The sequence below is a fragment of the Calypte anna genome, chromosome 1, assembly GCF_003957555.1.
Source record: "Calypte anna isolate BGI_N300 chromosome 1, bCalAnn1_v1.p, whole genome shotgun sequence".
NCBI lineage: Eukaryota > Metazoa > Chordata > Aves > Apodiformes > Trochilidae > Calypte > Calypte anna.
This window is the reverse complement of record NC_044244.1, coordinates 24,766,616-24,838,704: the sequence shown is the minus strand read 5'-3', so window position 1 is coordinate 24,838,704 and position 72,089 is coordinate 24,766,616. Positions and strand designations below refer to the sequence as shown.

Sequence of the window (72,089 nt, the reverse complement as noted above, 5' to 3'; positions counted from 1 at the left end):
CATCAATTAGAAGAATACCTTTCTTTAACTAGCATGAGGTCCATGATTCTTTTACCTCTCAGGGTATATTTAATATAGGCCTTACTCAGGAAAAGCTTGGCAGAGCCTAGCACAGAGCCCAAGCTCAGCCCTGGGACAGCAAACTCCACTGCTCCCAAACACCACTGTCCTCAGCAGGCACAATTTGCTGGGATGAAGAAGACAATAAAAATGCTGAGTTGAAAGGCTGAGGGTTCTGGCTGCAGAGAGTAGCCCAGGCAAGGAATAAGGTGCCAGATACTGAAAGAGATTTCAGAAGAAATCTCTGCTTCAGTGTGCATTGATGCAAGCAGCACCAGCAGACATCCCCAGCCCGCAGTCAGCCACTAGAGGGAACACGTACACCTGAGATGATAACATCAAAAAAACGATGTTTGACTGTTTAACTGTTTTTAACTGTTTATAGTTTCTTTTAGAGTTTTTTTCTCAAAATTGTCACCTACACAATGTTTCTGAAGTGTGCTCCACTGAGGCATTTCAAGTCAGAGAAAGTACAGCGCTAAGGTTTGTGAAAATGAAATTTTTTAATGTTAAAAGTTCTTAGAATTCAATTTTGTTGTAACCCAGCCTTCCCTGTTCTCATTTAGATTTGCAGAGAAGCCCAGTAATATCACCAAGCTGTTTTTGAGTAAATCTGACTGAGAACTTTACAAGGAAATTAAATCAGAAATTAAAACAATATTTAAATGCTGCAAATACTCAATTTCATCTTCCGTGGAATTTCCAGGAAGAGCAAAAGTGTGAATTCCAATACCACAGTAGTAGTTCTGCTTTCTGACTTCCTTGTATCCCTAGCGAGAGGCACAACAAAAAAGCTCTTGGATAATACTGAATTGGTCTGTTTTTCTGAAATTCTTTCAGTTTGCATAAACAAAAGAGAAAATTTATTGAAGGATGATTTCTTTCCCTTTCCTTACAAGGTGGATGTGCTAAGTAGAGACATATTCACTATTCTGGAACATCTTTCTCTGAGAAATTTGGTAAGTTTCTGATGTATGATAAGACAACACAGGACGTCACAACATCAGAAACATCTCTACTCTGTTCAGATCCACACAGATTGTCTTAAACAATACCATGCTGTTGGGTTGGGTTTTTTTTTCCTTCGGTGGGAAGCCTACTTATAGGAATGCAAGAATTCCAAATTCCCCTTGTAGTTGATCTTCCTTCCCTTGTATTTAAAAAGTCCACAATTTCAAGTTTAAGCTTGGTTGACTTCTGTTTTCATCTGAACGAGTTACTTATATGCTAAAAGGTATGAAAAATGAATATTATTTAATAAGAGTATTTGCTTCTACAATTAAAATATTTTACAAAGTCTTGACCCCTGGCCAGAGGGAAAGGCATTTCCTATACATGACACTGTAGAATATGTGGCAATACCAGTGTAACTTCAGTAGGTACAGAGGGAAATTCCTTCAGCCATCAGTAGGTAAACCTATAAATGTAAAACAGTATAGTATTTCTGTCATCCAGATTGTTAATAGGGTTTTTAAAGTGGTAATTTAAGATCTTAAAAGAAATTCCACAGAATAATTAATAGACAAAATAATAGGAAAAAAAAAAAGCTGCAGTTAACAAAAATGGGTATTAGGGGTGGAATGTTAATATCTTCTAAGACTGACATTTAAAGAAATAAATGGGGTGGTTAAAGCAAAGATACGCAAAAAAATCGATTAAAATGCAATTTAAAATCAAAATTAAAAAATAGGTTAGTGAAAGGTTTGGCTTTCACAAGACCATCTATACTTAAAGGAAAAGAATTTTGATAACTATTTATACTAGTTTTGCATTAGTTTTAGAATAAAAATACTTGTTACACCCATAAGGTGGCAGCAAAACCCTTTTCAGTTGGGTGCAGTAACTGTTGCTGACAAAGATGGTGTTTTTGAAGTGTTTCAGCGCCACTACCCCCCAAAGTCCAATTAACACCAAGAAATTTAGTACAACAGTAGTACGTGCATTTCTCTAATTTAAAAAGTATTATTTCCCACCAAAAAATATCAAATCCTTTCATAAAGTAAACCCAAATTTAGATCCTTAGGAAAAGAAAATCTCTCACAATAGAAGGGAAGAAGGTGCCCCACTGTGAACTGACTGGTAACTTCTTTTCATGACAAATCAGCTGATCTCAGTGTTCAGGCTATTAAACGAGCAAAACTAACACCGTGGCTTATGCAGCCATTCACTGTGATGGAATCCCATTCTCTAAGGGTTCATGTTACTGAGCCCCATGCTAGTTTAATACTCAGTACCTCTGGGAAGCATAGACTTACAAGCAGAAAATAGAAAATACATGATTTTTCACAGTCAATTTTGCAGCTAAAAACCTCTCCATCTGTATACTAGAGAATTTCACAGTCAAAAATGAACAAGCTGTATTGTATATGAAATATTCTCATTTCTTTTCTATGTCTGCAGCATAGTATTTGTGGTGCTGACAAATCTGTTAAGACTCCCATCTCCAAGGCCTGTCCTGTTTTTCAAATCTGCCTGATGCTGAAAGCAATTCACCATGTGTTTGATTTTCCCAGATATATTTAATCTTTTTGCACTGCATATATGCCCAGGCAGAGTGAGTGGCACTGTGCATCCATCAAGGACCACAAGGCACAGATTTATGGCTAGACCCCTGCCCATGCAGAAATCCCAGACACGGACACTCTGTGTATGCATTCCTAATTTCAGTACAAACTGCTACCCTGGTAGTCCTGCAGATTGTTTGATGTGCTGGATCTATATTGCACGAATAGTCCCATAATTTCATCCTTTCTGTTTCTGTTCAAACACCAGCCCACACTAACAAACATGTACACAAAAATCACAGTTAGGTGTGCTGAGAAACCATATTACTTTTGGTCTTAATATACACAAGCCTAAGCACATTGCTGGAGTCTCTATTTAAGAGCTGGTTTAGCTGGTTTTCAAATATTTAGATTATTTTTATGCCTGTTACCCTGGCAATCTCGGTGTGGAGTTTTGCAAAACACACATCTAAAACTAAGGAGTGATTTGTGGAGATCCATAACAGGAAAACACTGCAGCCTGTAGGAATAGAGCTGTTCTAGACCACATCACCTCCTGATCTGCTGGATTTTCATCTACAGCTTCAACAACTGACACATTTCCCTGGTCTGTGCAGGCAGGATTGAATTCACTGTTTCCTGGCTTTCTCACAGCTGTTTCCTGTTCCTAGGCCACTCCTGACTTAATTCTTATACTGTTCAGCAGACACTGTTTTCCCTGTTTCTACTTCCATAAAAAAACACCAAACATTGCATTTTGTCAGCTGAGACAAAAGAGATGTGGTGCACACTAAGTGGATACAGAAATGTTTGGGGACAGAATATTCCTCTGAACTTCAAAAATTACATCCTTTTTTATCTGCATTTCATTCATTACTGTGAGCCGTGTGTTTCTATGCTATCCCTACTCCAGAAGGCCATATATTACTTTGTCATAATTAATTCACCAATATTGATGGCTATACATTACTTAAAATCAAAGAAAGGGAAAAGAAAAAGAACTAACAAGTCCCATCTGCTCATATAAATTAATACAGTATCAGCTGGGAGCTTAACTTGTCAGAAAATTGAGCTCTTTTAGTCAAGATGATTTATCAACAGAGCTTTTACATGAGAGAACTGTGACTTTTAGTTAGCACTCACACTTTCTTCTTTGGATTTTGTTCAAAACCTAAACCAATTTTCACTCTTGGAACAAAGCAAAATAAGTAATAAAATGTCATTTCTATTTAACAAAGAATAATTTTTTGGGTGGTTGGAAGTCTTTCCTGCTTTAGCACATATGTATAAAGCACTAAACCATAAAAAATACAGTGGTCTAATTCTGAAATGTTTTCCATATTGAATACACAAATATTTATAGATGGATTAAAATCATATCATGGGAAAAACATTTCATTCAGCACATACTTAAAGATACATGAATCAATGACAGGAAAAACTATCTGATGTAATAGAGTTACTCAGTTCCTTCAGAGTTAGAAACAGCTCTTAGGATGTCCTTCTTGGGCAATGAAAAACATGAGCCATTCCATACTTCTATTTCTTATATTAGTAGTTTCCTCATAACTCTGCCTTTTTTCAAAGTGAGCTGTAACAATCTCAAGTTTATTTACATAGTTGAACCCTTAGGAAAGCTGAGTCTTGAAAGCAAGACACATCTTGGAGGCTTTATTTGCATGCAATTCCAACTGCAAGGGTTGTGATACTTTTAGAAATGCTAACAGCATCACCAAAAATGTGGTTTGTACCATTGCAGGAAGTTATCAGCAACACTCTCACTCCATTATGCTTTCTGAGATGCCTGCTGAGTTGTGCCAATTAAATAGTTTTCAGAGTCACATAATAAATGAGACTGCTGTGATCCACCCCCACCAACACGGGCACAGAAATATGCACGTAGGCACAGTTAAGAAAGGGACTGCTTTGGGGGAGTCAATGCTGATTTAAATGTATTTCAAACTACAATCTGAGGATGCTGTTTTGACAGCTTTGGCCTACCTAAATCAGAGTTGTCACAGTTCCCTCTGGTCACTTGCTTGATGGGGGATATCCTCCTGCCAACACCAAGTTTGATCAGCTCAAACTAATGTGGAAAGGGAGGTGCATTTCACCAGAAATAAGTCTGTGCCCACAGCTAGATAAATTAAAACACTATTGACTCAGCACGTAGATTGTCTTTGGGTCTCAGGAGTAATTTGGTTGGATTATTTGGTTAGGATTCTACAACCCAAAGGAGCTTTCAAGGTTTCTTAATTCGGGGTTTCTACAAATAGTCTTGCTTTTAATGAAAAACCCTTAAAAGAAAATTGTATGCTTAGTAATATATGAGATAGCCAAACTAAGCAATGCTTCTTGGAACCTTATTTAAAGGTTACTGCTTGTGAAGATGTTAATTCATACAGACCTCCTGCCACCTTTGCCTGTCTCTAACAGATGTCTGGAGGCTCTTCCAAGTTCACCTGTTCTGTGATTCTCTGGTTTTGTGAAAATGAGTTAAACTACTCTGGCCTCAAGGCTGCAAATAGCACAGCCAGGGTGATCTGACAAAGAAAAGCATGATTAACGAAAAGTCAAAGAGAAACCGTTGTCTCTAAAGGATGAATCACACCAAACTAAGACTGGTTCCTAAGTAAGCCAAACAAATCACCCACTAGTAGTACTTATTTCTTTCCATATACTACAAAGGAAGCTCAGGGTGACTAGCTGTGACTCATACATTTAACTCCTACACATCTAAAAACCAGTGATGAAAAGCTCTTGCTTAATAATGAGAGACAACCATATCTGTCTTCAGAGGAAATAAAAGAAGTTGCAAACTACCCTAAGACCTGCATTTTTACTTGAGCAATAATGATGACTGGACAGATTTCTACTGAGCAATGATTTATGATAAAAGCAGGTACTGTACCAGCAGCACTGATGTGGCACCACAGATACCTCCCACTGGTAGTTCTTTTCTCCCCATTAGCTGGGGTTTGAGTTTTTATAGAATCATAGAATCATAGAATTGGCTGGGTTGGAAGGGACCTCAGAGATCATCGAGTCCAACCCTTGAACCACCGTTGCGGTTGCTAGACCATGGCACTGAGTGCCACATCCAGTCTTTTTTTAAATATCTCCAGGGACGGAGAATCCACCACTTCCCTGGGCAGCCCATTCCAATGACGGATCACTCTTTCCGTAAAGAAATTCTTTCTAATATCTAGCCTAAACTTCCCCTGGCACAACTTAAGTCCATGCCCTCTTGTCTTGTTGAAAGTCGTTTGGTAAAAGAGCCCAACCCCCACCTGGCTACACCCTCCTTTCAGGTAGTTGTAGAGAGCGATGAGGTCTCCCCTGAGCCGCCTCTTCTTTAGGCTGAACAACCCCAGTTCTCTCAGCCTCTCCTCGTAGGGTCTATGCTCGAGTCCCTTCACCAGCCTGGTTGCCCTCCTTTGGACCTGCTCCAGGACCTCGATATCCTTCCTGAACTGGGGGGCCCAGAACTGGACACAGTACTCCAGGTGTGGCCTCACGAGGGCTGAGTACAGGGGCAGAATCACTTCCTTGGACCTGCTGGCAATGCTGTTCCGGATACAGGCCAGGATGCCATTGGCTTTCTTGGCCACCTGGGCACACTGCTGGCTCATGTTCAGCTTCTTGTCGATCCAGACTCCCAGGTCCTTTTCTGCCTGGCTGCTCTCCAGCCACTCTGTCCCCAGCCTGTAGTGCTGCATGGGGTTGTTGTGGCCAAAGTGCAGGACCCGGCACTTGGCCGTGTTAAACCTCATCCCGTTGGAATCAGCCCAACTCTCCAGTCTGTCCAGGTCCCTCTGCAGAGCCCTCCTGCCTTCTAGTTGATCAACACTCCCCCCCAGCTTAGTGTCGTCTGCGAATTTGCTGATGATGGACTCAATCCCCTCATCTAAATCATCAATGAAGATGTTGAACAGAACTGGGCCCAACACTGATCCCATTTACTTATTCTGGTTTGGGGGTTGATCTGTTTGGGGTTTTTTCAGATTTCTGCTTCTTGTAGCTTCTAGGAACAGTCACAGATAATGGTGTCTCTGTGACTGGGGCTTTTTCAGACTGATTCATGATTGAAAAATCATGAATCATGAAAATTGGGTATTTAGTAGGGGAGCTTCTTTAGAGAAAACTTAAAAATAACTGCTCCAGGTGGTATGGGATTGAGCAGCAATGGTGGTGATGTGCTGTGTGGTGCAGTCTTTGTCATCAGATGAAGTAAGCACCCTGACACATAAAAAAGCCTTGACCCTGATGGCAGTACCCCAAGACTAAGTGTTGAGTGATAATGGCTGAAGATCCCTTTATCCCTTCATACTCAGTCCTCACCTGGCTGAGTGTCCCTGGTCTTGGTGTTTAGAGCCAAGATTCAAGAAAAGAACTATCAGCAATGGAAGGGAATAGAATTCAGTATCTTTAAGAATAGTGAACTATACAAATCCATGGGATCAGACAGTATGCATCTGATTGCTTGCCATTCTCACTGCCAGGTTGCCTCATACTGTATCTGGATGACTGTAGAAATCAGAAGAGGTCCAGAGGATTGGAGAAAAACAAAGGTTGCATTCATTTAAAGATCTTGTTGATATGAAGAACAGCAATCTGGTCAGTCACAATTTAGTCCCTGGGAAAATCACAGACCATATCCCCTTGGAAGCTGTTTCTGGGACCTTCAAAAGAAAAAGAAAATTGAAAATTATTTTTCCTAAAAAAAATTGGTAAAAAAATTTGATGGCTGCCATGGTAGAATTTAATCCTTAGTTATATTAAAATTTCAAACTGGAAAATATTCTCCTGCTATACTAAAAAGGGATTTACAACATAAATCATAATTATCTCGGGAAGCTAATTAAAAATCACTAGCATTTTAAAATTATTATCCAAAGATGGGAAAGTCTGTAAAGCAACTAGAGCATTCTCAGATGTCACAACAAGACTGTTTTAATGTAATTAGAGCAATTAAGATTCTTCTGTTAATAACTTTCTTCTCAGATTAACAAGCCACTTATGTAGTAAAGAGGCGTCTAATTAAATTGGCAACATTGTGATTTTTGAAAAAGGTTTCATAATGCGTGGTAAATGACTCCCAACTTGCACTAAGATGTTCTAGGAATCCTGCATAGACCTGATGGTTGATAATCCTGTTTCGAAGACACGATTTTAATTGCAAATTGAATTCAAAGGCAAACGCTGCATTTTTCTGCCAGAAGGAGTAGAATCTTTGTTTGCAGACCTTTAAAAGAGCAGCAACACTTGACAAAACACATGAGTAATTTCTCAGTTTTTGTAACTGTCAGTAATTTTGGCCATCTGAGGCAAAGCACACGGATGACAGAAAAACTTCTTTTAATAATCTGAGTGGATCAAAATCTTAAGTGTATGGTCTGATTTAAACAAGGCATCTTCTCAACAGGAAAGATAAACTAGTCCAGAAGGATAAATAGATAGATGTGAGGTGACTTAACTAACATTAGGAAATTGTAAGATGGTAGCATTGAGACTCCATTTCATTGCTCCAGAAGAATGTATCTGATTTACGTATTTATGAAATTACTTTCATGCTGCATAAAGATAAGACTCTTTAATTTCATTTTATTTTTTAAATGTCATATGGGTTTAAGGAACATTTGTTATTCATGTTTTATACATGACTACTGAGACACAGAATCATCAGATTTTTGGAAAGAGAATTTTGGAGAGAAAAGAGTAGGATTTAAAGAATGCTGGCTGATGGTTTTTTCTCTGAAATTTTTATCTCCAGTGCATTATTCAGAATTATGTAGCTATTTCAGGTTACCAAGTTGAGGGTGAAAAATCGATGACAGATCAGTCTGTATGTATTGACAGACATGACACACATGGTATTGACAGATTTCAAACTGAGCTACCAAATTGTGACAAGTTTTCATTAACACAATTTTTCTGAAGTTTCTAATATGGAAAATTTAGGATCAAATTCACCTGTCCCTTATAAACCATGAAAAGACAAAACTCAGGTGTAGTTTCTGGGAAAAAAAATCAAGTATTTATTAGAAATATTATGTTTATAGTTGGATGCACTTGGAGGGAATAATTAAGAAAAAGGGTGTTTACTTTAATGACATTTATGGAGTTGGGCTGAACCTGAAAAACAATTTGTATTTATTATTTAAAAAAAAAAAAACAAACAAAAGAAAAACAAACAAACAACAAAAAAAACACACCACTATTTGCAGGGATATTTACAAAGGCAGGAAAGTTCTTTCCAAACCTCATCTGTTAGTGCATAATAAAGTAGCCAAGGATTATAGAAATTGCCCAGTTTATATATTCCAAGTATGACTACAGTAGCGACTATCCCACAGTAAATGGAATGTATAATGATCCTGAGGTAGGAGTTGCTCCTTCACAGCAGGGATGCTTCATAGAAAGGGATATATCAGAAAAAGAATGTTTCTTGTCAAAGCTATTCTGTTCAGAAGAAAAAATTTTAAGTACATACTTGGTGAGACAGAATGTTTCCTTACCTTAGAAGTTACAAGATTTGCATGGGAAATCCAGGAATAAAACACAAAGTACTTGACAAAGTTCTCCAGTACTTTTGCAGTGGAAGGCCCGAACCACAAGACTATCCCAAAGCAAATCAGCACAGTCACTTAGCTTGTTTGCTGGATGTAGCCATTACCTTCTATTTGAAAAGCCTCCAAAATGAGCCTTTAACTGACGATAAAATTTCCAGTGAAACAGGCACACAACTCAACCAAAGAAGGTAAAATACTCTCCACAATTCATGTGATAGGAAACACCTTAATTATTTGACATTAACAATAAATCAACTTATTGTTCCACCTACACAAAACAATTGGAACAAAAAGGAAACAACAACAACAAAAATCAAGAAAAAATAACTATGTTGGGTAGGATGTGAGGTAGCAAAGCTTTCATCTCAAATGGCTGATGCTTGGCAAAGTTATAACAAACTGAAAGTAGGCCTTGTACTGGGAAGTGCTGGGCAACCTTGGATGTTGATACTTATTTTGTCATTCGTGGAAAAATGAGCAAAGAAAGAAATTAAAGGAAAAAAGCATTGAGAGGCAGAGACATGTGTGAGCCCACTGACTGCTGACTTTCTCTTCTTGTGTACTTCTCTGTATGTATTCCCTTGGTAACAGATAAATACAAGATGCTATCAAGCTTTTTTTTTTTTTTTTTTTTTTTTTTTTTTTTTTTTTTTTTTTTTTTTTTTTGTGAAAGGAAGGTAAAACATAGATGAGAAAAGTAAGCTAAGCCTTCAACCACTCCGTATAAGGGAGTAAGAAGATGGAAACCAAGTAACAGCAGCAAAGATGCATACATAGAAAGACAAACAAGGAAAATATATGAAATGTTCTAATCTGATGAACCATTGCTCATGCTGTTTCTTTTTATTAACGTCTTGTGAATCCTTTGCTCTTTACCAGTAAAGGAGTACAGCTGATGTATACATAAAGCAGCTGTCAGTAATTTTTCATGTCTAATACATACAGAAAAGAAGAAATACACCACATGGACAATGAAGAAATGGAGACACAAAATTATAAGTAATTTTAACAACTTCTTTTTTCTATAGTATTCTTCTTTTTTCATGCATCATATTTCATGCAACTTTGGAGATAGCAATTACTTATTTTTCTTCAGAACTAGATGCTTGACCAGTGAACAATTTGTTTTTCAATCCTTCTCTTATATACCATTATTATTTTACTACTGCCCATTGAACAATACAGAATCTAAACAGCACTGCACTTTCAGACATGCAAACATACTGAGAAACTTTAGGACTAACAGATTTGTTTCTTGCTCTCTGTTGCCCAGTAGTACACTATAGATGGCATGAATTCTAGAGCGCCCTCTGAACAACCAGCCAGCCATGCTTGCCTCTGCTCATCCCATCTTCAAGACCCAATCCTTAATCCCTTCTGGACATCTTCTTTGTAGTAAAACTGTCTCATGGCTCTATTTAAGAGTCCTATCACTTCTGCATCCACAATGTGTTCTGCTGTTACCTGGCTTCCTCACTGGGGAGTTCCATGAGAACTTCTCTGTTCACAGCTACACCATCCTGTCCCTCTCCTGCACTCCCTGATGTTTCATTTCTTCCACAATCTGTTCAGTTCACCAAGCTCCGAACAAACTAATTAATCAAAATCTCAATTAATTTCTTCTGGTTTACTGCATTTCACTGGCTACTCAAGAAATGAGAGAAGCACCAGAGATGACACAAGGAAAGTCATGAGACTGTGCAAAGGGCAGCAGAGAGGGAAGGAGGAAGAAACAGAACAGATGTCAGAAATGGCTCTTAGATATGACCAGTTGTCCTCTCTAATTGCTCTTCAGCTTCATAGGTATCTTTAGTGAATTATGTTTTTAAGCATGTAATAATCTTTCTATTTGTCTCCAAAGCACACATACTTATTAATTGTATATTAATCAATAAGCCATTTGAAGTCACTGGCACTACATGGCTTTGTAAAGTTAAACACAGATTCACAGAATTATTCTCATTGGAAAAGACTTTCACAATCATTGAGTCTGACCATAAAGTAACCCTACCAACCAACTCCACCAAGGCCAGGGCTTAAACCCATCTTTCCAAGCACCACATCTATGTCTTTTAAACACCCCCTGGGGTAGTGATTCAACCATGTCCCTGATCAGCTTATGTCAGTGTTTAATTACTCTTTCAGGGAAGACATTTCTTCCAATATCTAATCTAAACCTTCCCTGGTGCAACTTGAGTCCATTTCCTCTTGTCTTGTTGCAAACTACTTGTAGGACAAGGCATAGCAAAGTTCAAACACAGTACGTGTATGTAAGCATCCACCTGTGGCTGAACTCAAGCCTTTGTAGGCTCTTTGTCACAGGAAAAGAAATCAAGTGTCCTGGAAGCTTTCAAAAATTCTTTTTCATTTGCTGAAAATGCAGTTTGCTCAGATGCTTGATCTGTTCTTGACACAATGTCACCTTTTCTGTAGTGAATATCACACCTGCAGATCAGTCCTCTTGAGCTATGATTTTCATCTGTTCCAGAGATGAAAACCCTCTACAGCAAAGGCTTCCAAGTCAAACTTCGGAAAACAAAAGCCAAGGTGAATTTTAAGACAAACTCCACAGCCTCCACAAGTACAAATGGCATCTTTTCAACTTAAACAAAGGCAAAAATGTAGGGAAATTCTCTCAGTGGGTGACTTATGAATCTCAACTAGCATTCTCATCTGCTGGATTAGGACCTTAACTTGTATTTAAATGGAGGCAGCAAGTGCTAGAGTCATAGCAAAGTCATAATATTATATGACACCACTTAATGTCTGAAGAAGGATTAGAGTGCAGTAGAAAATCTCCAAGGAATTAAGAAAAAAAAATAAAAGAGAGAGAGAGAGAAGTAGGAGGAGTTAGGAAGAGTAGCAAGCCCAAACAGCAGGTTTACTTACTGTAGTTTAGATAATCATCTTAATTTTAATTTTTCTTATTATATACTACATATAACACCAAAAATCATAAATCATTCCCACTGAGACTAGTTCTTTGACAAGCTGTAAGCTCCTAGATACCTTTTTGGTTGGGCTACCAGTGGGTTTGATCAGTAACAGAAAAAGCAAGAGAGTTTGACCTCTCAAAGTAGCAGCTTGCAGATGTATGACCCTAATAACAACCTCAATTCACTTGAGAGAAAAATTTTTGCTTGCAGAGGAAAGCCAGAATTTTGTTGTTTTGTTGGGGTTTTTTTGATGGCAGTAAGAGGAGTCTGATATGCAAGAAAGCTGAGAAAGGGTGCCTGTTTCCTAAGACTTAACAGGTTTGTTTTTCTCAGCTATGGGTGGTGAGTATCATATGAGTCTGTAATTACAAACGGACACATAAAGAATTCAATTACCTATTAAAGTTCCTTGGCATTTGTAGTCATAAAAGCATGATCTCATATACCGTAAAAACTTTTCTTTTGATAGTGTTAGACATCATCACTGCAAGCCTAGGCTGAAGTTATTAAATAAACATTACAGGAAAGAGTCACTATATTTCTATCCAGCTGGTACTTATGTTATCCTTTTCTAGACATTATATACAATCTTTATGAAACTTATTACTAATGGAAAATCTGAGAACTGCTGCAGCTCTCTTGCATGGGAAAGAAGCCAAACAAGTGCTCATAAAATTATAATGTTAGCAGAGCTGTACAGGAAGTTATTTCCCAACCAATAATTTTTTAAGAGATCAAAAATTGTCTTGCATTGCACTGGAATGGAACCAAGAATGTTCAAAATTGGAAACCTGACAGAAGCACCCCTTGCCTTTTCTGAGCTAACCACCTCCATGGTGAAAGCATTCACCATGGTTACATTCTTCTAGCCTGAGCTGAGCAGAGCAGGATCAGATACTGGTCTGCTGAAACTCATGTAAAAGCCTTAGTCCTAGGTGACCTAAAAATTTCTTTCCAGTGTTCTCTCACTGTGAAATTCCAAAGAACTGGCCTGTTCTCATAATAAAATAACAACTGTTTGGCATAAAATTTCCAAATAATACTAGTTTCAAAATCGAGACAACTCTGATATACCTTTCCACAGCAAAAAAAGGTTAAATTAATTGACTTAGAAAATGAAGTCAATGTAGCTAACATTTTTAATAAATATTTAATAAATATTTTAATAAATATTAATTTTTTTCAGATGGAAAATACAAGTGCTTGGATAGATTTTCTAAATGAAAGTTAAATACTAGACTTTAACAGAAATTATAATACATAAAAACTTCAACAAGAGAGTTCCTCAGAAAACTAATAATATTTCTCTTTTGTTATTTTTTTCACTTCTTTAAGTGAGACAGCACCTCTCAGTACTGTCAAAAATCAAATCATAGAATCACAATGGCTGATGTTGGCAGGGACCTTGGGAGGTCATCTGGTTCAGCTACCTCTCCTGATCACTCTCATATTAAAAAAGACTTTTCTGATGTTCAGACAGAGCCTCCTGTGTTTCAGCTTGTGCCCATTGCCTTTGGTCCTGTCACTGGGCATCACTAAACAGAACCTGGTTCCAATCTCTTTGCACCCTCCCTCCAGGTATTTACAAACATTGGTGATATTTCCCCTGAGCCTTCACCAGGCTAAACACTCAGCTCCCTCAGCCTTTCCTCATATAAGAGATGTCCCCATTCCTTAATCACACATGCTGACCTGCACTCAACTCTCTCTGGTATACCTGGGTCTCTGTTGTACTAGGGAGCCCAGAATTGGGCACAGCTCTCCAGATGTGGCCTTACCACTGCTGGGTAGAGGGCAAGAATCACCTTCCTCAACCTGCTGACAACACACCTCCTAATGTACCTCAGGATAGTATTTGGTTTTTTTGCTTAAAGGGCACATCACTGGCTCATGGTCAACTTGGTGTTCACCAAGACCCTCAGGGTCCTTTTCTGCTAAGCTCCTTTTCAGCTGGTCAGTCTCCAGCATATACCGGTGTCTAGGGTTGTTCCTCCCCATCTGGAACACTTCATAGTTCCCCTTGTTGAACTTCATGAGATTCCTGTCAGCCCATTTGGTGTAATATATGCTCTGGTGTCTAAGTCACACTTAACAAGGTTTGTGTCATCAGCAAGAGTGCTGTGACTCTGCCCAGTCACCCATTAATGAAGATGTTCTTCTCATCTATCAAGACAACCATTTCACTATGAATTATTATCAGGCTGGTCAATCATGACTTCCCCTTGGTGAATCCGTGTTGACCATCTTTTTGTCCTTTATGTGCCTGGAAATGGCTTTCAGGATTAGCTGCTTCACCACCTTCAAAGAGATAAAAGTGAGATTGACTGGTCTGTAATTCCCTTGGTCCCCTTCCTTGTTTTTCTGAAGATAGGAACGACATCTGCTTCCTTCCAGTCTTCAGACACTTCTCCCAGTCACCAGGGCTGATCACACTTTAACAGTGGGCCTCATAATGGCATCATTCAGCTTCTTTGGTAGTCTGTTACTGGATGTGACTGTTACTGGATGTTGTAAAGATCTTAAATTAGCCTTTATATAATGCATGGTCTCAAACCTCCTAACATATTAAGACTCTCTGAAGAGTTAAATACAATTGAGTTTGGTCTCTACATCTTGAATGGACCAAGCATGAAAAAGTTATCAAATTACCCTGCCAATTTGAACAGTAAGCAAGAAGTAAACTAATTAATGTATAGTGGAGAACTAAGTACATTATTGGCCTGGAAGCAGAGAATCAGCAATACAGTAAGATTTGCAACTTTTGATTCAGTTACCCAAATCCCCCTCCGGGTTTTTTTATTGGACCTACTCCAAGACATTCCATGTAACTTTCCCTGGTTCTTCTGTGTCCTTTCCAAATGGATTTAAAAGGCAAATGTTATTTCTTTTTCCAACTGAAATGTTTTTTTAGGAAATAAATTAGTATATTAAGCCACTCTGAGGCAAGACAGACTCCTATATTTATATTGCACTTAAGATTATACTTACAAAAAAAATCTTAAAAGCACATAGTGTCATTACTTATAAATGAAGCACTGAGTAAAGAGCAAAACTAGAATAACTTAGCTGGAAGCTAGTCTGAAGTATTTGATTCATAGTTTAAACAAAAGAACTGTTTATTAAATAACAGCTTTACTAGAAACAACTTTTCAGCATTGCTAAGCCATTACTGATACTATCTCTTGTTCAAGGATGAACATAAAAATCAACTATATAATCTACACATGCAATGTTTGGAGATACATAGTTACTCCAAACACAGTCGTTGTTACAGTATGTGAATGCAAATAAAATTGTAAAACCAAAAAGCCAATCTGACAGATTGTCCACTCTATTTTCTGTGTTCCCAGAAGTGTGTATGGTAGAAGTAATAATCTCCATCTTCCACCTGTTGTCTCCATGAATATTTTGTTGGAGAATTAATGCTGGGATGTGTCTTGCTCTTTCTTTAAAAAATACTAATATTTAAACACTATCTTCTAGACAGTTATGAAAAAGCCAAGCTCTGTGCCCAGGCACATTTCAATGCTGTGTTCCTGGCAACTTCAGTATCCTCAAGGGGAAAAGTTATACAGGATCCCATTGACAGAGTAGGAAATTATTTCTGCCAGCCTAATTAAAGTCATAGAAAACACAGAAAAGAGTTCAAACATTAAAATGCATTCTTTATTGATCTAGGTCTCAGAGGAAGTGTACTCCAACAGCCATCTGCTGGTTTTCAAAACATTACTGTCTGCATTTTCCACTACTCATTTCCTTTATTCCTTACATGAATATGTAAACTTCATATACAAATCAATAGATAGGAAAGCCATTAAAGTTTAGTGTATTTTGGCACTAAATTAAACAATTTAAAGTTGCACAAATCACAACCTGGGCATCTCCAGCTCAAGAGGTTCAAGAAAAATCTAAGCAAAAGAAAGAAGTGTCATAGCTTAGTGAGAGGGAAAAAAAAAAGTCACAATCAAAACTATTAATATGCTATTATTCTCAGGCAGATAAGAATACACAAAATGCACTTAAAATATACAAGATGAATGAAAATATCCTTCTACATCTATTCCCATAAGAGAAATGTATAATGATGACAGTGAAAGTTCTGTTTTCTTTGTAATAGTTGGCATTTTTCACTATTATACACTATAAATTAAGTCTGCATGAATGTTTCTTATTTTTTCCAAAGTAAAGGAAAATAGATGAAATAAGACAATACTATGGAAGTATTCAAATCTTGTAAATGGTTAATTATTCTGTCATTTTATATGACATATACATTATATATAAAATCTATTTTATATTATCAATCATATCCTAGGTCTGATCATGTATTAATTTGAAGACTGCGCCCAAAGTCTAATTTTTTTCACAGTATTCACCCAGTGCCAACAGTATTAAAAATTGTTGTTCCATCAACTAACAGGAAAAATCACTACTGTAGTGGAACATGTAGTAACACATAATGAAATCTGATTCTGAAGTTATGAGACCTCTTGAATGGATTCAGGTGGAAGAAAATCCACGTAGGCAAAACCAGTAACTTCCTCCAGGTGTACTGGAGGTGAGACAGAGTAGAATTAGGCCATGGAACTTGCATCATAGAGAAGTTCCACAGCGCCAGGGGACTGGGCTGGGCAGGATTTGGCCAGTAGGGTTTGGTCTGGACAGGTCAGCAGGAGGGTTCTGACCCAACAGCCACACCTCTGCCTGAGCCACCGCCTGCCCAAGAGCCCCGCTCCCCATCACCCCCTTAGCAAACAGGCACAGCCACCTCTCCTCCTTTGCCTCAACCAGAGCTCAGGCCTAGCAGGGTGAAATTTTGACGATTTTTACGAGATGTACCCAGAATCTCCCCAGCCCAGCCCGAACCCCTGGCAGCCTGCAAGGGCTGACGGCAAGAAGGTGAAAGCCGGGCACAGCGCTGCTGAGGAAGGGGCTGAGGAACAGCCTCGGCGAGGCAAGGACTCGCCGGCGCTCGCCTGCCCCTTTTACTCTAGTCAATAAATCATTAGCGTCCGAGAGTTTGTGGGTATTTTTTCCGTCCTTCGGGAGGCATCGCGTTTCTAGGTGTCTGTCGTCGAAGGTAATCCGCCGCGCCAGCAGTTGCCTTCCTCACACCCTTACCCTCCCTCAGGGGATGACTCCACAGCCCGGCCCGCAGACACAGCACCGGCACAGGACGGGACGGGGCGGTGCTGCGGAGGCTGGTGATTGGCTGGCGGCCGGCGTGCGGCCGGGCGGTGATTGGCTGCCGCTCGGCCTTTGTTCGGCTGCAGCCACTGCCGCAGGGCAGCGGAAGTTTGAGCGCGGCGGCGGCGGGTGCGGGGAGCAGCGGGCGTCACCTCATCTCGCCCCGGCCCGGCCCCGCCTCGCACCCCGCCCCGGAGCCCAGCCCGGAGACAGCATCATGAACCTGGAAAATAAAGTGAAAAAGGTAAGGTGGGGGCTGCCTGCTGAGTTACCTGCTGGCCGGCGTCCGTCTCCTCCGGGAGTGGCGGACTCCGCCGCGCACCTCCGGTGGCTCCGCTGGAGTCGCACCCCGAGCTCTGGGGCCGTGGAGTCCCGTGCCTCGCGTGGAGCCCTGCTCCGCCCCTTCGGGCTACATCGCCCCGTCTCTGGGTGAGGGGAGCTGCCTCCTGAAAGCTCCGCTGCTCTATCGGCCTCAGAAACTCAGCTCCTGGCGCTGACTGAGACGCTGCAGTTCGTTTCCCAGGTAGCCGAGCGAGTACCCTTGTCCTGTCAGGCAAGTGGAAACACGTGTTTCCCCGCTACCCCCCCCCCCCCCCCCCCGACAGAAAAACCCAAAACACCCGAGATTTTATAGTTGTATTCAGGCACGCTGTGTACTTCGGTATGCGTGAAAGCTAAATCCTGTGCGGCCAAAACACTATTGGTGGAGATGCTGAAGATTAATCTCTGACCTTTGATGTCACTCGCTTATTACGATCCTGCTGTTGGCACCTTTCTGGAGTGCCCTCCAGAGACATTTGGGGTTAGTTGTTTGGGTTTTTTTAAAAGGCATATTGACTTGTTTGTTTGGAGTCAAACTGGCAAGCAGCGAAGGGTAAGTAACACAAAATGACATGTAATGCAATTGGATTAGATCTCTTTCCAAAATTCACTATTTAAAAGTTCGTAAGTAAAACTAATTTCATGTGGGACACAACTCTAAACCTTTGCTTTTAGTGCTTTTGCAAATTAAATGCAAGAGTTAAGTTGAAACTTATTTGAGTATCCGTTACAAAGCTATTTGATAAAGGCAAAAGGAGCTTTGTATATGAACATATGTGAAATCTCTACACATCTCTCAATGACATGTGAAAACTAGTTTTTTGAAATACATATTGTATGGATTTTATTGCATGGTTTGTATTCCTCAATTGTTATCAAGGGTAGTCACTAGTTTTAGCGCATGCACTGTATCTGTAATGCATTTCCAACTTGCAGTCTAGAAGCTGACTCAGATTTGTAGGTAGTTGTGCAGTGTGGAAGGTTACCTGTTTAGTAAAAGCTGAATCATGGAGTGGTTTGGACTGGAAGAGACGCTAAAGATCATCTATTTCCAAGCCCCCTGCCTGGAGTCCCTGCAGAGTCCTACCACTAGACCACGTTGCCCATCCAGCCTGGCCTTAAACACTTCTAGCAGTCATCCATAACTTCCTTGAGCAACCTGTTAGTTTTTCACCACTCTCAAAGTGAAGTTTTCCTCCTGATGTCTAACTGGAAGGGGGTAGATTTAGTTTAAAACCTTTAACCTTTGTCCTATAGCTCCATGGCCTTAAATACCTCCTCAGGTTTCTTGTGGTCTCCCTCCAGGTACTGGAAGGCTGCTATAAGGTCTCCCCAGAGCCTTCTCTTCTCCAGGCTGAATAACCATTCTCCAAGTGATGTCACCATTTTAAGTGGCTAGTTGTCTGCACAGGATTGCCTCTTGTATGACTGCTTGTATGTAATGAAAAATAAGCATCTTCACTAGATTTGCTTGTATTTTCTAAGCAAAGTTTAAAATGTAAAACTTGAAGGCATCACTAGAAGTTTTTTTTAACTTCAGGAGGGGAGAGATGCATATTTGTGGAAGATGGAGCATTCCTATTCAGAATTTTTCCATCTAAAGAGAAAATAAATGTGCTGTGAAATACTGAAAATTCTGCTCACAGTGGAACCTTGGTTAGAGTGAAACTGTAGTTGCTGAACATCTGCTTTAAATTTCAGTGTGATTATTGGTTAGTTGAATGTGTTGTAAGTTTATTTGACTATATTTGTCATAATTTTCTTTAGTCATCTTTTAGTCGTCTTTCTGATGTCAAAGATTCCTGAAGACTCTTCTGAACCCACTCAGGCAGACACACAAGCTGGTGACAGAAAAGAAACCAAAGCTGGACATATTCCTAAAACCAGTAGCTCCAGCTTGGAAAGTACTGCAATGAACACATCACTATTTTCCCCAAAACAATGTACACTGTGTTCTCCAACATCACTTTGAGGGTATAGGGAAAATGAAGATTTAATGCTTTTTGTTAAAGACTCTTTTAGAACAAAGTTCTACTAGTCTGGATTCCTGCCCTGTCACCTCCCTGAACTTGGTAAATGAATGGGTAGGTCACGGTCCTGCTTTGCAGTCCTGCTGGCAGCATGGTCTCCTGCTTCATTGGAGAAAATAAGAAACTGTCAGTGAGTCTGTTCTGTATAAGCTTTTCACAGTATAATACTCACTTTGTACAACGAACTTGTCATAGAAAAGGGGCAGAGGAGTCTGGGGAGAAGAAGTGCAACTTTTCTAATGTGGAATGTCTGTGTGATTCTTTTTCTATGATGAGAGAGTTGGTTTGTTCTGTTGCAGTAGAAAACCAAACAGTGCTGTAGACATCTTAAGTCAACAATTGTAATGCCCTTTGATAAATGAATGGTGAATAAAGTATGTATAGGAACAAAGTCAACCTTTTCATGTTTTGCAAAGCATGATTTAGTAATATCTCCTGTACCTCGCTTCCTGTTGAGGTCACTGTTTGTTTTGGTGTTACTGCCATGGAAACTCACAATGGTGGAGCTTTTTTACTGTTCCATATGTATAGTAAGATCAAGGAAATGCTATTTTATTCATGGGTGAGTTTTAAATGTAAGGAGAAACATGAAAGCCAGTGTAGAGATGCGAGAGGAACTACTGCAGCTTTGTTAACAAGGAAACTGTATAACAGTATGCTTCCTGCATATGTTGTGGTAGCATTTTTTTTCCTCTCAGACTTGTAAGAAAAAAAAATAATTGTTTTCTGGAACACTCCTTTGAATGCACATTCCTACGTTCTTTCTGTCTGATATGCCTGGGTATCAGCTTGGCAAAGATAGCAACGCTGAGTGAAATGTTTTTTACTTTTTTTTTTTCTCTGTCAAAAACACTTCGCAGGTGTTTGACCATAAAATCTGAAATGCCTGAATAGCAAGGCAAGGAAGTGTTTTCAGTGCAAGACTGCATGACATATAAGATCAGGTGAAACTTTCTTTAATATGGAGTAAATATAAGCCAACTATTAACCAGTGAGATGGAAAAATAACTAAGTTAAAGACATTAAGATCTGTTTCTGCAAGTGTTCCTGGAAATAATTTTTTTTCTTTAAGTAAAATAATAACAATAATAGTGAGTAGCAGTTGTGAATGAAATTTTATTGGTTAGAAATGTATCTTTTACCTCAAGAAAGTGTACAGAACAGGTCTTGCAAATTAATGGCTTCTTCCTACCAAGCACATATTTTACAGATGTAATGGGGTAGATGTAAATAAATATACCATTCTGTATTTAAAAATAATATTTTACAATCTACTTTAAATAGATATGCATGTTTGGCTTATATATATGGATGTGTATGGGATGTGTGAGTGAATATTTGTTTTATATAGGATGTATATGTAAAAAAACCCTACACCCTGATATATACTTTCTACTAAGATGCAGCATTGGTGAGGTTCTAGGTGCTGGAGGCCTGCAGGAGGAGTAGAGCTGTAAAGATGAAAGCTTGTCACACCTGTTAACCAGAGTCAGACTTGGTCAAATGAGTAGGTTGGGTGTCAAGGGAATAAGGAGGCTTCTGTCTTGACAATTCCAGATTGTACCAGATGTGAATGTACTCTGGTACTGCTCTATGTGTGTTTCTGGTGTTTTTGTTTTTTTAAAGTCTGCCTAACTTTTCCTTTGAGCATTGTTTTCTGTCTGAGGTTGTCTAACTGCAGCTTCTGAAAGCACTTTCTGAAAAAAAAGTGTGCACTTCCTGCATGACTAAAGGTCCTAGGGAGTGAGCATGTAGATTTCCAGATTTGCTTCTGGAAACATAGTATTAGAAGATGTGACTGGGAAAGAGCACTTATGTCAAAACAGAATATGCCAAGTACAGTGAAAATGCCTCTGCAGCATCAGATGATGGATAGTGCTGTATTAGATGTTTATAGTGCCTGTCAGCTGCATTCAGACTTAGCATAATACTTAACTTTGTGAATTAACACCTTGTTTTCTATCATATATAATAGCTGTTAATCTCTTGACAGTAGATTGTGTAGCAGTGCCTTAAATATTTATATTCTGAGCTGTTTGAAATTTAGCTGAGGACATCATAATAAAATAAATTCTTAGTACTTGTGTACTGTCATAGGCTTCTGCAACTCTTTAGTTTATTCTTCTACCCATTCCTCCTAGATCATCTTTCAAATGCTTTTCTTGGATGCAGCCACTTTTTGGCATTCTGCTCTCTGTGCAAATGGACTTCCTTACTTAAGATTTTTACTGGTCTTAATTCCAGTAAACTTTTCCATAAATTGAAATGCATATTTCAGAAAAAGCTAGGACAAACTTGCTATCAATTTTAGTATGCATGTTTAATAATAACAAATATAGAGTGGTTCATGGAATACTGCTCTTCACTACAGATGAAGTGTTTTCTTTCTTCTTGTATAGTGTCTGTAGAAGTCTTATCAGAGCATTATACAGATATAAACATGTCTTCTGTGGTTTTGGGATTGGTTTTTATTCTGGAATGATAAATAATATAGCTCTTCTGTTTTTGAAGTTTAAATGCTGTAATTTATATTCATTTTCAGGTTCTTGGTTTTCCCTACTAGAGAAGACTTTTGCTAGTACAGAATATAGTGATACAGGATCAGCTCTTGGCATTAAAGCATACACAGCTCATGAGATTTTTAAAATATTTTGTTCTCACAGTCTCACTTTTGCATACTTGGCTTTATCACTTGTTTGGAAGTCCCTGAAGTACATTAAGGTATGCTATAAATCTGTTCCGTTGCACAATACAGGTGTTTTTACTTTAGCTATGGAAAACTGTCACTTCATGTGGCCCCTCAAACATCCAATGAGATCAATAGTCAGGTAATCTCCAAACCAGAAGATTTTTAGGGTTTTATGGTAAAGCCAAGAATAGCTTTAGCATGGATCTCTTTACATCTGCCCTTGGAGCAATTGAAAGTGAAAGCACAGGAGGAAGATCTGCAAAAAAAACCACTGAAGATGTTTTAAATTTCTTCTAGGGCTCAATGTTAATTATTAGTCTATTACTGACAATTTTCTCACTTTTTAGCCACAACCTTAGAAATCCTAGAGAGATCTGAGTAGAAGGGCTTCCAGTCTTCTGTAGATGCTGAGTCCTCATCTTGATTCTTACTGCCTGTTGGAAGGTGGAAGATTAATACAGGTCACCTTCTGGTTGTACAGAAGTCCCTCTATGGGGAGGAAGGAAAAGCAGCCAAAACTTGAGTTATCTCTGGTCTTTTAGTAGCCTTTTGTTACAGGTGGTTCTTTTACCCTCTTACCACTACATCCTAGGGGCTCCTTTGTAAAAGGTCCTGAAAGTCAGAGCAACCAGCTTTATTTTAGGGCTGTATCTGTGCTGGGTGTGGTGACTATTAAATTTCCAGTGGACCTAACTACTTCCAGTGGACCTCTGTCAGGATGCTCTTGGTGTGGTTTTTGCCCAACTGCTTAGAGGCAGGGAATAAGAAAGACAGAATCAGACTTCAGTCCCTGTACATTGATAATATTGAGAGACAGTGGGCAAAAGCTATAGCAGGAGAAATTCTGATTCCAGTGTTGTAATAGGCTGTTGAATCTGCATCTAGACAAGGCCATAGGAAAATATGGTTTTATTGTACCTGCACTTTGTGGGCAATTGGGTGACCTCCACAGAGACCCTTCAACTTAAAATAATCTATGCTTATTAAAGCAAGTATAGGCAAGTTTTAAAAACTGCTGTTGTGTCTCATGTTTTAATTCATCAAAGATGTCTTAGGGCGTATCTTTGTTTTCCCTGTAACTGTCTGAACTGAAATGGAGCAGTCTTTTCCTAATTCTGACCTAGCTGTACCCATTTAAAAATCTTTGCCCAGATGGTTTTGGATAGCTTTTGCTGTAAAATAAAAATTAGTCAGTAGACAGGTATGAACCTTATTCTGGCATGTCTTATTTCAGCTGACCTTTCTGTGCCACTTCTTCTGTAACTTAGTTTATAGGGAAAATGGGTTCCCTCCTCTTTTTGGGCATGCATTCCCACTCCAGCACATGCTCAGACTGCTCTGTATCACTGCAGCATTGACCCGGCCAGGTCCTCCAGAAGGCATGGAGAAGATGCAATTGAAGAAGCACACTGCAGCTTTGAACTCTGAATTTCTACAAATACAGCAGAACTGGCTGCTGAATCAAAAATAGTCACTTCTGAGGCTGATGCTCCCCTTACCACTGAAGGTGCTGTTATAGGACTGTGGAGGAATATTTGATTTGCTGGATTTTAGAGTCAAATATAAAAGTACTGTGTGCTACTGTTAATTTTATATCTTTATTTTTTGGCATGCAGCCATGTAGTTTCTCTATCAGAGCAAAGGCAGAGGCTGTTTGTGCGTCTCAAGTTGGGTCTAATTTGTTTTTCAATGTGTGAAAAATAAGGGTTTAAAATTGTAGGTTATTGTTTTGTTGAGTGTATCTTTCAGTTTGGTAGTGTTTGTTTGGTCAGTTTGTTGAGACAGTTTGTTGTATCCTGTTGTTTTGGGGTGTATTTGTAAGTGTATGTTTAAGGAACAAAAGCCAGACAAACAGGAGGAGTGGCCGACTGCAGGGGCCCGCGAAACGGACGTAACATGAAACCATTCCCCTCAGCAGCAGAGCGAAGCCCGCGAAATGTGAAACCGTTCCCATCGACAACAGAGAGAAGCCCGCGAAGCACGAACCAGTGGTGGGAGAGCTCGCGGTTTGGGAACCAATGATGAACTGATGGGAGACTGAGGGGAAGGGCTTTGTGAAAAGTATAAAGGGCCGGCTTCACCTTATTGAAGGTGCGAGCCGGTGGTGGGGCTGCGGCCCCTCCGGCCGCCCAGCGTGCTGCAGCACGCTGCTTTACTTACATCTCTCTCAATAAAAAGTTTTTGAATCATGTCAGCGTTTTTGACACAATGTAACCTTAATTTTGAAGCTGACCAGACTAGGCAAATAGAAAGGTCCTTCCCTTCTTTCTTCTTTGCAGCAAAATGAGAAATACATTCAGAAGTCTGTCTTGTTTGCTGATTCAGTTTATTTGTCTCAAGATGCATAAGCATTTGTTTAGAGATGTGCTCTTTATTTGTGGAGTTGGATGTGGAATCCAGTATTACTAAAGAAATCTGCACTGAGATAGATGATTCTGAAGATGCAAGTAGGCTGGCTGGTTGCTGTCAGTTTACTGTGGAGAAGGCAGTATGTTTTGAGTGGAGCATTTAGATAGCACGTATTTCCTCTCCTTAATTTGTTTCTAGAGAGGTATTTTTAGGTTTAAAATGCTAGGAAGCTTGGAGATGATATATTATGTGTTTCAAAAGCCATTTTCATTTTCTGACTTGCATTTCAGATTCTGTTCTGCAAATTCTTGAAATAGTAAGTACACTTGTGTACTGTACAACAGTGCTTTATCCACAAGTGATCCTAGGGTCTTAAGCTTTCCTATTACAACAGTAATGATATTATCGTTATTACCCTTTCTTCTCCCTCTCCCCCACTTTTTTAGGAGTAGAGAGCCCAAGAAGCAGTGCCAGTTTTTAGCTGAAGTAGCAGCTAGAGAAAATGGGTTAATGTAGGCTTTGTTTTGTGGATTTGATTCTGTTTTGGTTTTTTAGGGCAGTGTAAACACGTGTGAAGTTAAGGGCTGTTTAGGAGGGATGATTTTTAAGACTAACAAAAGAAACCCCAAACAATCCACCCAAAAGAAACCCCAAACTGTACTGAAAAACCTCAGTTGTTTTGTTACTTCAGCTTCCACTTTCTCTTTAGAGAACTTCAGTGGCAAACATTTTGTTCTGTTCATGTGTGACTTGACAGGAGCGCTTAGTTGTTTTCTGATGTTTGGGGTATGTGTGCCCCACCAGTGCCCATATGATGGTTTCTAGGTGAGAAGACTAAATGCCCATCTTCAGTGGAGATTAACTGTTATTAATCTGCTAGCTTTATATACCTAACACAAGCAAAAGTGTAGTTGATGAAAGATAACATCATAAAAATTAGGTTCATTTTACTTGTCTCCTGGTCTGGCTTCAGATTAGTGCCTATACCATGTAAACATCTTGAGCCCTTAGAATGATAAAGATGTCACCATGATCATAGAAGGAGTGTGTTTCGTCTTCCAGATAAGGAAGAAATAATTTCATGTCCCTCTGTCCATCCCTCTAGTTGCAAGCAGTAGCTTAATAGCTGCTCTAGTATCTTCTTCCTAAATAGACCGTAATCCACAGGGAAGTTTTGTAATTTCCACTGGGGTGTCTAATGACTGTGGTCCTTCAAATTGCAAAATAATTGAAAACATGGTCTTCCCTGTGTCTTATGTTTTCTGAGACAAGAAGTTGGTTTGTGAATAAGCTGTTCTGTCATTTTGGACAGACGCTCTTTGAAAGCTGAGCCTATCGTATCATTGTACTTACAACAGCACTAGTTTGACTTCTCAGAGTAAATTACTAACTTAATAAAAGGGTATCACCACATCTAATTAATTCTGACACTGTATTATTGTTGCCAGAAGTAAGATAAGTTCCAGAACTTGTCAGCTCTAGCTCTATTTCCATCCATGGTAAAAGCCAAACTGGAGGTGAGCTGTCTCCATAAAATGATCCTTATCCCTCCCACTGAATCTACCCACAGCTGACCGGGAATGTGCTTTATGCTGCTGGAGCTGTGGGTAGGAGTGGGGATGTGTAGTGAGACAGGACCAGGTGCCCTGAGTTATTGATGAGTGGGTGTCAGCTGCTCTCTTATTGGCCCCCTGCTCCTGCACATGCTCAGGAGGGAGGCCAGACACAGGTGAACCCACACCCACTCATCAATAACTCAGGGCACCTGGTCCTGTCTCACTACAGGGATGGGTTCCCCCCTGGCTGCAGGGCATGAGCCTGCGTACCCAACCAAGAGTGCAGATCCACAGCTCTTCATCCGTCTGATCTGACAATGTTCTCCAGAGGTTTGAAGAGCTGGAATGAGGCATTTTAAATTTATTGTGTTGCTTCAGTGAAGAAGTTATGGTGTTTGGTATTTTATCTATTTTTCACCTTAAATATTCCAGTGGCTGTTACCCAGTTATATTCGCTGCTGTGTGTGACACAGTGTCCAGTGTACCAGGCCTGTACTCTGTACTGTTTTTGATAGTCTTATATGTCTGCTTTCTGAATTGGTCATCTGGTTCTTTATTCTCTTCATGGTGAACCTCTTTGTGTATCATTTACATCCATTGCTTTCACTAATTGCCATTTCTCTTTCTTCTGGGAAAGTAAACTCCTATTAGTCAAGTTGAAATGTAATTATAAAGGTTATGTTCTGCTCTCAGTCAATAGCAGAATAGTTTCAAAGAGGTGCAGGAATATTAGACTAATTACTTCTTTTCTTTATTCCCATCAAATGCCCAAGTTACTGCATATAAGTGTAGGATCTGTTTATTTCTTGATCCACTGCATTTTGCCTAGTAGTCCTGACTGGATGAATTAAATGACCTTTAACTTGAAATCTTACGGCTTCATTCACTGTGATTTCACAGCCACAGACTGAAGTGAGGGCTGCAAAGAACCTGCATCCTCCCTTGTGTGAACCTTGCAGAGTGAGCTGGGCTGGGGAGACAAGTCACCAGAAAAATTCTTGGGTTTGGCTAAGGCTAAGTTTATGCTTGCTTGCTCAACCCTATGAACAGACTTGTATAAACACTGTCACATAAGTAGGTGCAATAGAAAGGTGAGGGGACCCTAAAGTACTGTCCTGATGTAAGCTTAGTCAAATCCTTAGCCATTTGCTTTAGTTGTGGATTGTAAAGGCAGCAGTATACTTGAAGCTGACTATAGCTTTCTTCTTACTCTACACAGATGGGCTTGGGCCATGAGGAAGGACTTGGTGCCCCCTGCTTAAAATGCAAGGATAAGTGTGAAGGATTTGAGCTTCATTTCTGGAGGTAAGTGACACCAGATATCTCAAGTTGTGACTTAGCAATGCAGATCTTGGAGCATGTATGAAAATGTCTAACTGCTTTTGTTCTCTCTTTTAATTAAACTAGTCAGATGCTTTCAAGAAATTGTCTTCTAGGTTCAGGGCTTCTCAGCTGCATTACGACAATGTTTAAGTATATGGTTACTTACAAACATACAATGCACCTGCACTGAAGTCAATAGTAGTACTTCTACTGAAGCATTTGCATTAGCTTAATAAACAGTTGAAGTAATTTTGTAAAAAAATATCTATCCCTACAGTAAGAGAGATGTCAGCAAAGAAGTGTGCTTTGTCTGTGTAATAAAATCCTTTCTCAGCTGCTGACCAAATACATAAACTTTGATTTGGGATTTTAGGTAGAATTATCCATGTTGATAAGATGTTGAAACTTTGTATGCATCTACAAATTACTAAAAAGGGGAAGAGGTGTCATCATTCAAGTAATTTAGATAAGTGCTTAGCCTTGAATGATCCATTCTTCCTACATGAGTAGGAGCTGAAAAAGTTGCAGTAAATAGGCTATGCTGTGGTCTATGCCATGACTTCTGCAAAAATTTTGTATTACATAAGTCTTACTGAAACACAGCCTTCTGGTTGGGGTGGCTGATACACCAGAAAGCTGTGCTGCTATCCAGCAAGATCTGGACAGGCTGGAGAGCTGGGCAAATGTGAACCTCATAAGGTTCAATGGGGGAAAGTGTAGCATCAGGCATCTGTGTAGGCATAACACCACCACCAGTACAGACTAGGGAAAGCTGCTCCATGGAGAAAAACCTTGGAGTCCTAGTGGACAGTAAATTCTCTATGGGTCAACAATGTGCCCTTGCAGACAAAAGGACAAATGGTATCCTAGGGTGCATCAGGAAAACTGTGTCCAGGAAATCCCCTTCAACTCTGCCCTGGTGAAACCACACCTGGAATACTTTATCCAGTTATGGGCTCCCCAGTTCAAGAGAGACAGGGATCTACTGGAGAGAATCCAATGAAGAGCTATGAGGATGATTAAGGGATTTGAGCATCTCTCCTACGAAGAAAGACTGAGAGAACTGGGGCTGTTTAATCTTGAGAAAAGAAGACTGAGAGGGGTTCTTAAATTATGTCTATAAATATCTGAGGGAGGGGTGGCAAGAGGATGAGGCCAATCTCTTTTCAGTGGTGCCCAGTAATAGAACAAGGAATAACAGGTTTAAGCTAGAACATAGGAAGTTCCACCTCAACATGAGGAGAAACTTCTTCACTGTGAGGGTGATGGAGCACTGGAATGGGTTGCCCAGAGAGCCTGTGGAGTTTCCTTCTCTGGAGACCTTCAAAACCTACGTGGCTGTGTTCCTGTGTGGCCTTCCCTAGGTGATCCTGATTTGGCAGGGGGCTTGGACTATATGATCTCTAGAGGTCCCTTTGAATTCCTAACATTCTATGAAACCATCAGTGTATCTATCATGTTAGTTCTGATTATAGCACACTGGTAATACTGTATATGCTCTAATAAATAGCTTATTGGGGGTGGAAATCCCTTTTAGAGGGAGCAGCCTGCACAGGACAAAAGAAATAATTGTAAGTAGCACTAGCACATGCAAGCAATGAAAGGGATTGCATTCTACCAATACTATTTAGCTGCAGTCCTTACTATATCTCTAGTAGGGTTTTATTTGGGTTGGGTTTTTTTGAGGTAGCCTTTACATCCCAGCCAGCCAGGCACCAGGTACCAGTAAGGCTTAGAAGGTTTCACTCTTTACCGAAGTATCTGACTACAGCTGAGACCTGATTTAGAAAATAATCTGTAAATTGATGACAATACAGCTTCTTGATTATGTATCTATAACTATAGAAAAAGCTTAAAAACAAGGATATAGAGCAAGAAGTGGTAATACATTAATAAACAAACATGATCATCTAAAGATAGCAAATATTTTAAAATGTTCTTTCTATTAATTAATTATTTGCTCTCCATTGAAGAGGGGACTCGTGTAGAGATAAGGGAAAAATAGAACACAGCTAACATGTTGGCAATTCAATACAACAGAATAGAAATTTTTGCAGGAGTAAATAGCATTGTTTATCTATGGTTAGATGAGAAACGGTCACTTCCTACTTGAGAAGTCTTTATTTAGAGTCAGTGCAGTAAGTGGGGGAGACAAAAAAGTCTAGACTAGTTAACTTTTTCTCAGTTCTGTTCTCTTTTTCTTAGTTCCTATTATTAAGAGACCTTGTAATTTCTAGCTTATTCTTCAACAAGGAAGGATTTGGAATAAAAAGACATAAAATGTTTCAATTTATTTTGTCGCACAACAGCATGTTTGCCAAACTAGATTATGTCTACTTCTATGTATATATCTGGAGAGTTTCCTTTGTGTTTTTCTTTATACACATCTCTTTATTCTCCCATGGTTATGGCTCATTGTGCCAGGTCCTGAATCCATAGCTCATCAGAGCACTGTTTGCCCCAGAAAATAGAGCTTGTAGACAAGAGTGGATTAAATAGCAAGAAAGAAAAAGACATGAACAGCAGCTATTTAGTAAGAATTAAGTTTTAATTTTTAAATCTAATTGACATAGGCTAGATAAGGTGGCTGGAATTAGCCTGAGAAGCATCTTCTAGTTGGTAGACAAATATGGCACATAACTCTCAAATAGCTGAGAAGTTACCCACTGAATTCAAGAGTGGGTTAGAAAGAAGCTACTTCTCCAGCTGAGCTTTTACTGGAGACAGGAAGAGTATGAATCTAAAGTCTGAAGTCAATCTTGTGTAAACAGTTTTCAAAGGAAAAAATAATATGCTTTGCATGATACAGAGATCTTATGAGTCCACCAGTTGAACAGAAAATCATCGATCCCCAGTACCTGTTCCCTTTGTCATGTTAGGCTTAAAATCTGAAACTCTTCAGTAGAAGCAAACTGTAGCAGAAGTGGATAGCATGTAGCATGGTAACATGAATTATCAGGGGAGCAGTTAAAGTTCAATCACTAACTTTACTATTCTCAGTAAAAGGCAGGTGTTGGAGTAGGGTTTGCAACTTGGAGAAACTGGTACACGTTGGGAATAATGACTGTGGTGGCTTGATCCCTGCCAGCAGCCGAGCACCCACACTCCCTATCCTCTCACTGTAGGGTGAGGGAGAGAAAGGAAAGAACAAAAGTGAGAAAACACATGGACTCAAAGTCCATGAAGGGTGAAGGAAAGAGGAGGAAAAAATCTGTTGATGCAGAGGCACTCTCTCACAACATCCCACCAGCAGACCAATCCTCATCCAGTCTTCAGGCAGTGGCCATTTTGAAAGTTAAAAACCCTTCCTTCTTCATCCTCTACCCCATCTTATTGCCGAGTGTGACATTACATGGTATGCAGTATCTCTGTGCCCAGTTTGAGTCAGCTCTGCGCCCCTCACTTCTCCACCCCAGCTTATGGTTCAGGTGGGGATAGATTAAAAAAAAAAAAAAAAAAAAGCCCTGACATTGTGCAAGCACTGCTCAGCATTAAAAAGTGCTTTCAACACTGTTTTAACCACCAGTCCAAGACACGGCACCATACAGGTACTTCGGAGAAAGCTGCGAGCGAGCGCAGTAAGGAAGGCAGTAGCTGTGCTGGCAGCGGGGCAGGCTGAGCTCCGGGCTGTGGTCCGAGTGTGACACTGCCCTCTCCTGGGTGAGAGGAGCTGGGAAGCTTCAGCAGATCATGCAATAGTTTTTACTTGTCTGATTCACGAAGGCTGGTGTAGCTCAAAGAGCTAGGGGTAATTTCTCCCTGTGTTACTACACAAAACAGCCTCAATTCTGCCTTCAGTGAGTCAGACAGGGAAGTAAATGAAGCAGTCCAAGTTTATGTGTATTGCAGCAGGGTTTTACACAGTGCACTGTTCTACTCTATACCTGGAGCATTTGGAAAATACCTCGCCTGGTGTGGTAAATGCTCTTTAAGCAATGTGTGCTATAATTCTTGGCACAGTGTGTTGGGGTGGTTATATAGCTGCAAAACTATTAAGTTAATCAATTACAGAACTGGTAATAAACAAAGACCTTAGTATCATTTGTCCCTAGCTTTTGAAGTTCTGAAAGTTTGTGTGGTGATCTGAATGCCACATGAGTACAATAAGAGCTACAGTCTACAACAGTAACTAAACAGTGAATAATTGCCTACTTTAAGTGTGTTAATAGTTTTTGCTTTTAAAATTGTCCTCAGAATCAAGCTTCCATCCAAGTGTAGCAGCAGCAGGTGGAGGCTTCTCAGTTCAGGTGTTAGACTTCTTTCAGACTGCAAAACTGCCTCTATAAAATTATCAGGACAGGCTGGATAAATGTTTGCTCACAGGGCATGAGTTACCCACTAGAGGGAAGTGTGGGATAGGAGTTGGAAGTTGCTAGAAGGAGGAAGGAAGGTTCTGACTTAACTTGATCATATATATGCAAGAAAGTGGTAATTGTCTCCAGTGCAGCTTGCCAAGATATTTGTGCTTCTGGAGATAGGCATCTTAAGACTGGGAAAGCCTGTTTTCAGCATCTGACTTCTCTGCACAGATGCAGTTCCTGAAAGGCAGAGAGAGCTTTAAGTTGACTTTTAACATTTTCTTGTTAAATTTTTCTTGTAAGGCTTTCAGGCAAGTACCGAGGCAAGATTCCAAGCATTTGAAATTACTATAGCTGCATTAATAGCAAGAAAATATTGCACAAGGAATCATGTAGGAGGTTGGTCTTTCTGAGTGGAGGACACAAGGCTCATAAACTTGTGCCAGAAATTTGTTGAGGGCTCCTTTGTGCTTGCCTCCTGCTGTCATTAGGAGCCAGTGTAAAGAGTCAATGTAAGAGTCATGATCTGAATTTTTCTTCTCCATACACCAAAACATAGAAAAGTAGGAGGATTGATGAAATTTGGGTTTGGAGAAGGAACTGGAAATCTTTGATTGTTGCTATAAATAGAAATCCAGGACACAGAAATTCACCAGCTTGAGAAAGATGCTGGAATCTGCTTGCCACCTTTATTCCTATTTCTACCCACCTGAGAGTGGGAAGCGAGACACAATCTACTAAACCTGTCTTTTACAGTGATGCGCAACTTTGAAATCCACGCGTTTTGAAGCGTCACCCCTATCTCCCATGTTTTTAACAGGAAGAGCATCCCATACTGCTGAGATTTGACTAGAGAAACTTTTCTCTCCTATGAAGTCCTGAGAGGCTGTGAGCATGTAAGCAGGAGTCACTGATACCTTTCAGTAGGAATCTTGCTGCATGTCCTCAAGTAAAGGGAAAAGCTTTTTGACAAGTCAGGTGAAGAGAATAAGAAATTCTCGTTTCCTGTATTCTTGATAGATCTAAAGGAGGTAAAATTAAGTGTGTTAATACATGTGTTTTAATATATGTATGTGTATATATAATACAAATTGGTCTTTCTGGCATATGTGAAGTGTTTGCTTTAGCACCAAAAATTAAAACAAAGCATAAATTATCAGACAAAATTATGAAGCGCAAGTTTAAGGGACAGGGACGCTTCAGTAAGATGGCTGTATCATAGTCAAATAAATGACCCACTAATCTATTCTAAGTAGAAGTAATTGGTCATATCTCCTATGCAGAAGAGACAGTGACTAAGGAACAGGACTCTTGTGGCAATTTATTGGAAGAAGGTATTACTAAATTGTGAACAGTGCTACTCTGTAGGAAGAGTTATGTGTGTAAATATCAACTTGATATCTTTTAGGACTGGAAATTATTAAAGAAAAGGGATTATAAATCAGAACAGGAAGCCTTTTTTTGGCTGTTAGCAGTGCACAGACATCTTCATGTGGCTGAGATCCAGGGGAGCTTTGGGGAGCAGGGGAAATAACAGCAACCTCGGAGATTTTCCTTCAGTGTACTGACGGTCTGACATCACTTGTGACTTGGGCATTCTCCACATTTTTGCTGGACTATTTTCTCCTGTGTTTGTAGACTTCATTATCCACAGGCTCTACGCCAGGTTCACAGCACTTGGAGTTTTGTAACATAGCCCCTGCAACAGCTTCTTGCGAATTCCATGTAGGCAGAGAGTCATTCACTTAATCTTGAAAAAGCAAGGGGATAACATTAGACTGAAATGTATGCAGTCAAACTCTTAGTCTGGGGTGGGGGAAGAAAAGGGATTGTTTCATTCTTCTCAGTGCAAGTATAAAGCACGGTAGTTCTATGCTGGCTTTCATAGTGGGACCTAGGAGGGGGCCTTAGGATAAGTTTCATGCTTTCACTTTTTTGCAAGTATTTGTTCATCTGTTTAATCAGTGCAACAGAAAATCTTTCAAGGACACTGAAATTAGAAAGGCATGTTACTGAGTATAACAGCAATTAAGTAAAGGTGCCCTCTTAGTTTGAAACAGAAACAGCTGTTCTGCATTCTGAGAGATTGCTATTATAAAAGAAATATGCAACTTCATGAGACAAAATGAGCAAAAATAAAGTGCCCTTGAGGCTTTTCCAGCATGTTTGGAAGTCTCAGGGGAAGAATTCCACCACAGCTTGCTGGGGATGGTGTGGTCTCTGCAGGCTGTCATTGCTGCTTCACTGTAGTTGGTTGCTGTACAGGGTGAGGAGAGCTGCAGGAACTGTCTTGCTGCTGTTGTGACAGAACAGGCAACACATAAATTGTTCTTACTAAGTTCTGTTTGGCAATCAGAGCAGTTCTGGACAGCAAGACTATATGTAACTTGCACAAATCTGTACAAGTTACCTGAGAATGTCTGTTTACCAACATAATTAGATTGCATCCTGATACATCAAGTTCCTCAAATACACTTCACTGGCCTTGCTTTCCAATGTAGCATTGGCATATTGGTGATAAATAATTACTGAATACTGAAGTAGTACTAATGATTTTTAAAAATTGACCTTTTCATGAGCTCTACTTTTATTTTCTCATATTTACCAATAAGGAGTCTGTAGGATGTTCAGCAATGCAGGCGGAATTACACAGTATCACATCTGTGCATCTTTTATGTTTTGCAAGTGAGTTGCAAGTCATGCAGGCTACATGTCAGCCTACACTTCAAGTATCAGTCTCTTAAGTTCTTAGATATTGTAGAATCTGTTCTGCTTAACATTTTTATTTTACTTGTTATTTTTAGAGTGGAGTGGCTTATTTCTGTTACAGAGTTAGTTACTTTTCTTAAGGAGTGGGCTTCATAACTTAGGTTACCATAACTTATGGTATTATAATTGCTGTCTTGGAAGGGTTTGTGTTGGCAAGGGCCTTAAAGATTATAGAGTTCCAACCCCCCCTGAATGTCCAGGGACACTTCCCACTAGACCAGGATGCTTCCATCAACCTGGCCTTGAACACTTCCAGGGAGGGTGCATCCACAGCTTTCCTGGGCAACCTGTGCCAGTGTTTCACCATCCTCACACTAAAGAATTTCTTCCTAATGTCTAAACTAAATATGCCCTATTCACATGACCAGTGCAGTATCCAGCACACACTGAAATAATAATTCCATATGCTGTATAAGAAAGTGGTGTATGTATGTAGTGTGTAACTTTGGGGCTGGCTGTGCAACATTTCCCATATGGAGATTGTTATTCCTTTCCCATCCCCTTGTGAACTTGTTCAAGTCATAGCATGTTCTTGTCACATACCTGTTAGGTGCCTTTAGATAAGGTATTTATCTTGTCTTCAAGACTTTAGAAATCAAGGTGCAGAAAAATGTTAGGGTTCTGGATTTTTGCAAGCATTTTTGATAAGCATTTCATAGGTAGTAGGTGTATGTTATTCACTAAAAATAATATTACTCTTTGCTCTTCAAGTTCTTGAGATCCAGAAGGTTGATCTGTTTTCATAGGCTATAAAATAAGAGCTTTTAGTTCATATCCAGCTTTGCTAATTTCCATAGACTATGGCTAACTTGTTTGAACTGGAGCTCTGGGCAAGCCATGAACAAATAGTAAGCTATCTTGTCTAACCCAAGGTTTTGTTTATTATATGGGAATTGTTTAATTATGCGTAAGGTAATAAATTGCTATCTAATATCCCTTAATCAAAGGAGTTTGAACGTGTTGTGTATTAAAGAATACCAGTGTAGATCCTTCTACCTTTTAAGGCTGTTATCTGTAAAAATTCTCTGTACAGCATGTCACAGTACCTCTGACTTGGGTCAGAGCTGTGTGAAAGGCTGTGTCCATATAAGCCTTTCACTTTTTTTTCATCTTCTGGATGCTGAACCTTGAGCAGAACTTGGTGTGATTACACTGTATATATGTCTGTATGCAGGTTTTTTAATTTCTTTCTAGGAAATGTTTGTTTCTATTTGATAGCAACTGTGTTATAATAAAATATCAAGCATACATTGCAATGCCTATGAAGAAAATAGCAAAATATCTAATTTTGAGTGTGTAAAGAGAACCTGTAAAACTAAAAACCTAAATTATTTCTGGTAGAATCAGTGATGCATTTAAGTTAACTCATGGGTGAGTACCCATAATCTATCTGTTAGATGGGTGATAATGGACTTCTATGTGTGTGATCACTACAGAGATGTAACTGAAGGACTGATAAAGCATCAAATTCAAAATGCATTAATGTTGACTGATATCTATCTAGTAGCAATCTCTGTCAACATAGACTGTAAATAATACAACAGGAGAAAAAAAAGAGTATCCTCAATATGTGTTCAACACATTGCAGATAACTTGAATATTCCCTAATCAAAGCACTTAGCACAAGGCCTTTGATTCCCAGTGATAATTTTACCCAGCTGGTGTGAGATGTAATTTTCAGCTGAGCCTGTAACTTTGTTTCCATAAATTTCAGAAAAATATGTCGCAACTGCAAATGTGGCCAGGAAGAGCATGATATCCCCACAAGCAATGAGGACGACTGTAAAGTGGGGAAACTCTTTGAAGATACAAAATACACAGCCCTTATAGCAAAGCTGAAGAAGGATGGTGCTCCAGTGTATAAACGCAATGTAATGATACTGACTAACCCAGCGGCAGCCAAGAAGAATGTATCCATCAATACTGTCACCTATGAGTGGGCTCCCCCTGTTCAGAATCAGACACTTGTAAGTCTAGCTCACTTTTTCTTCATGTTCAAGGCAGGAATTGGTGGGAGACAGAGAAGTACAGCTTACCAGAAGGATAAATGTGCTGCTTGTGATCTTCTTCCTCCTCAAAACTCTGAAAAAAAAACCAAAACAAAAAAACAAGAAAAAAACCACCAAAAAAACCCAAACCAAAACAAAACCTCTGAAAATATGGTGCCTGTTTAATGAGTTTTGCTTCTGTGATCTTGTAGATACAGATGCATGTCTTGAGGTGGCTATTAATAGACTGGATTAAACATCTGCAAAATCCTTGGAGTTTCTAAGCAGCTTCTTATTTATTTATTTACTTTGGGGTTTTTTTTGAGTAAACGTGAAATTTCAATTTGTGTGGAGTATGGGCTTAAAAAAAAAAAGCAAAACAAACAAAATAACAAAAAAGAAACAAACAAAAAATGCAACAACCAATCCCACAACAATTTACGTAATTGTTTCAAGTTCAGGGCAGCACTCATTCTTGCACATAGCTTTTACTGTATATGGTTAGAACAAGGTCAGTGTTGACATCTAAAAGAACAGCTCTCTTCCATCATGTTTTCAGCTGAAGCAGATGAGATGGTAGATAGCCTTCTGAGGATTTTGCTTCACTTTTCAAACTTTGATTGCTGATTTACTGTACTTGCAGTGTTGTGTGATCCATGCCAGAAGCACATTGTCTCTGACCTACCTCAAAATATCCTTTTTTTCATTGACTTAATCAAGCCTTGTGCATGTAAATCAATGGTTACTTAATATACATTTACCACTGACAATTCAGGCTTATCCATGCTTTATTAAATCTAGAACTCTAGTTTTTTTTAATGTAGCTCAAATTATTTTTGCAGCAGTCTGCATGCCCTGGGCAGACTATTTCAGCTCCTTCTTTTTAAAGCTATACTGATGATCAGTAGTTTTAGATAGCTTTGAAGAAACAAGGTGCTCTGTAAACATTATTTATTATTTACTCTGATAACAGCTCTATTCTGAATGTTGTAAAAGGCTTAAAAGGAAGCTTTCTCTGTGAAGCAGCTGATTAATGCATCAGCTGCATTTCATCTCAACTCACTCCGTTTCGGGAGCTTAATGTTTATGGAAAGAACCTTGTTTTTGACAAATTTCACTGTCGCTAACAACAGTAGAGATAATTTTAGTCATGTGTTTGCTTAAAAGGATGGTTCTATGGTTGAAGTGGCATCTGATATCTAATTCCTTTTGGTTCAGGCTAGACAGTATATGGAAATGCTACCAAAGGAGAAGCAGCCTGTTGCTGGCTCAGAAGGCGCACAGTACAGGAAGAAGCAGCTGGCTAAGCAGCTGCCTGCTCACGATCAGGATCCTTCAAAATGCCATGAGCTCTCCCCCAGTGAAGTTAAGCAGATGGAACAATTTGTGAAGAAGTACAAAAATGAGGCACTGGGTGTAGGAGATGTCAAACTCCCTGGTGAGCTGGAAACAAGAGCCACTGACCAGAGTAATGTGAGCAATGGTGAGAGAGCCACTTCAACTGCTGTAAGAGCGATGCAGGACAAGTCCCCAGGTCAGAAGGCATCTCAGTATGTAAGTATAAGAATGGAAAGATAAAACAAAAAGGTGTAGTACCATCCAAGTGCTCTCTTTGTGTGTCGTTTAATCCAATTAAGTTGCTTATTAACTTGAAATAGTAAAAATCAGGGTTTGGGGGAGGAAAGAATGGGAGCTGAAAAATGCAAGTGTCTGCACAGGACCCTGGTTTCTGTCCATATTGAGTGCAAATAACCAGGTGCAGCAAATACCTTCTTAGATGACCTTTTAGTCCTCAATGCAAATACACGTTAACTTGGAGATATGGTACAGCAGGATGACTTACAAAAGAACAATAAAGAAACTTGTGTAGTCTTTAAAAACGAATTCTTAACACTTCTCTCTACTTGAAGAGTTTAGTTTAATTTTAGAAGCCTATTTTCTCCTCTTTCTTGGAAGTGCACCAAAATTACCCACTTGACAAATTGTGTTTATTGTTTCTTAGTTTCATTTAATTTTAGAGTAACACCTCTCCCTCTCATGTCCAACAAGCCAAGCCATGTAACAGCTGTTTTGACTAGCCTTCTTCTTTGATCTATTTTTTCCTTAGCATTTGATTTCTATGTTGTAATTGCTCAACAAAAAACAAGGTATGTAAAATTACCCAGTTCAAATTTAAATTTCTAAAACTATAGCCTTTATAAAGTAATTTTGACATAACTCACCAACTTCTGCTGTGCATGTCTCTTCTACCAACTACAAATAGAAAGTTAGGGGTAGGACTACTGAAGTAACATTAGTGAAGGCAGACCTTCATTTCAGGGTGGTAAAAACTCCTTCAACTTGATTTCCAGAAATGTTGCTGTTACATTTATGAATTCCCAAAAATATTTAACTCATGGGTACTTACAGAAAAGAATATTCAAGTTCTAGATGGAGGTAGAAGTTTGTTAATGTTGTAGGATCTGGCTTTTTTTTGGGGTGTGTGTTTGTGTTTTTTAACTGTAATATATTACTTTTTGCATTATTCATATGCATTTTTGCATTATTCATATGGAATATAAAATTAACACTTAAGGTAAGTGGGCATGATCAAAGCTAAAACTTAACCAGTCTTATGCTATGCCATTTGGTTATCTGTAAAATATCTGTATTATATAATTATTATTCAGAGGTTTTTGCCATTATCTTGTGTGGAGATTCTGAGGTACTAAAAAGTTTTTATCATGGCTTGATGAGGTTGCTGTCACATTGTCTTAACTCAGACTCTCCTGGGTTACTTTAGTTTCACCACAGCAGTTCTTCATTTACCTCCTCACCTACAGAAATACACACTTTGCGTTGTAGTCTGCTGGCCACCTGGCTTGGACTACGTTAAGGGCAGGAGGCACTCTGTCCTCTTGAGTAATTATCAAAAGATGCTTTATTTTTACATTACATCCCTTTATCATTTCCAAAGTTTTCTTCCTCAAGCACCTTAGTATACCTCTTCCTATTTAGGCCAGGCATATGTAATTTAAAAAGATATTTTAAAAGTATTTAATATGTGTAAGTGAACACTTGAGCTGCTTATCTATTTTTAGAGACTGAGTTTACCCTGGGACTAATACTTAGGATTTACATCAGTTTTGGGGTGGTTTTTTTGTTTTTTTTTTTTCGTTTTTTGTCTGATTTCTGCAGTGTGACTTAGATACAGGCATGTGCTGTAGCATTATCTCAACTTTTTTTTTAACAGTTGAAAATAAACAAATACAGAGACAAACTCTTATTAAATACCTTGCAGAAAACGTGCCATCCTTGACTACATTTTTTTTCTGTTAATTAGTTCTGCACTTTTACTCTCCTTATTTTCTTGTAGATTATCTCAGATTGAGTCTGAAAGCACATTATTTCTGTGGCTCTGATAAACAGAATATCTTGAAAAAATAATTTTTCTTATAGGAGTGGATTACAGTTCTTCTAAACCTGATTTTAAATAATTAAATAAAAAAAGCAGGTCTCTACTAATAATATAAATATAAAAATGGCCTCTGTGTTTATACATATATGTATTTTACCATGATGAAAATCTGAGTAACAGGAAAATGGAAAAACAAAAAAATCAGCATAATTGCTTCTTGTAAAGAAGCAAATTTCTGTATGTAACTTATAAACACCTAGGCTCGGGATGTTGCAAATATTAAATAAACAAATGGTCTTCCCCTCATCTAGGTCCATACAACTACTAAACCTTCCAACTGGCTCCTCTTCTAGTGTGAGGTCTAGAGCAGAAAGAGTCAAAATCTTCATACATGTATAGATATTTACTACTCCCCTCTCATTGTGGTCCAGGCTGTTGTTTCTCCCCTTTTTGATGTCTATGTATATTTTGAAATTCAGACAAATTTAAACTTGTCTGAAACAAATATGGTGCTCTCATTGAGATGACTTACAGCTGAGACACTTAGCACAAAATAAAATTTTATATACGCACACCATTAAAAACTGAGGCCATTTGTGGCTAGACTTGTAGTGATGTGAGTCGTGGAGATAACCCTCCCCGGGTGTTCAGCCCAGTTACAGACCAACTGGAGAGCAAGAAATGCCAAATGAGTGATTAAAGTGTAGACTAAAATTGTTCTCAGTAACATAAACCACCTGTGTTTTTGTGACTTGATCACAAAACCTCTTTGTAAGCAGGTATGGAACAGGAGACTATGAACTTCTTAGAATTATTTGTAGTGTGTGTTCATAAACTTTGTGGTCCCTTTTCCATAACCATTCTTCCCATCCTAAGATCATTAATTACACTCTACTGGACAACAGTTTTGAGTGACCAGCATCCCTAGAACACTGCTTTATAAAGAATAAGTCTGAAAAATTCACAATTTTTTTTTTCTCCCCAGTGATGCAGATACAACTTAATTTTCTCATATCTATTAGTACAGCCATTTTCTTGTCCTGTGTTTCAGTCATAGCCAGTTAGCTTTGATGGCAACTCCTTATTGTTGATTAATTAAGGCCCATAGAACGTAACATGAATTTTAATTGCCTGTTCTATTTTCTTTTTTTTAAGAACTGGCCTGTAGTTGTAAGAATGTGAATATGACAACATATAATAATCCATTTAATAGCACTGTGTCAGTAGAATGTACTTCATCTTGAACTGCTTAGTTAAACCTGGACTGTGGCATCATGTCACACTACTGTCTGATCATGGGAGTAAACTAATGGTTTAGTATGTCTGGGAAGGTAGGATTTATTAAATATGCTGGCAATATGTAGTTGCTATAAGTGTACCTCTTCAAAGACTTATTTAACTTGATAATGATTTCTTTCCAGTCTTGCTATGAGTGCAAACTGAACATGGAAGAAGGTGACCCAGCCGTCTATGCAGAACATGCAGGATATGACAAACTGTGGCACCCAGCTTGTTTTGTCTGTTGCATCTGCAATGAACTTCTAGTAGACATGATCTATTTCTGGAAGAAGGGTAACCTGTACTGTGGAAGACATTACTGTGAAAGTGAAAAACCACGCTGTGCTGGGTGTGATGAGGTAGGAACCACTCTACTTCTTTTGACACACACGTTTGCTCCCCTGAGAAGTAAATGTGGTTTTTTTAGTAACGTTTTAGTGCAGGAACATGATGTGCTTTCACCAGTTTTAGCTGATTGTAGTTGTGATGAATGAAACTGGTATGGACATTCATGAGGATCCATAGTTTGCCTTGGATTTTGTGGGGATTTTGTGTGGCCTACAGGGACCTAAGATGTAATTAGTACCTGAGTGCAAAATCTTCTAGAAATCCTGATGTTGCAGTTGTCTCCTCGTAAAGGACGCTAGGGGGAGCGCCTTACTAAAGCACACCTTGTGCAGCAGGCACAACAGTCTGCCCGGTGTCATTGGCATCTGTTTGCTCTTAGAAAACTAAATGGAGGGATTTGGAAAACAGTCGAACAACTGAATGTTATTGAAATCATTTGGAACAGTGGAACCGCCAGTTCCTTGGAAATTACAAAACCTCCTGAGGCTAGTTTTACTGAAAGAAATTCTATTCAAATGCATGTATTAATGTTTGTGTCTTCCTCATAGCTAATATTCAGCAATGAATATACTCAAGCAGAAGGTCAAAACTGGCATCTGAAACATTTCTGCTGTTTTGACTGTGATCGCATTTTGGCTGGGGAGATCTATGTGATGTTGACTGAGAAGCCAGTCTGCAGACCCTGCTACATGAAGAACCACGCTACGGTAAGATTCCTACAGACACGTGGGTGCTAGGAAGGCCAGGAACATCCAACTATGGAGCCTGAAATTCTTGCTTTTTATCAGTGTGGGAGTGTCTGAAGAGTCACTCATAGCTGTTGTCCAGTATCTTGAATGCAGATTCAGGCTGAAATCAGTTCTCGCTTTCCCCTTTTGAAAAACAACTTCAGAGCAGACCAGTGTTGTGTCAGTTCCTACACTTGAAAAAAAAACTACTAGTGGGACTGAAAGACTGTTCTGAAGATACCTTTAACTTGTCCAGTGGTGAAGCAGGATTCTGTAGCAGGATGGGTACAGTAGGTAAAGATGAGTTAAGTCACTGTTAATTGTGTCAATCATAGTTCATTGTGACCAATTTCATTTGGTCAGCTAAAAGTCTGTACTGACAACTGCAATCTAAATATTTTGTTTATTTGTATTTCTAACCATATGAGTTTTGAAGGAAAGTGACAGATGGGATAAATCTAGAAGTTTGGGAAAGGATGGTAGTTCTTGGCTCCTAGTCAATCTAGGAATTCTCATCTGAAATGACTGCCTGTCTGCCACTTAACTACCTATTAGTCTAATTTGCATCTAGGCTGTTCATGTAGTTAATAGAGGAAAAAACTGTTCTCTCTAGCTGGCAGATAACAATCTTCTAAGGTAGGTATGATGAATTATCTTTCAGAGAGGCATTTTTTTTATTTTAAAGTATTAACTTGTGATTTAAATGATAATTTTTGCCAACCAGATTTTAAATTAATTACATCTGCGACTTTCTAGTAACCTTTAATTCATTTGCATTGCTTTACAGCTGCCAATGCACAGGAGGATCTCTTCAAATATATGAGTTCATATATTAAGATCTACTCTGTTTGGCACCACAAATTTTGATCACTATTTAGGCAATGGGAAATCACAACTCAGTTTAGTCCGAGAAGCAAATGATTTCTTGTGTGCATTTTATTATTTTGTTTTGTGTCCTGAGGTGCATTATGATTGGAAACACTGCTTTAAAATTAAAGGAAAATCAAAAGCTGGAGGCTTTCTTCAAAGCCTTTTTTTAACATCTGTCTCTCTTGTTCAAAAATATTTTAAGAATTACAGGTTTTATTGTTGTTGTAGAGAGTGTGTGAACACTTCATTTAAGTTTAATTTTATTTCTAAACAGGTCTGCCAAAGCTGCCATAATGCTATAGATCCAGAGGTCCAGCGTGTGGCATACAACAACTTCAACTGGCATGCTACACAGGAATGCTTCTTCTGTTGCTGTTGCAGCAAGGGTCTCATTGGCCGGAAGTTCATGTCAGTGGAAGGGATGGTCTTTTGCTCAGTGGAATGTAAGAAGAAGATAATGTCTTAAGAGAAGATATCTTCAAACCAAGAAGTGCTGCGTTCCAAAGGCTCTTGCATCTCTACTGTAAAATGCACAGTGTTGGGGCACTTAAGGTTACTGAAAGTATTAAATAGCATTTTCCCAAAGATTTTTTTTTTCATGAGTAAAACTTGCTACATAATCTTAATTTCTCTTTTGAAATACCATTCCTACATTGGATGTCAAGTGACTTCACCTGCCAGAAATGTAAGGAAAAATGTTATGAACTATATACATTTAAAGGGAGCTCTTCACAATGAAGGATCTTCTTGCTCTGTCTTGTGTAATAGAAGAAGAAAATGTGAAAATGCTCCAATTTTTGGGTTTTTATGATAAATGTAATTCTTCCATTTTTGTTTTTACTAATTTATCATTTTAATAGTTTCCCTGCTTTCATGAAGCACTTTATACAAAAGGATCAGATTTACCAATGCATACAGTTTTGTTCAGTAGACCTCAAGTATGCAGAGGGAGTTAAGCTTGAAAACAAATATTGCCTGTAATCATGTTTGTTGTTAACACCTGGATTCTTAAGGGATGGTGACTCAAACATCTGGTTTGTAAAGTACCTCTTCAACCACTAGAAAATGGTGGCTCATTTTTCTCTTATGACTGACTGTTCATGCCTGGTAAAATTTTCATGTTATGAATCCTGAAGTTACATTACAGGTTGCTTTTTGGTTTTTTGTTTGTTTTTAGTTTCATTTTTTTGAGGGAATAGCAGGGAGAAAATATAAGACTGAGGTATTGTGCAGATATGGGGAGGGAGAAAATCGCCAACATTAGTGGGTGTCGCTCTTATTCTTTCAGAACTGTCTTGTTTTTTCATGAATGTTCTCATAAAATGTGCCTTCTATTGGAGGGATGTGGCACACAATACTGTATGCATTTCCAAGAATGTAATTCTACACAAAGATGATTCTTATGCTTTTTTTATTTGTAAGTTCTTAACCAAAGTGCAAAGAAGTCTTTCCCAGAAAATTTCCAGTACTTGAGTGAGAAAAATCAGTGTATTAGCTTTGCTTAGTAGACATAAACCAAATGTATAGTTCTTCTTTTTCTTAAGAATTACAGATCTACAGTGAAACTTGTTAGCTATATTTGTGCAAAACAGTAAATGGAGAGCCTTTGGCCTAAAAAACCACACCTAATAAAAATAATTTCAAAAAAAATACAGCAAACCAACAAGCCTATGCAAGTCTTATGTTTAGCTCTTTTTTTTTAAGTTTTATGGTAGATACATTGTAACACTTAAAAATAAGAATTAGTGTTGTTCACTTGAGTTGTCTGGTAATTCTGTTCTTTTTTAATCTCCTTTAGGGAAAGCAAGTAGAAGAGGAAATGCTTCCATACTTCTCTTTACCTCTGACATTATTTCAAAACAACCTTTTAGGACCTGTATTACTGGGAAGTGTTTACTATCTTGTGTAATATTGTTGGTGTCCTCACAGGTTCAAAACAATGTATCTTGTTGCATCAAATGCAGAACTTCAGAACTTAGCGTGAATTTGCTTTTTGTTCATATGTCCTTAATTGTATTTGAAGACATAGCATGCGAAGTTCTGAATTCACACAGGAGAGCTAATGTCCTGAGAAGAGAAAGTACACTGTGATCATTTGAGCACTTCAAAAATAAGGCATTGGTGTGAGATACATGTTTTGTATATTGTCTAAATTGAGATGTAAACTTTAGGTCCAGGTTCTGGAAGCCTGTACAACTTTTCTGATGAATCCTCAGGGTGTATAAAAAAGTGTATGTCTGCCAGCTCATGCCAGTGAGGTTGTATTCTTGCCAGATTTGCAGTTTGAGACCAAGAAAAGGCAGGATGCCTCAGTAAGAGAAGGTATTACCATTTCTCTGTTGAAGTGCTCCATAATCTCTTGCAGGACATGCTGCAAGAATGCCTTTTGGGGAGTGGGCAAAGTTCTTATTATTATCTGAGAGGATAGCTTAGTCCTTAGCCTGGGTTTTACTTGGATTGAGTGCATCTGTTCTCACCCACTCAGTAGCACGTATTCTAGAAGATGCAGCTGATCTTTTTAAAAAGAACTCTTTGTAAAACTGTTGTGCAACTTTCCCTGTGACCTCACTTGCCACACCATTTAACAGCTCTATTTTTTCCTTAATGTGATTGCTTGTGCTGATTGATGGCAGTCTTACTTTTCAACTTAAATCTTGTTCTGTGTAGTTTTGTGTATTAAACTTTATTGTCGTGTAACGTTCATTTAGAAGCATGAGCAGGCTCTACCTCAGGACTTACTCATTCCATCAAGGCAGTTGCTAAGGAAATTCATATCAAACCAAACATCTCAATAGTTCATAATATTATCAGACTTTTTCCATGGCTCCTCTGAAGCTTGCTGTCTTTAGCTAGCTCTGTACTTCAGAAGCTTAATCTTCCCTTGCCTGCTTGATTCTTTCTGGCTCTGTTCCCTGGAACCTAGGGAAGAACACATCTAGGTGTTTCTCCTTTGGGATAGCCACAGTTTGATCTATTGTCTGTGCAGTAACTGGAAAAGATCGTGTCATAGGAAGGTCAAGTGTAATGTGCTCATGATACAGAGGGGAGACAAATATATTGCTGTGTGGCTATGCAATAGATTAGGAGTGCTGAACAGCTCTTGTAATGAGCTAAGAAGAAATTTATGTTCCTCAAGATAATGCTTTTTGTGTTAGTTGAAAGCATACTGGAGCTTGAAAACGGGCATTAAGGCGATTTAGTTCTGTCACAGCCATAATCAAAATATTGGCAGGTGTGGGTTGTTTTTTGGGGTTTTTTTCCTCTTGTATTTCTGGCTGTATTATCATGGAGGTCCCTTTGGATCTAGATCTCAGGATAAGAATAGAAGCTGGAAGCTTTTGTGTACTATAGTAGTAAGAGTACATATTTTGTAGCTGAAATTTTGAACTCAGCATATGAAAGTTGAAGTTCTGCACTTAAGAGTTCAACTTTGTTGGTAAGAAACCTTATAAGTACTCATTATAACAACATACTCAAAAGAAATCATTAATGGCCTGTGAGAAAAAGCCTTAAGAATTACTTAGCCAGCTCTATTTATGAGGCCACTGCTGGAGTGACATATTTGGTTTTAACTCTTTGTGTTGAGCACCAAATGAAGGCAGAGATTCACAGCAGAAGACAAATTCAGCCTTGTCACTATCATCACATGTAAGAAGGAAAGCCCAGGTTTACCTTCCAGATGTAACTTCTTGCCTATTTTGAAGTGCTATATTGTATTACACTTTGGCTATGGTGACAATGTACATTGTTATGACTCAAAAGTCTGAGTTTTTAGAGCAGCATTTTTAACAACTGGTTGTGAAGAGCAAGTACTGTTACAGAGTTGAACAACTTAATAATAAGGATTAAATAAAAAGTGGGGTATGTCTTAAGCTGTGACAGTAGAGATCACTGAAGAGACCATACTGTTACTGACCTTATCTGGGGCATTTTGGAATCTGTTTTTGGTTTTTTGTGGTTTGTTTTTTTTTACCATATCGCAGTAGCAGTCAGCCTTTTCAAAGAACCCCTAAAATCCCTCTCTAGAGACTTTCAAGACCTGTCTGGATGTGTTAGTGTGATCTGCCCTAGGTGATCGTGCTTTGGCAGGGACTTGATCTCCAGAGGCCCCTTCCACCCCCTACCTTTGTTATTACCAGGTTTCTGTTCACTTCTGTTTCTTACACTGTCAAATTTTAAAATTTGCCTAGTGCCCAATAATTATGGACAGAGATTATTGGTAAATCCTGCTTCACTTAAAGGATTGATAACCTTGGCTAGAGCATCTGGGTATTATCACCAGATGCTCAGGAAGCCCCTGGTACAAATATTCCAATACAGCCTCTTCCATGCCCTGAGAGCAAAGATGGTCTGTAGCACTCCAGGCTTGTGTAACTCCTGCAGTTTTTCAGGACATCCAGATTTAATACACGACAGATATTTAGCATACTTTTTGTTGTTGTGGTTTTTTTTAAACTATATAATAAAAACTTATTTGAATATGTCATTCCAAATATTAGTGTATTAATTGAAGTCTTTAAAGTCTGGATGAAGAACAAGGGATAACGCCATTGTAGCTTGTAGGGTAGGAAGACCAAGGTTTGGGCATTTTTTCATTACTTACTGCTAAAAAACACATAAAACGTGAACTCCAGAGAAGGCATTTCTCTTCTCTGGGAAGAGGTTTAGTCAGTTCCCTGTAGAATGATAATTGGAGTACACCTTAGCATACAGGCACTGTTAGCTTGGGATTTCATGAGACTGCTCGTAATACTGTCATATTATCAGATTGTGTATTGCTTTTTATCTTAGGAAGAGTTATCCCACAGGTCTGTAAAGTCCAGGCTGGCAAAGGCTTTGCAAAAACAGAAACCAATGAGCTAATTAAATGTCTTTGACTAAGTAACATTTATACATGATAGGAATAACATGTGATTTCTGCTGAGATTAGGATTGTGTCTTAAACCTCTTCTGGTTATACATATAGTAGAAGGAAAAAAAACCCAACATACTTTAGGCAGCTTTTTGTATGTAAGCTTTACCTCTGGAAATCTTAACATTTGCATCTCTTAAAATGCATGCTAATGATCAATCAGTTCAGCAACTTCCCCTGTTCCTGTAGAATCTTTAGGTAGTGATTGGGTGTTACCAAACAGTTGATGGGTTGAAGCAAAATCATCTGGCTTTCGGCTAACAACCATTAGCACAAACCTTCTTGTGTTCAGGACTAACTGGAGGTGATTGAAAGCTCCAGACCATCCATTCCCCGAAGAATCGGTGAGGTTTGGGTGGCAGTATGGTAGCACTTGGCTCAACAACCTCTGCCAAGTTTACTGTGAACATGGGATGCTAGAGCTAACAACTGGTAGCAAAGAGGAGACTGGCAGTCCAGGAAAGGGACAGCAATTCAACGAGCAGCAGGCTCTTCAGGGGAAGAGGAGAACAATGACTGCTCTGTAAGACCAGGATGAAGGGACCTAGTATGAGGATGCAGCAGTTCAAGGGGAGGGACATACTCCAAAAATTTGAGAATTCCTGTGTGGTGTCCTTGTGTCCCAGATGTGCCCTTGCTCTACAGCAGAGCCATATACCCTGTGGTATCTCAGTAGAAAATCATCATAAAAGTCACCTCTACAAGAGCAGGCATTGGGACCAATGTGCTCTTCCCTTTTCCCATCTCAAACAACTTTATAAGAGAAGATTCCTGCCTGGTTCACATCACCATCTATGAATGCTTTTGTGTGTGGTGGAAAAAGATGTGACAGGCCAATAAAAAATCTTTTGCTAGGCCTCCCCATCTCTTCATTTGTCTGGCCTGTGTGCTGTTTTATCCTAGAACTGAAAGGAACCCAGTCCAGCTGCTGCTGTAAGGCCTGCTACCCACATACCTGCCATACTCCACTTAGCATAAACATGGTTTTCATTTTAGTTTTTCTTTGTGATACACAGGTGTGTTCACCTTTTGTGTCTTTGGATGAGTGAAGCCTTTGCATCCAGAAAAGTCTGGGTTCAAGGTTGTCCTCAAATGTTTCAGGTATAAAATCTGCCTGACACCTTCAGGAAGCACATTCCAACCACTGAGCTGTAGTGTCACCTCTGGACAGGCATTCTTCAAGGCAGCTGTTGGACATAGGCCATGGCAATTAAGAATGTCATAGCCTAAACTACACAAGGCAGCCAATACCTGGTGTTGAATATCAGCCAATATGCTGTTAAAATAGAATCACTGTGCCATTGGCAGTCAGTAGTGAGTAGGATCACACAGAGCTGGATTTGGTGATTTCTTTTTTTTTTTAATTTTTTTTTTCGTCATGAGAATAGCTGCTTGCTAATGGAATGAAGCTGTAGACTCTCTACACTTAAAGGTTGTAAGTGTATCCTCCACTTCCATGGATTGCATCAACTCCCCTGCTGCTTCAGAGTGCTAAGGCAAAAAAGTCCGTAGTCCAAGAGCTTCTGAGTATGTCTTTTTTCACTCCTTCAGCAAAGAACTAAATTGAATTTATTAATTAAATATAAAGCTTAAGAATGACACAATAAAATTAGATGCACTGTCAAAGAGGTTCCAAAAGTAGGTGTTAAATGGGAAACAAATCATCTAAAGGTAGCAGCACTCCAGGAGAAACTTAGGAAATTCAGTCAAAATGCTTTAAACTTTCACTTTTTTCAGTGTCTTTCTTAGCAAAATGTTGGATAAGATACCTTTGAGGAATGAAGGTCCAAAACCATCTGAGCCAATGCCAGGCTAATTGTAGATTTTTACCGTGTGTTCACTATTTAAATTGCAAAAAAACCCAAAAAACCAAGAGTCAGGTTTTTTTACCTTGCACCCTAGCAAGCACCCGGGCAGTACCTGCTTTGCTCTGCCACTACCAGAGCAGCAATGCTGAGGTTCGTGGTTGGTGGGAGCAATCACAACAAAATGTAACAGATCAGTTGTCTGCCCCCCTACAAACAAGTGAAAAATTACCCCTATAATAGGATGTTTCTGCTACCGATTAAGCCCAGCATTGTTCAGACTTGGCTTCAAGCCTGGCATTGTTATCAAAAACTTTTGCACCCAGTTTATAATTAGTCAAACTCCATATATTTGTTAGGTTTTTTATTTGTTAAAAAAACAAACAAACAAAACAAAAAACAAAAAAACAATGCAGCCTCACAACAGAAAATTTAAAGTATTTATTAGCTGCCGTGGCTGAGTTGTTTACATGAATCCAGCCTTGAGTTTCATGCTTGCAGTAACTGAGGTATTTCCAGCAGGCAGGCGATGTTCCTCAGTTACCCTCCAGATGCCGTCGGTGCTACGCTGATCACAGGGCTGCACCCACAAGTCGAGGCACTGCCAGGTAATCAAAGCAGCAAAAAATAAAAAGAAGCTTTGAGCAGAAAGAGCTGTTCTGAAGGCTTTAAGAAAGGAATAAGCTGAGGAGGGGGCTGTAAAGCCGGGAGGTGGTGCAGGAGTGGAAAATGGCATCATCATAAATTCACATAGGAGGAGGAGGCACAGGGGTGTGATTTTGGGATGAATATGAATAGAGTGGGAAAAGGGGGGGTGGTGAAATAAACTAGGAAAGATAATGCTGAATCACTGAGGTACTCGGGAATACTTTTGACTCACTATGAAAAGGTGGAAAAATTAAGGTGGCAAAGGGCTATTGCTCTAAACAAGGAAAGTGAATGATGAAGTTTAATTGCAATGAGTGGAAAATGGAGCAGGAAATAAGCAGAAATAATTAGTATCGTGAGTTAAGGAAGAGACATCAAGAGGACAGAGGGTGAGGAAACATTCTTCAGTAGTAATTCACACCTTATGCTGCATGCTTATGTTACATCTAAAATCTATTAAGTTACACTTGTATTTAAATGTACCATTTAAATAAAAAAGCAAAACCTTTTTTATATGATAATAGGGTAGTTTCTATGCTGAAATCTCTTGTGTGAGGTTAACAAAATTGGAAGCTGATCTGATTCTGAGGAATCACATCAGGAGAGAAACACAGAGACAACAATAGAAGACATTTAGAAAAGTCTGAGTTGATCCTGATGTTCTCAAATAAGCAAGACAAATGTCTATTTAAATTTTCCAAAAGTCAAAGGCATCCAAGCAAACGGTCACACACTTGTAACATTTCACTCCAACAAAATAATGGCAAAACAATTACATTTCTTTTAACTGAATTTCAGATCTGGGGTCATCACAGGAAGATTTAGGTTGAAGAGACCTATCAAGAATCACCTAGTCTAACCCCCTGGTGAAAGCTGGGCAAACTTTCTGGGGATATGAAGTGGCTCAGGGCCTTGGTCAGCCAAGTTATAGTGACTCACCCACCTATTCCAGCAATCAGTGTCATTTAGTTCTTGGTATCTCATGGCCTGCTGTGGGTTCCACTGTTGTGCATCACTAAAAGGTACCCACCACCTGCTATTTCTCCCTCTAGCTGAGATTTTTGCTTTGTTGTGTCTTCCCTAATTAAGCCCAAAGCCCCCAGAAAAGAGAGGCAACAAGATCCTGGGACTCCTGGTAATAAGAATTTCCAAGTACTTGAACCAAATCAGCTTACCTCCCAGTAGTTTTGTGCTTAATTGGCAATATAACTGTGTAATATTAAGCTACAGCAAGACTTCACTTCTTACAGACTTCAGAAAATCGAATTGAGAAATGATACTTGTAAATGCATTTATGACTTCCATCCTGTCTGCATTTTATGAGAATCCATATGAGTGAGAATTCCAGCCTGAGGTTTTGCTGCTGTTTAATATATAAACTCCAAATAAAGCATTTCCCATGCTTAGAGAGTTCATTAGGTCTCATTTGCCCATGTGAAATTTCTCTTGTCTTTTACAAGCTGAGGCTCAGCAGAGGCTCAACATTAACAGACAAAACATGTTTCTCAAGCTTCCCAAAGCTTGTAGGAACTTGACTGTGCTAGATCTTCATCCCTCTGCCAAGTCTGGCTGAGGTTGCAGGAGAAGAGACTCCTCTGTCTCCCTGTCTTGCTGTCTCTGTCTCTCTTGCAAACACAACCCCCCCCAGTGGAAAATGCATCCACATATGACTCAGCCTGAATAATCTTTCCAAAAGTACCTTAACTGGCACTTTAGTGTGGTCTGCACCCATTTCTATCTGACACTGGGAAGCTTCAGAGCAGGATGAAAAATCCATATTCAGTATTTTCAGCATTTCCTTCTGGTGCGATCTGAGGGGCTGACTCTCTGGTCAGCATGCTGAATACTTTGGCACTAACTTTTTCCACGTTTCAAATTCTGGACCCAAAAATTAAATGTTCTGACAGCTAAGTTTTAAATACCTACACATTTACATGGTCTCCAGGTGCAAATAAAAGAGTTAGATTGTGTGGGAATTTGACTCAATGGAACCTATTGCAGCTTAACTCATCACAGTTGGACACAGATCTTTGTCAAACAAAACATGGAAAATAATCAGCAATATAAGTTTAAAGTTCCAGTTGAAACAAGCTGGAAGGCATTTCTAATTAATAAATTTGAAAGTGTATTCAGGACAGAAATCAGGAATAAAAAGTTAGAATAAAATCAGTAAACAGTTCATCACTTCTTAGAAAACATTTTAATGACCCTACAGAATAGGAAGCCAGAACACTGTGGGCAGAAGACAAACAGCATCTCTCTCATTCCAGGAATTCAATGCACATTTTTCAGTCCAAAAACTCTCCATATGATATGCATTCAGAAGCTTTACAGGCTGCTTTTGTAGACTTGCATCTATTCTATTTCTTTCTTTTTAATACATTGCTGGAATTATCTCTAAACACAGATATTCCTACACAAATTTCTTATTTACAACAAACGGATGGACTCTTGGCCCCTTCTAATTTAGTCATAATGTGCTGAAAACATCCTTATAAGCTTTTTACTTCCTGTCTAAAGGCGTAAGGAGTCAGCATGGTTTAATGCAGTGCAGACTATGACTGCAAAGCAGAAACATCTGACATCTAATTCTAGTCTTCTGCTGAATGCAAGGGGACATTGCCTGAATTCCTTGGGCCTTCTATTCCTCAGCTAACATCCTATGTAAAAGAGGTGTAATAACAACATCAGGGTGGTAATTTGTGGCTTGGGACACTCTAACTGGTGAAGTTAATTGAAACTATAAGCCATGTAACTGCAGTGCTGAAGGTCTTAATAGTCTTTTCTGAAATACTTTTTATTTTCTTTCTTTTGGCCTCCCTATAAAAAACTGCCAAACAGAATCTGAGATTTATGTTTATGAAGCCTGTAATCATTCCATGAAGTTCAAGAAATCTAGCAGTGATCTGCAAAACTTAGGAGGTAATAAAAGGTTACCAGCAGGAATGCAGAGCTGCCTTGTATGGTAGTGGAGAGTAGAACCAGCACATATTTTGATAATCCAGCACAGCTCTTGTCTTTGGGTGTACAGCTCTGCTTGCATCTGAAATGCATGGCAGTGTAAACAATCTTCTAATAACACAGAGGTTCTCTTAAACATTTGTAAATAGTTCAGCAATTTTGAGAAATGGGGTGGAGCCTGGAGAAGGCTGAAGAAAGCAGCATTATTCTCATGCTTGTTAAACTGACTGTCCCAAGCCCAGTTCTGCTCCTCATGTAAACCCCAGTCACTTGCCTTCAGGCACAGTTGTACAACGTGCATCTGAGCAGACTTGGAAGGCACACACTGTTCCAGAGAGGGATAGGATTGTGCTGCCTCCTAAACTGACCCAAATTTGATACTCTAAGCTGAGGGTTTGTTTCTACTTAGCAAGAAAAGGTGCAGTGTCCACTGCATTGTGACTGGTGTGGAGGAAATACTATTTTTTCACTTGAAAATATTTATGGTAGAAGCTACAGAGGGGAAAACAAATTGTAGGATCAAATTCAGTAACATTTTTACCAGCTCTGATATGTCAGAAAAGCAATTTTGTAGTACAAAGCATGAAGTCCACAGAGAATAGGAAATTCTGAAGTTCAAGCATGCTTACATTAGTTAATTAGCCCATTAATTAATTAGTTTCATTAGAATTACAGTAATATACTTCTAGGAAAGACAATGCCACACTTAACTTTCAGTGGTAATTACAAAATTAATGGTGTTCATGCAGGGCCAGAACTTCTGAGGTATCTTTTGGGGGCTGGCTTTTCTTCATTTCACTGTTAATCACTGGCAGACAGCCATTACCTTCCCTAATTCTGTGGTCTCATTTTTTAGATGAAGACAGAAAAACTAATGTTTCTGGAATCTTCTAGAGTCAATAACTTTAAAATAATTTGAAAGTCAGAGGTCATAGGTGTTCTACTCCATGTGATTACCTGAGTTCTCAACATTCCAGTTTCACCAAACTCAGTATGGACGTTTTCTAGGCCAGCATTACCTGGGCATTACATTAAGCCTTGAGAGCCTCATTGTATCCTGCCTCTGAGATCCCATGCTCCCAATCTTGGCTCAAAGTACAGAAATACCCAGATGCTGTTACTGCAGGTGACTTTCACTACTTGGTTCAGCCAACTGAGCCTGTATCCTGAATTAACGCCAGCTATTTATTTACTTACCATAAGATAACATTCTTAATAAATAAAAAATAAAGTTCATCACAATAAAATAAATTTTTTAAAAAATTTTTAAAAACCCACAGCATCCTTTAATCCAAAAGAATCCAAAAGCTCTCACCAAATTGCCTAATTCAAAGTATTGTTTGCTATAGCAGCACAATTGCTGTGAATCATTCAGACCACTTCTATGGGGTGGGAGATCTCATTAGTGCAGAAAAAGGTTGTATCTGCAAGTTCTTCATCTTTCAAATTATTAAGAACAGCTTCCCATGGACAGAAGTCTATGGCAACAGAATAGGGTGTGGAATTTAAGACTCCTATCTCAAAGGGGCCTTCCAGCATTCATCAGGCATGGTGGTACACAGTGCCGTGGGGAAAGAATTTGCTTTATGGAGAACAAAAATCCAAAAAGCCCATTGTCCAGAATGTCTGTGTGCAGCTGGAAGTTTCTCTTGTGTTAAAAAAAATCTTGCAAGATGCTCTTGCTATCTTGAGCCTGCAGCAGCTCACTTAGCTCATGACACTTGGGCTGTGTTCTCTGTGTGCCTGGAAAAAATAGCATGAGACAATTTGGAGGTAAGTGATGGTGCAGAGTCTGGCAAATAATAGTAGAAAACTGTGATGAGAAGAAGTCAAAAGTGGTTTCTTTTGGATCATGTTGGTTTTGGGGGGCTATTAGAAGATGGACAAAGCAAAGCAAAACTGTTTAACAGTGTGGATGATGAGGAGACAAGTGCTTTAATTCTGCCTCTGGTCTTTTCTTTTTTGCAGCCTAGAAAAGACATTAGATTGACTTTATAGCCCCTCTGCAATGTCAGCACAATCACATACAGATGATGGGCTAGTGAAAAAGAAATCTCTGAAATTTTCCACGAGTTTCTGAGGTCATACTTAAGTCACCTGTTCTGTTATATACCTATAGAAGCAAACATTTCAGGATCTGTGTGGCATTCTGATTCAACGCCTTAGACTTCTGGGATACTGGAGTCAGGCATCTGAAGAGATGTGAAAGCCCAAACCACTGAACTCCAGTTTCAAGACAGAACTGTAATCCTCCTACCATAGCAAGAATTCTTTCTCACTCGTGCACCATCTGGTATATCTCTGCAGAGCCAGACCTGTATGCAGTGCTCATTAAGAACATCATAACACAATCAGGTCCTCTTTGACATGTCCTTAATTTTGTTTTTGCTATTAATAAAGAACCTGAAATCGTGGAAGGGTCCTGCAGACAACAGCATCAAGCTTCCTTTGCTGCCACTCTTTCATTCAAAAAAGTGGAGATAGATATTTTGTGAAAATCTGTGACTGTGTGTTGAAATCCGTTTGATTTCAGAGCTTAGCTGTCAATGCTGGAGTGATCCATTAAACTGGCAATTCTGAGGGTTATCAGAAATACTGACATCCACATTTTACCTTAATAAGAGTTTCAGGATAAGGTCTCTCCTTTATGTTATAAACAACGCTTCACATCATCAATATATCAAGGTGGTAACTGCCCTTTGCCTTGATCTAAGAAAGTGACAGAACTGTAGAAATGGATCCACCCCACAAGAAATTTCCTTTTTGCTGGTGTACTTCTCTAGCACACTGATTAGTCAACATCTGCCAACTGAATCAGATATTTCACTTCCCACAGTGGGTGAGAGAATAAAGATTTAGGCCACTATCTCAGACAAGACTTTTCTCAGAATGAAGCTATTTGCAGTGGAGCCTCACAAAAAAATGTGTCATCTTGGATGAGCAGCACTGCCAAGCAACTATTGTGGCAACTGGAGTTGGAGAAGCAAATGCAAAGTCCTGTTTTAGATAAGCTGTAAATAAGACTATGTAATAGTCTTCAAAATCTGAAATGTTTTCTTTCCTTTATTTTGACTAGATTTGAAATAAGTCAAACAGTGTAATGCAATGCAGAGCAGAGCTGCCTAAGCCAATCTTCTCCTTGGCCTAAAACAACAGTAGTGTAGGCAGGAGAAGTATTTTACTCTTTCAGGTAATTTTGGAAACAGAACTGGGTGACTAAGTGAGTCAAAATCTATTTTTCAGGAAATCTGTCACAAATCCAGCATGTTTGTTCTGGCAGGATAGCAACATGCTACACTCCCTATGTTCAAAACCAAAGCACAGCATTATGAAGTCACTTCTATTTTATCTTCATGATATGCACACAAATAGAGTTTAGCCTCTCATACTTCAATGCAACATAGTTTACGCAGGCCACTTATCTAAAATGCTGTGAAATAGTACTGTAAAATATGGTAAATGCCATGTTAAAAACACTTTTGTCCTGCTTAGACAGAAAACTTCAGTGCAGGCAGAGTTTGCATGCCAATTTGCTGGAGTGTTAAATGGGCTCAAAAAGGTGCTCTGTGTTTTTCAGTATCTTGTTTTTCCATGTGTACTTTATATATTGCCAGGAAACAACCAGATATTAGTGTTGCAATTAAATATCAAAATGGGTAACACTTGAGATTATGGGCAGCTGGCGGTGGTGATGCTCTCACTGACCCTTCTCAAGATGGATTCCTCAGCTTCTATGTCTTGAATTGCACCTTCTGTAGATACCTAAAATAAGTTTAATAGATCACTAATAATTGTACATGAAATCTATTCCAACTTCAGTGTCTGTGCTGTATACATTCTGGCCTTTTTAAAGAAGATCCCCAATGAAAATTCCTTTCAGATGCTCAGCACTCAGACAGACGTGAGATGGATGAGCTCTTTTTCTACACCTTCACTTCCCTCTGGTAAAGACAGATGAGTGATAAACAAATCCTTTCAAGCCTGTCCTTCACATTTTGAAGCTGTAACTGCACATTAGAGTGATGATATCAATGGGAACTTCAAGTGCTAAACACCATTAAAGATACAGTGTTTGATCCTGCAAAGCAATGAGCACTCTGGACCTGCTCCAGCAAAACACTTAGAAAGATTTATGGCACTTGTCATATATTTAAGTATAAGCTTGCTATTAAGTGTTTTGCTGTATTGGGTGGAAATAGATAATGGCAAGATCAGGTTCATGTCACCTAATTCTAGCGATTTAAAGGAAGATGTCAAAGTGAAGCTGATCATCAGAGCTCTGCCTGCTACTGAAGAGGAGATAAGCATCTCAAGAGGGTGATTTGGGTTTAGATATTTACTGCTGAGTGGACTGAATTGTAACCACATTTTTCTCTCCTTCTCACTCTCTCTTGATGACAGCACTTTAGCTTAGACTAGACACCTGATTTTCAGTCAATGCAAGTCAGGTTGGTCATATATTAATTTCTACACAATTCATACTGAGTTTACATTTAATCCATGTCTTTTACAAATTACTTTTAAAACACTAAATCTTCTCCACTGAAAGCTAAGGTCTGAATATTCTCTTATCAAAAGTAAGCAGAAAGAAAAAAGAAATGCTTTTGGCCTCCTAAATATTTTTCGAGTTTGTTTTAATATTACGCAAAGGCTGAAATCACTTGCCCATCAGGTTGTCAGAGAGGAATAATTTCTTAGTATCTATTACTGAATCTGCAGATTGCTCTCACACCCACGGTGATAAAAAGAAGATAAATTTACATCTATTTCTCTGCTGTAAAAAATTGAGGCAGGGAGAGGTAAATGCATCTTAGGAGTAGAGCTCTTACCTAGATGTGGAGTATCTCCTAAAAATGAATTAATAGCTTGTTGAGACATAAGAGCACAGCATTTTGGATCTCACATATTAAAATGTTTTCACAACCAGTTAATCACAACTGAAGCTAAACATTCTTGAAAAGGCAGCCACCCAACATTGTGGAAAATTCTTTATTTGATGTTTGCCAAAGAACTCCCTGTGTGGTCCTGAGATCTTCTGAATACTAATAAAAACCCTAAAAAAAAAAAAAAAAAAAAAAAAAAGTGATAATAGCTAATGTTTCACTGGAAGGAAGAAACAGAAAACTTAATCGTAAGAAACCAGGATGGGTAGAACACAGGTTGAAGATGTAAAATTTAATTGGATCCATGGCTACATTTTCAATTTACATTTAATATCAATAAAATACAATGTTTATCACAACCCTGAGACAATATACTTTTTAATATGGTGAAGCACTGGATAAGACAGTTCATTACATGCTCCCCCAAGTTATCACATCTTAACTGCCTGTCAGTCAAACAGCACCCAGTCCCAGCCTGTTGCAAATGTGCCATCACACAGGCAGATTAACCAATCTTCATGGGGAACTTTTTTATAAACCCATTTAATTTTTCATCTGCAACAGACTAGGAGTGTGCTTGGAGCAGAGTCACTACAAGCTAATTGAAAGCTGGTAACATCTCACAGCCAAGAAGGTAAAGGGAATTAGAAACAGAAACCTGAAGAGCTGCTGACTGTCATTGATGGGGTTTTTTGGTGAAAAAAAAAAAAAAGAAAAAGAAAAAAAAGAAAAAAAAAATAAAAAAAAAAAAAAGTAAGGTTTTGCCATTCTCTACATTTCTTTTTTTTTGGCTGGAAAATAATTAAATTACAATGTAAGTGTGCCCTAGATTTTGAGCCACAGTTTCTTTAAATAAATCCACAAGACAGTCTGTGGAAGGAATAATTCACACATGGTTGTTACCTGGAAAAGTAACTCCTACCTGAGTAAAAGGGTTCCAGGAAAACAATTGATTTGCATCCCTCAGCTATTTCCAATCTTAGACTTCCTTTTACTGAATCAAGACTGAAAATGCAAGTGCCACTTACCTTTTCTCATGTTTTTTTTTCTAAACACAGTGATATTTCAAATGAAATTTCACTTGTGTAAAACTGAGATTTTTTTTTCTTTTCACAAAATTGGAACATATTTCTACAAATCATCGTCATTCACATACATTTCTTCTTAATATATGATAACAGTATGGGCTGGTTTCTTCCAAATTACTTACATCAGCTCCAAGTCTTTCTTGAATCACACACAAAATTTTTTTTTCAAAATAAATAAATCTACTGGTGTACCTTTGTTGTCCAAAGCTGGATTTTTCATCTGGTTATTTAGGTATCTGATTTGAGCTTACAAAGCTACTAAACTTGTTTTCATTTAATGCCCTTTGTACATTTTAATTCCTTCTTGGATGTCAGTTTAAATGGAATTTTGTCATTAGGAAGAAGTGACCAAATTGAAATAAAACCATCAGAAAACCCCATAGTGTACTAATTATAAAAGGTGGTGCACTGCCCTGCAGTATGATTAGCCTGTATGGCCCCAGAGAGGTCACTAGGGTTCCTTGTGAAAGCAAAAGTCAGTGTGGGATGTAGGGCTGGGGCTCAAGTATCTGTTTGCTTTACCTAGGAAGTAAATTTAAAATATTCCTGAGAGGGATTTCAGGCTCTACCCAGATTAATGTGTTCCATCCTGAAGATGGATAATACTGATAACACACAGATGTTGTTTATTTGTAGAAACTCCTTTCTTAGACGCTAGAACTATCAAGGGTATACTGAGAAAAAAAAAAGATTTTCCAGTGTGGTGCAGCCTACACTTGCTAACAAAGCATTTGACCCCTTCCATAAACTGCAATCCCAACAAGTGACTCACAGACATGGGTAGAACCATGCAGAACTGCTTAATTAGCAACTATAATTATAGGGCCAGGAGACTCTGGGAAAAGGCTTCTCTGGAAACTATTTAGTAGCCACAAAAACCACTTAACATCTAAGAGAACTTCCAACAGTTGATGGGTTAGATCTTCAGCTGCTGTCACTAAGTGTCCCTCCAAGGGTTTATAGCCTTGGGATAGTGGCAGTGGGTCACATCAAAAGCCCACTTAGACCAGCATCCTGTCTCCAGCAGCAACCACAGGGCAAAGCACAACAAAGTGTGTGAGAACAAGGAAAAAAGATTTTTCAGTGAAATGCATTTGCCCCCTTGAATCACTTTAAGATAAAATTAAACTAATTTTCCTGTGATCGGTATGGGTGCGTTGTTTGGCATAGTTTGGTTTGGGTTTAATTTGGTAATAATACAATTTTTTTCCTGATTTCTTAGCCATGGGCTTGTATAGTTCCTCCATCATGCTGTGTAAACTCTTAACCCTCACAGCATCCTATGACAAGCAGTTCCCAAGCTGAACTCTCCTGTGGAGGACAATAATTGTGCTCTTTTTGTTTGGCACCTCCAGCCCTAGAGACAAGAATAGGGACAGCTGTGGCACTTCATTGAGATTTTTCTCAGTGACTCTCGGTAGGAAAGTACAAAGTTTTGCAGCTGATTCAGTTTTTGTGCTGGTGAGTGCTGCTGCATTTACACCTGATGCCTCTTGGCTCCCTTCCGGAGGAGCAGCCAAGGTCAGTTCCCAGCTGTCCTCCAGGCTGCTTCTCTGCTCTCTTGGGCACTGACCTTATCTGCACAACCAAGTGTAGAAAGGGCTGGCAGTTTAATCTCCTTATGTGTAATTTCCACATTTTTAACAATGGTTGACTTCCCTCGCTCTTTGCTTATCTTGCATATTTCTGGCAGAGGATCTACTTTTTTCTTAGTATTGGTAGTCCTTCAAATCCAGAGCAAAGACAAATAAACTGTGAAGCTGAGTTTAAATTTGTGGTGCTTAAGAAATGAAAAAGGAAAGATCTCTATTCTTTTTACTCTGTGCCTGGTTTTGACATCCTCATATTTTTCTGTGCGAATTAGAGTTTTTATTACTATTATTAAGCAAAAAAATTGAGACTTCCTCTTAGCACAGGAAAATGGAAAAAAAATTTTGAAGAACAACACTAAAAATCTGAAAAGCCATAATGAAATCATTAATATTTCTAACTGCAGCTGCTGTACCTTCACACAGTAAAGATGCACAACAGGCAAGTGATACCATGCATTATTTTAACACTTGTATTGTTGATGGCTGATTTTAGCAAGCAATTTTCTCCTCAGTCTAGTTATATTCCTGATGATTTACTTGCAGGAGGTTATCTTATATCCCACACTAGGAAACTCAATAACATTTGGTTTGCAACTTGTTCAGGTGAAACCACACTAAAACTGTGATCAGGGTAGTGTGTCACTGTTCTATCAGGGTCAGAGTAAAGAATTTGGGAATGTGCTCTATGTACGTTCTTCAAGATAAACACTTTCTTAAGTCTTCTTTTAAGCTAGAAACCACTATAGCTTTGACCAAAGTTTATGATTTATTCAGAGATCTCCCACTGGCTTACAGAGAACTCATCTTTTTTCAGGGCAAATCATACATCTCTGAATACAGATCCACTAGCAGGGTTTTTATAATTTTATCTTTTCTTTAACAAATGAACACATAAGGCTGAAAGACACCTCATATCACTTGACCATTTCAAGTATATTGACCATATACTGCTAAGCAAAGCATAGTTTGCATACAGGCAAACAATCTCCGCTGTGTGATTTGATCTTAGCAGAATCAAGTTAATACAGAAATTGTTCAGAGGGGCTTTCATTGTAATGCCCCATCACTGCTAAACTGAATAGGCAGTCAGGCTTTATATCTAACAGAATTTTTGCTATCTCAAAGTTGAAGCCATTTAATATCCTAGAAAGTGTAGATTTAAAAGAAGCGTGGATTACTCTGCAAGGTACTTTTTCAGGTATGTAGTTTGATGAACTAGAGTTTTTCTAATTTTTCTTCCAAACATATGCTGCCTCAACCGAGGCTTTTAGTAAACAGCACATTTATGATCTTTAAAGTGTGACAGCACAGAAATTCAGTGAGGAGGACAGGTTGTCCTCCCCTCGTGGCTACAACATTCAAAGGTTTCACATCACCATCAGGAAGGATGGTGGCCCCCGTTGCAGGTGTACCTGGCATGCAGTCAGGTTGCCTGGGCAGGACACAGGACCCTGCTGCAGTTTACCACTAGCAATCATTTCTTAAAAAAAAAAAAAAGTGGAAGAAGACCATATTTTTATACTTCACTATTGGTGATGTTTCATTCTGCCGAGTACAAATTGGATTAGATTCACTGAGCACCAGAATTTTTCAAGGCATTTGAAACTTGTCGCCAACTAAACACAGAGGGAAAAATATTTAGAAATAACCATCTTGGAAAACTATGCAACAAATGCAGCTGTAGGGATGAATAATGTTTGTTGGCATTCCCTGAATATATTTCAGATCACTTATAGGTCTCAGCAAAATGCCTACAGAGTGCCAGGACCAGGGAGTGAATTAGTGTGCTTCAGACTGGTGAAGCCATTATTTTTAAACAAAGTGCAAAGTTTAGAAACTGTGTGAACTTTTCCAAACCACATTTTCTCCTTATCTGGATAAGAAATGGTAACCAATTAATTATTTCTGGTTAATTATTCTTAGCTTTTTATAAATTCTTTCAACTCTACTGTCATTGAGCAATCTCTATATGTATTTTAGGTCTGCTATCCAGATTGCTGTCCTTGAGTTGCTTACCACAGTCTTTGTCTACCATCTGATTTAATTATTTTATTCTGCATGAGAGATGTCTGTAATCTGGCAGGATGTACTCTGTCCAATAGCCAGGCATGTTGCAAAACTCTCTTACTACTTTTGTGCAGCTTAGCAAAATTATTCAAGGAATTTTCAGTGCCTTACTTGTTAAATGGTCATCTAGACATCTGCTGGAAAAGAGTAATTTTTCTCCACTGATTCTAAAGAGTATGCATTCTACTACATTTTTAACAGAATGGTTGCTTCTGATCATGTAAAAGAATTTTTCAGACCAACTGAAATAATAATGTGACATGCAGCTACAGTCCAAGCAGGCAGCCAACCAGCATATGATCTTTTATCAGAGTTTTGTATTGTTCTCCTAACTACGCGATGCCAAAAAATAATAATAATAATAAAGAGAAATCCTTTGTTCCCTTTCACTAACCTAGAAGGTCACCAAACAGACAGTTCCTTCTTGATTACACTAAATAAATAAAAGTCTGATTCACAGAGGGGAAACAATCATCTGCCAACTGCCAAACCCTATAAAGGGTAAAGCTGCTTCTACTTTGTGAGCCAGATTGATGAGTCACTGAGCCTATGACTAATACCAGCAAGAATTAAAATGTACCCAACCATATAACCTCCCTTTGTACTGCAGAAGGGTTGTTCAACAGCAGACCCCAATCCAACAGGTGCTGCTGGGGAGCAGGGACCACCCCAGCATCAGAACCACGAGCCCCTTCTCAAGCATTTACTGACAGACATTTGCTGTATTCACAGGCATACGCTCAGTGTGGGAGTTGAATAATTAGGTTCTTCATCTGGGAAATTAGCCACCATGGAAATAAACACCCCCACTCCTCCCTCCCCCCTGTTCTGGGTGAGCTCTCTTCAGAACATGCTGTAACCAGAGGTTCCTCCTGGAGCCCCGGTGACGTGCACTTGGACAATGACAGGAGGTTTTTCAACAGGAAAACCTGAGGAGACAGGTTCATAGAAAGCCAAAGATTTTGAGATAAAGACTAGTGTCTGAAATGGGTCTTCTAGGGAAACCTGAACTCCAAGAGGCTCATGGAAGTTGGACAAAATTAAATGGTTGCTTGGTGTTTTGAAAATATTGTAAGAAATATGTGTTACAACACAATTAAATAAAAAACAAACAAAAAAAGGTAATTGTTCATTAATTTCCTTTCTTTAAATATGTGAATTTCCCAGTCCTTTACAGTCACTGACAAAATTTGTGGTGATGGTAACTGGGCCAAGAATTACACCAAATATACTCACCCCCTAATAACATATTTTAGTAACTCATCAAAACTATCTGATGCTCAAAGACTTCTGTTTTCTCTTACCATGAAAGCACACCACAAACCAACAGAAATTGTTTCCAGAGAGACAAGATCTTTCTCATTCCTGAATTCGGCAACGCTCTGTTTAATTCCTAGAATTAACTATGGGCATCCTCAGCCATGCATGCTCAGGGTCCCTAGATAATACTCGGAAATTACACAGAAGAGTCATCTAAGGTGAACTGAGAATTTAATGAGGAAAAAAATACCAATTGCCTACAGATGAAAGTAGCTGCCAATCCACAGACAAGCATCTGTGTCTTCAGCCTGGCAGGTACGTTGCTGTATTTGAGACCCTTTGCAGCATAACCTAACATGGAACTAGCCCCAAATTTGGCATTTATTTATCAAAACAAAAACTTAACTTAAATTAGGTTACTTCTCCAGTCACCTGCCTAGAAATCACTTTGGCAAGGCTATGTCAGTCAGAAAAAGAAAGAAGAATGACAGTGTACTCAAACACCTAATCATGAAGAAGGCAGAATGTGAATACCTGCAGATCATTTTAGACCCTACATAGATCCAAAAGAGAAGAACAGCTCTGACTTGTTTCAGACTTCGTACATTTGCAAAGTTTGGCTTGAGTCACCCAGGAACTCCATATTAAAACTACTTTTCTTTAATACTTTGGTCAGTAGTGGTATGGAAAATCATCAGGTTACAAAGTAGGTCATTTGACTTTTTTATTAGAATTACAAGTTTTCACATTCTATTATTGTTGCAACAACGGCAATTGGATATGTGATCAAATATAAAGAAATATGCAGGGAAGCACAGTAAGATATTTGGCTTATGCAGTAACAAAAAAAAACCAGAGGAAGTGCAGACACCAACCCCCCCATCTTCCCAGTATTAGTTTGGATATAAATACCTAGTTGGGTTCTTTTTCCTGGTGATTCCATCAGCACAAATTAGTCTATGTCCCTTGAGAGAGCAGAGTTTTAAACTGCAGTCATATCACCGTCTATGAAACCTCTGAATAATACATGTAATTTGTGACTTATATGCCAAGAATCCCAATTGAGTGTATCTGTCAGCAGTAGTAAATGTTCTATTTAAAAAAAAAATAATAAAATGCTATTAATCAGTTATTTAACAGTTGTAAACTCTTCAAAGCACAAAAGCAAAGGCATATATGTATATAAAGTGAAAAAGTGGAGGGGAGACACGGGTGAACTAAGACTGAGTCTCTGAATCTCCTTACTTGACCTTGAGTGAGTAGCTAATTTTTCTGCACCTCAATTTTTCAGTTACAATAAGCACAATTCTCTGCCTGGGAAAAGAGTTCTGATGACAAACCTATAATTATTTGAGAGGTTTCAATATACAATGGTAAAGGCAGACATAAAAATAAGTAGGCAGATAAAAGCGATTCACCGGCTGAAATAAAATCATGCTAGTTAATTTAATTTAAAATATCATCTTCTTACCTCTATATAGAAAGCAAAGGCATGGGAAATGAACCAGGGGCTTACTGCTGAGGAGCTGACTTGAAGAGAAACAACTGAAATCTTCTTCTGGTTTTTATTATTTTGTTCATCTAGATTTCAACCTCTTGGGCTCAGTATTTCCATGTCTCTCTGGAAATTTCAAAATTGCACCCATCCTGTGCCCCCCACCTCCCAAAATAAATGTCTGGACACAAGTGTGGGCTCAGGCTGTTCAGGGGAGCTCATGGAAGGAGCAGGCTGGAGCTTGTCAAGGCTGTGAGCCCTTGGTGGAGGGGAACCATGCCCCAAACTCAGTCAACAGAGAAAGATCTGGGAGGGAGAGAGAATTAGGACCTGGCAGAGGGATGTGTCTGCAGAGGAAAGATACAGAGAGAGGGCTCTGACCTGGAATTCCAGTAGCAGAGATGGTGTATCTACAGTTATAACTTTGTGTGAATGGTCACATACTTCTATGTCATCTAAAATGAAGAGTAAAGTATAACTTTTAGAAACTTTTAGGCTCCTGTCTGTTTCAGATATTACAAGCCTCCAAAGAGGTGCACTGTAAATCCACAGATAATGCACGGGGCCGGAGGGCTTCAAGCCCTATGCCTTATTTTGGGACATGTTGACTACCAGGTTTCTGTGGCTGAGAACCCCTCAGCTTCCACCAAGAGGAAGCAAACAGAAAGCAATGCATGTGGTCAGTGTCCAGACAAAACGAACAGGAGAGCACTGTGGGAAAAAAAACAACCAAAAAACCACAAAAAAACCCAAAACAACAACAAAAAAAAAACCAAAACCCCACCTGTAAATCTGCCAAACAAAAATTTAACTAGAATACATTCTTTCTGCAGCACTGTAAATTGCATCTCTATGTGTGAGACATAACAAGGCCCCAGAAACTGTAATGAAAGGCCTTGATCAGAGAGAAGAGTTTGGAGTAACATTCACTACAGAAATGATAATCGTATCAAATCTACTGCTAGCAGTGAAGTGACTGCTTGAAGGTTCATGGTTTTCTCCAAGCCAAGAGAGGTTGTAAAGGTGACAAGCTTTTATGTTCTTCAAGCTTTATGTTCTTCAAGCTGCAGTGCTGGTGTAGAGACTTTGAGAACTACCTGCAAGATGTGCGCTTTGAGAGAGGGCAAGGTGCACGGAGGCAGCAGCATTACTGCTATTGTGGATATAACAGCTTAAGCTGATGAGCAAAGTGCTGCCTTAGTGTTGTGTGATTATCTCCCACAAAGTTACCAGCTCTTCATACAGTCTGGCCTCACTCAGGAGAAGGATAAAGTCAGCATATTAAGCCTTGAAATGTCTTACTCTTGGTGGTTTTGTTTCTTATTTGTCTTTGAGCAGTATGTTGAGACTAGCTGATTCTTTTGGAGTATTTGTTGTACTATGTGGCAGGGAAAAGAATGATTAATAAGGTTCAGATTAGGGCCTGATACAAGGAGAAGGCAGTGGCACAGAACGAAAAAAGAAATCATGAAGCAAGGAGAAGAGAAACAGCAGCAGATGTGAAGTACCAAAAACTTGCATTGAGCAATAGACAAGAGAGATTGCAGCTAATTAAACAAACTGAACAATATGATGACAATGTCATTTACTAATAGGATAAGATAATGTTATGTATTACTGTTGTTGTTGCTATTTATTACTGTGCTGAATCACAACAAACGATTTTTCTACTTGATATTCTTTTCCTCCAGATTTAATCCCTAGCATAATTTTCAAGCACATGTATCAACCTACAGATTATAATAACATGGAAAAAACAGCTGCTTGAATCATCCAACAATATTTTGGTTTTACTATCTGATTAAATCAATCAGATCCTGAGCATATTTCTGCTTTTCACTCTGAGAAGCATTTGTCAAAATGAAATCAAGCACACACTGAGTGCAAACTGCTGCTGGGGAAGAAGCCTGGCTACATGCTTCTGCAGAGGAAGCATTGGCATCAGCTGCTGGAGCTTTATGTGTTCAAAAACTGTGACTATGCAGCAGAAATCATAGAACCATAGAATGGTTTGAGTTGGAAGGAACCTTAAAGATCACCTAGTTCCAATCATCCTGTCATGGGGAGGGGGCAGCCACAGCTTCTCTGGACAAGCTGTGTCAGTGTTTCACCACCCTCACAGAAAAAAATTTATTCCTAATAACTCATACAAACCTACTTTCTTCCAGTTTAAAACCATTATGTCTTGTTCTATCTCCACAAACCCTTGTAAAAAGTCCCTCAGAGAGGCAGGCAAGCAGTGAGAATGTGGCATGGAGAAAAAGGCCAGAGCAGATTACTTTCAGAGCAGCTGCTCACTTTAAAGAGAGAAAACTGTCCCCTCTTGTTCCTTACTGACTTCAGGATAACAGAATTTTTCACACTTTTTGCAATCAAAGCAGATTGCCATTGGGAAGTACCTGACTTTCTAAAAGCAATAACTGGGCAAGATATCTAAATTCTTATGTTAACTGTGGAGCAATTTGCTGCAAGTGCAAAACATCATATAAACACATGACAAGAACATCTGTATGTAGTTTAAAGGAGCATCTTTTGTCTACATAATATGTTTAGTTTTAAGAGCATCGTGCCAATCTTGAAGGCTAATGTGCAGTTTATAAATCTTATTTTGAGTACTCAGCCTCTGCCTGCTAAAACCATACTCCTATTACCAAAATCAGGGAAATAACCTAGAATTCCCGATGAATGGGAATAATATTTCAATAATTTCATTTCACTGGTGTGATCCACTGATAAGTGTACGTAACAGAGTACGTGAGCCTGAAAAAAAATTTTATTTTACCAGCACTTTAACACAAGGATTAAGGCTTCTGTGTTTTAGTTGGAAGATCCCTGGTTTTATTTGCTGATGCTAACCAAGATAAGATTCAAACCAGCCTGTCTAAAAGCAAATATTCTCTTTGCAGAGGAGAAAGGTGAATCACTGGAGATGGATTACACATGAAATGCCAGAGCCTTCACCCTGTTATGAAGACTGTTCTGAGGAGTAAGCCTTGTCCCAAGTGCTTCACAGAAATCCCATCCAGATGAAAATGACACTGACAGTCTTTTGCCACACCTTTAAGAACTTCGTTTCTTGTGTGCTTTACTTCACTAACCTCTAAATAGGAATAAAATCATGGACAGAGAGTCTACAACTCTCTACAGCACTACAAAAGAGGTGTACAACCCATCCGCATATATTGTGTGGGGCAGGGAAGAATGAGGAGCTGATCAACAGAAGGCAACATGGACAGTGGCAGTAAATATTCTCTCAGAAAAGGGTACTACAATGTGGGAATCCTAGCAATATTTTTATTTCTGTTCCTTCAAGCTATGACTTTAATTTTGGTGGAGGGAGACTTCTCTCCAGTCTTACCATGCACTTGCCCAGTCAGTTCTGTTCCAGAGCAAAAGAGACTCCAATCTTGATGTGTAAGCATAGAAAAGGAAAGCACGACAGCTGAGACTACAATTAAAACTTCTATTTGAGAACAAAACCCAAACCAGGCTGTATAGTTTAACTGCTTTGCTATTTGTTGTAAACTCAAGCCCAAGTGTTTTTCCTACTATTCCAGCTGGCAGCACCCATCAACCCTTCCTACACCTTGACTTGGCCAGCAAGCACAGGTGGAATGGAAGCAGCCATGAGGACCTGAGCACTTATCCACATGCCCCCATAGCCAGGACTGAACTGAAACCAGGCAGAAAAGCTCTTGACCTGATGTCACCTTCTCATTTCATCTAATTTAAACATCCCTGTGGGAAAAGCTCAACCTGTGAGCCAGCAGAGCTTAAGAAGTTCACTGGAGAAGCCCTATTTAGGTAAGAACTGAAAAAACACCCAAAGATATCAGAACACCAACCATGTTTCTTCATGCATATAATGAGAATGACAGGGGGAATGATGTGGTCAGAGACCACAAGATGGGCTGGAAAAGGAATAACATTTCTGTTCTCCTAACTACTGTACAGGTTACAAGCCAGTAGCTGCTAGAGCCTTGGGATTTGTGAGGACCTGAGCTGCTGATGGTGGGACTGCATCACAAGCTGTCTTCTGTTCTCTGGACAGTGTTGGGATGACTAGAAAGAAAATTCCTTCCAGCTTTGTCTCAGCTGCCAGAAAGTGAGCTCAGAGCTGGTGATCTGCCTTCCCTGTACTCACCCCTGACTATGGTTATTTGGCACTCTGGATATCATAGAATCATAGAATCATAGAATTGGCTGGGTTGGAAGGGACCTCAGAGATCATCGAGTCCAACCCTTGAACCACCGTTGCGGTTGCTAGACTATGGCACTGAGTGCCACATCCAGTCTCTTTTTAAATATCTCCAGGGATGGAGAATCCACCACTTCAGTGGGCAGCCCATTCCAATGCCTGATCACTCTCTCCGTAAAGAAATTCTTTCTAATATCTAACCTAAACTTCCCCTGGCACAACTTGAGACCATGCCCTCTTGTCTTGTTGAAAGTCGTCTGGCAAAAGAGACCAACGTCCACCCGGTTACAACCTCCTTTCAGGTAGTTGTAGACAGCGATGAGGTCTCCCTTGAGCCTCCTCTTCTTCAGGCTGAACAACCCCAGCTCCCTCAGCCTCTCCTCATAGGGTCTGTGCTCGAGTCCCTTCACCAGCCTGGTTGCCCTCCTTTGGACCTGCTCCCTCTAAACGAAGGGGCCCAGAACTGGACACAGTACTAGAGATGTGGCCTCACCAGGGCTGACTACAGGGGCAGAATCACTTCCTTGGACCTGCTGGTGACACTGTTCCTGATACAGGCCAGGATGCCATTGGCCTTCTTGGCTGCCTGGGCACACTGCTGGCTCATGTTCAGCTTCCTGTCAATCCAAACTCCCAGATCCCTTTCTGCCTGGCTGCTCTCTAGCCACAAAGATATCCTCAAAGAGAAGCAGCTGCTGCTGTTTCACTGCTGCCACCTGCACCAGCTAGGGATATAGCATTCATTAGCAAGGTACCAGTGCATCCAGGATTTTTAATTATCACCCCAGAAGGAGTTTTGACAAAGTTATAAAAGCTCCATGAGATAATGGAAATTAAGATCAAGAACCAGGTGTTAATGGATGGTTTTTAAGGAGCAATGCATTGTTTCTCTCCAGGTACCACAGCATACATGCCATCTACTAAGATTAGCAAAATATATATTCAAAATACAGTGAAGCTCATGGCAGAGAAAAACAATCAAAAGGGACAGGAAACAACAGCAGTAACTGAATTAGTAAGTTTCTAATTGCAGGTGTCAGGAAAAAATTTAAGAGCTGAAACATCTGAGCATTTAATGATAGACAGCCTGTGAACCCTGGCAACTAGTTTGATTTATTTTTCTCCTTCCTCCATTGGTCTGGATTGCCCCACTTAATACATTTTAATCTGCCTAACCTTTCTTAGTCCAATGCAGCAGCTGATTCAGTCAGCACTAATGTATGTTTTTTAAGGCACTGTAACTCTGCCATGAAAACATTGCCTTTCAATCTTTTTTTAGTTTCTTTCATTTGGCAGGGAAAAAGAATAAGTTTGCATATTACTTTCTTGAACTCTTAAAATCCATGAAATTGCAGGTGTGGGTTTTCCCCATACTCTCTTCTTTTCCTTTCCATGAACCATCCCCATCACATGAGAATGAATTATTTCAGGGTCTTATTTTTGCATTTTGCACATCTTTATTCTCTTCCCTGACGTACCTCAGCCTCATTGCAGTTGCACTGCAAGCCCTGCATCAGCCTTCTGGCTGGATTTCCCTGGAGCTCATACACAGCAGAGTATCAATAAGCAGAGTTCTTCATCCATAGGGTCCTTGGGCTTTGAACAGCTTTCATTTTCTGATGCTTCAGCCCTTGGCAGTTTTGACTCCCAGCACTTTCCAAGCAGGAAATCACTGGTGTGTTAGAAAGACATTTCACATATCTCCTATTTGTCTCAGTGCCATCATCACCTCATTCCTCAGTCCATCTTGGATAGGGGTACACAAGCCCCACCTTTGGCATCCTGGATGGCAGTGGGGAGGCCAAGTGAACTGCTTCTGGCTTAAGTGGAGCTAGAAATCCTGATCAGACCAGAAGAGACATCACGTTTCTATTTTTCTGCCAAAGGGAACTGCCTTTTTGAGTGATAAACATTTTCTAAACCTGTGAAAGGGCAAACTCTATAACATACCCATGCTCCCATTTTTCATCATATCTC

General features: G+C 39.2%; 1 protein-coding gene across 1 annotated transcript; it reads left to right on the top strand.

The window, feature by feature from the left end:
- The first annotated feature begins 17,388 nt into the window (after nucleotides 1-17,388).
- TES (testin LIM domain protein) lies at nucleotides 17,389-44,846 on the top strand. Its single transcript, XM_030469330.1, has 7 exons — nucleotides 17,389-17,503; nucleotides 27,424-27,509; nucleotides 36,309-36,561; nucleotides 37,801-38,136; nucleotides 41,401-41,616; nucleotides 42,154-42,312; nucleotides 43,478-44,846. The coding sequence occupies exons 1-7, from the start codon at nucleotides 17,477-17,479 to the stop codon at nucleotides 43,667-43,669; spliced, it is 1,269 nt and encodes a 422-aa protein (XP_030325190.1). The 5' UTR covers nucleotides 17,389-17,476; the 3' UTR covers nucleotides 43,670-44,846.
- The last annotated feature ends 27,243 nt before the right edge of the window (nucleotides 44,847-72,089 follow it).

Excerpts from the sequence above, each read along its gene's own strand:
- TES (XM_030469330.1), top strand. The coding sequence starts at position 17,477 with ATGAACCTGGAAAATAAAGTGAAAAAG. Across the intron at positions 17,504-27,423 it reads TGGAAAATAAAGTGAAAAAG|ATGGGCTTGGGCCATGAGGA; the intron begins GTAAGGTGGGGG and ends TACTCTACACAG. Across the intron at positions 41,617-42,153 it reads GCTGTGCTGGGTGTGATGAG|CTAATATTCAGCAATGAATA; the intron begins GTAGGAACCACT and ends TCTTCCTCATAG.